The 72,089-nt window shown below is 43.2% G+C and overlaps 3 protein-coding genes across 5 annotated transcripts; 2 read left to right on the forward strand and 1 right to left on the reverse strand.

Moving 5' to 3' along the window:
• Positions 1-30,857: 30,857 nt before the first annotated feature.
• LOC139654492 (hairy/enhancer-of-split related with YRPW motif protein 1-like) lies at positions 30,858-34,043 on the forward strand. 2 transcript variants are annotated; one of them, XM_071531573.1, is made up of 6 exons: positions 30,858-31,003; positions 31,347-31,422; positions 31,535-31,618; positions 31,748-31,829; positions 32,247-32,495; positions 32,577-34,043. In XM_071531573.1, exons 1-6 carry the CDS (start codon positions 30,918-30,920, stop codon positions 32,909-32,911), a joined length of 912 nt encoding a protein of 303 aa, XP_071387674.1. In that variant the 5' UTR covers positions 30,858-30,917; the 3' UTR covers positions 32,912-34,043. The 2 variants fall into 2 exon arrangements, with proteins under 2 accessions (XP_071387674.1, XP_071387673.1); XM_071531572.1 differs by having other exon boundaries at positions 32,247-34,043.
• Positions 34,044-37,570: 3,527 nt separating this feature from the next.
• On the reverse strand, positions 37,571-45,745 carry LOC139654489 (stathmin-2-like). 2 transcript variants are annotated; one of them, XM_071531570.1, is made up of 5 exons: positions 45,727-45,745; positions 39,630-39,702; positions 39,149-39,344; positions 38,136-38,327; positions 37,571-37,630 (listed from the first exon to the last, which is right to left on the reverse strand). In XM_071531570.1, exons 1-5 carry the CDS (start codon positions 45,743-45,745, stop codon positions 37,571-37,573), a joined length of 540 nt encoding a protein of 179 aa, XP_071387671.1. The 2 variants fall into 2 exon arrangements, with proteins under 2 accessions (XP_071387671.1, XP_071387670.1); XM_071531569.1 differs by having other exon boundaries at positions 39,149-39,321; positions 39,607-39,702.
• Positions 45,746-49,171: 3,426 nt separating this feature from the next.
• Positions 49,172-68,093, forward strand: LOC139654486 (Y+L amino acid transporter 2-like). Its single transcript, XM_071531566.1, has 12 exons — positions 49,172-49,247; positions 54,377-54,783; positions 55,100-55,275; positions 56,227-56,369; positions 58,410-58,535; positions 59,585-59,729; positions 60,915-61,038; positions 63,048-63,151; positions 63,306-63,402; positions 63,546-63,695; positions 64,185-64,368; positions 64,707-68,093. The coding sequence occupies exons 2-12, from the start codon at positions 54,631-54,633 to the stop codon at positions 64,799-64,801; spliced, it is 1,497 nt and encodes a 498-aa protein (XP_071387667.1). The 5' UTR covers positions 49,172-49,247; positions 54,377-54,630; the 3' UTR covers positions 64,802-68,093.
• The last annotated feature ends 3,996 nt before the right edge of the window (positions 68,094-72,089 follow it).

Raw genomic sequence — 72,089 nt, forward strand, 5'->3', positions numbered from 1 at the left:
GTGTGTGTGTGTGTGTGTGTGTGGGTGTGGGTGTGTGTGTAAGACGCCGGTCGCCAGCCTCCACATCCCCTGGGTCACCAGCCCTACATTCAGGTCAATGTTATCCTGCATGGCACCACTTCCTGATGCAGTTGTTGACTATAGAGCAAGATCCACTCAATGCAGAGTCAACTGAACAGAATAATCAAAGAAATGAAAAGTCCTCCGCCTTCTATTGGAACCAACGCATACACACACAGACAGAGACAGAGACACACACACACACACACACACACACACACACACACACACACACACTACAAGCGTAGGTAAACAATAATGTTAAGCCTTTGTTCCTGCCCTCATCTTTTAAGTAAACATAGGAACATCAGAGTCTCTCTCTCTCTCTGGCAAACACACAGAAGTGCCTGAACACACACACACCTACACACATACAATGATCCTTGAACGATAGACACCTCCATGTAGATTAAATATTAGACTCTCACCTCAACAAACACTTGCACACATTCCCCTGACACAATTTCATTCCACCATATGGATTCCAGTCCCTCCATGTTAGGCTTGACCCAATTAGCGGCTGGATTCACAGCAAAAGAAGCGGTGGTACGGTGCAACCAAAGGTGTTTATTCACCCACAAAAATGACATAACAAGACAAAAAACAAACTAGTTTGACATAAGTGAGACCAACAACTAAAACTCTTACATTGCACCAATGTAGTATTGCACTAAGATATATATATTGCACTTAAGTTATCTTGCAGTTAGAAATATTGCAAATCAAGACATTCAACCAAACAATGAAAACCTATTTCATGTCAGGTTAAGTACTGAACATTTGTTTGCTTCTACAGGTGGAGCTTATTGTTGCCCATGCTGAGTAGCTGATCCAGCAGGACAAGATAAAATAACTCACAAACAAACTTAAAATGTTTAGTAAAATATATATTCAATAAAATAATTTAAATCATGACTCGGTGTGCAATTATTAATGCTGTGCAAATGTTACTGTGCAAATTATGCTGTGCAAACTATGCTGTGCAAACCATTCAATAAATTAATTGTACAATACAAATGTGCAAATAGTGCAAAGGATTAGTAACGAAGTGCGCCTTCGTTACACTCCATCTTGGGAATTCCAGCTCTCTCTCTCACACACACACACACACACACACACACAGAGACAGAGAGAGAGATGGAGAGCAACTTCAATGACAGTTCAGAGTTTCTCATACGCAAACACACACACGCAGGCCATAAATTTACCATATTACTGTGCCAAATGATGCATGTTGTCTGCTTGTTGACTCACTGTTGTTGTAGGATATTTCCTAACAAACTGTCAGAACAATCAGAAATGATCACGCTTTCTTCGCAAGCGATCTTTGTTTTGGCACGCAAATTCAAAGCACAACCATTTTCGTTGGTACGTGTTTTGGATGGCGCTCTTGGACCCATCCATCACGTCACTGCTCACCCTCTGCCAGACTATTACAGTGACAGGAGGAGGATTTATGGCATAAAGTGAGGGGCGAAATCAAAAGCCACATGTGACGAGGGTTTTCCCTGCAGCGGCGGAGGAAGAGGAGAGAGTCCCGAACACTGAGTCACTCGTTTATCAGTCAACTTGTTTCTTCTCTGAAGGCCCGTCGGCTCCTTTCCCAGTGTCTGCTCCATGAAAGCTGTCCCAGTGCACGCACACACACACACACACACATATATACATACACACAAATGTATACGCTCACACACACGCACATACACAAACATTTACACATATCCACACATATGAACACACATGTACACATACACAGATACATAAACACAAACACATACACACACACACACACACTCGTACACATGCCTACACATATGAACACACATGTACACATACACAGATACATAAACACAAACACATGAACATACACACAAACACACACGCACACACACACACACACACACACACTTGTACACATGCCTACACATATGAACACACATGTACACATACACAGATACATAAACACAAACACATGAACATACACACAAACACACACGCACACACACACACACACACACTTGTACACATGCCTACACATATGTACACTTACATTTACACACACACACACACATTTGCATGAACAGGCACGCATGCACGTTCAAACACATGTTTGTACATTTTCATATACGTAGACAAACACACACACACACACAAACACGCACAAATACACACAAACACGCACAAATACACACTGAGGAGCGCTCCTGTTTTCCCAAGCTCAAGCTTGTGGGAAAATCCTTGCTGGTCAGTAATTGATTCCGCCCTGCCAGCTCCATTAGTTTGCAGCACAGTCTCACATACACACACACACACACACACACACACACACACACAGCCAGATAAACGCTGCCCAGAAGTCCTCTCCTCCACCCTCTCCTCCTATTCGTCACGCCATTTGTCTCTTTTTATCTTTCTTGTTTGTTTTCTCACTAAAATTCTTTCTCTCTCTCTCCGTTTGGCTCTCTGTCTCTCTCTCTACGTCCAACTGGCTCTCTATTTCCCACCTGGACCGACCCTACACCCCTCTCTCTCTCTCTCTCTCTCTCTCTCTCTCTCTCTCTCTCTCTCTCTCTTTCTCTCTCTCTCCCTCCCCTCTCTGTTCTCCTTTTGCCCCCACTTTCTACCTCTCCTCAGCTCCCCTCCACTAATCAGAGTCACAGTGTGTGTGTTGGCTGTCTACCATTCCACCACCTGCTAACGCACCCCACCCCCCACCCCCGCCACCCGCTTTGGCCCTTTGACCTTCACACACACTCACGCACATGTACCCACACTCCCTAACAAGCCCTACACACCCACCAGCACACACCCCACGCACAAACACACACTCAGACACACATCGTGTACTGTAAAAGTACGCCCACGTAGCTTCCAGCATACACATGCAAAAAGACACACACACACACACACACACACACACACACACACACACACACACACACACGCACACACACACACAGAAACACCACAGTTTCTTATCATCTGTGTTTCCAACCCCTCCCTTTTTTTTTATCACACAGCCCAAGGCTCTACAGCATCCAGTCTGGCTTCCATTCAACACTTCCTATCCCCAATGAACAGCCATTTACCATTCAACTCACCGTTATCAATTGCCATCATCACCATTATCATCATCATTATTACCACGTCTCCTCTACTTCAAAGCACTCATCAAAGCATTCACATCAGGGGAGCTTTCACATGGGATAACGGTTTTATTTTGATGTTTTCACATAAAAAAGGGAAAAACAAAGATCACCATTTTGATTTGCATTAATTTTCATTCCAAAATGAGTTATCTACTGAAAAACGCCCTACTCTTGCACAGTGATTGCTGATCTTTTTGATTTTTCTTTTTTTTACAAAATGGTAACTTATGCGTTCATCTTTATTCATGAAATATTTACTAATTAATATTATTTTCCATGTGGTTTTGAGACAAAACTTATATAATTTTTGCAAATGTGTACATAAATACCTTACGAGTTATAAATTAATATATCTATCATATATGTCATATATTAAAAAATGTCCCTCTAAATGGGTTGAAAATGTACTAAAATCTGTTAATGTAATAAACTTCCGGATAATATAATATCATCACATTATTACATTAACCGGCAATTATTATGTCATAAGGGAGTAACATATTTTTAACTGATGATGTAATAATAACAGCCTGTTAACTCAGGATTTAATAGCTCAGGTTATCTTATCCTTGTGATTTATTACATTATCAGTTAAGAATATGCTACACCCGTTATGAAGTAATAATCACTGCTTACGTAATGCAATGTTACATCATCTGGGAATTTATTACATTAACTTAACTTTTCAACCCCTTTAGGACATTTTATTACATTTTAACAAGTTATTTCATTATATCATCAGTTGCTACAAAGCTTCAATGACAGAACCGTAGCATGTTTGTGTTTGTATTTCTGTGTGTGTGTGTGTGTGTGTGTGTGTGTGTGTGTCTTCTGTGTGTGTTCTGGGGGGTGATAATGTGGTCGGTCACCCCTCTGCATGTGAACCGTTGACATATATCAGTTTCGACATGCGAACATACACAGTGAAAGGTGCAGAGTAGTGTCTGTGTGTGTGTGTGCGTGTGTGTGTGTGTCTGTGTGTGTGTGTGTGTGTGTGTGTGTGCGTGTGTGTGTGTCTAACCTTGCCATGACAGCAGTATAATTGGCATAATTGCCCCCTCTCTTTAAACAACACACACCCCCTACACACACACACACACACACACACACATACACACAGAGCTCGTGTAGGGCTGACTGTACCCTCCATTTGTTAGTCATGAAATATTAATCACAGTCAGCTGCTAACATGAGAAGAAATGGGTGCACAGCGTCAAACCTTGTCCGACACACACATGCACACACATACACTCACACTGACCCATAAATGCACATCACACAGGTCAATATACATATTGACATGCATGTCAGTAACAGGTTCTTCACTCGCTCCACCCCCCATCCCTTTCCAATCCCGACTCCATCCTCATTCCCTCTCGCCTGGGCATCTGTGAGTCTGAGGGTCCCAGCTGTCCGGGGGATTACAGCCATCGAAGGATGATCCTTCAGGGCAGTAGGTTCATTTACCCATTACACCTAATAGCATGATAAGAGAATGGATATAAACAAAATCTTACAACTCTATTTCTACACTTAAGTCTAACACCATTTTGTGCCTGGCCAAATCTAAACTCAGCACTGTCTCAAAGAAGAGGGTTCACAGTAGAAAGCAACATGCCTATGAATACAGTTGCATTTCTTTAAGGTGGGGTGGCAGCTGCTCTTGGTGGCCTGTCCGCCCCACCTACCGAATGACAGAGGAAACACTCACAGAATGAAAGCGCGTGCAGTTTTGGCTGCTAAGGACTGTGTTATACCTCCACATACCCCCTGTCAGAGCGTGTGACATGGGAACAACCAGGGCTGCTTTAAATCACGGGCCTAACCACTGGTCCCCACACCCGGGGGGGTCCGGGATACTTGGCATTCCTACAGCGACTGGGACTGTGAGAACCAAAAGACAGGGGCAGAAATATTCCTTGGTCTTAAAAGGCTGGAAAAACCTGCTGCAGTGTGTGTGTATGTGTGTGTGTGTGGGTGCATGCGTGCAAATGAGTATGTGCAAGAAATCTGATATTTGTACATGTATGCTTGCAGACTTATATAGATACATGTGTGTGTGTGTGTGTGTGTGTGTGTGTGTGTGTGTGCGTGTGTGTGTGTGTGTCTATGTTTGTGTATGAGCATGGCTGATGATGTGTGTGCTTTTTCACAAGGATATGGTTGACTGTGTGTGTGTGTGTGTGTGTGTGTGTGTGTGTGTGTGCCCCCTTGACCAGTCACTAATGAGACTAATGAATGAGGTTTTTTGCCTCTTCTTTCTCTTTGCTCTTTCTCTCTCTGAGGTCTTTGTCACGTTGACCCCATAATACATCATTATACCCGGGGTCAGGACAGTGATCTTATGAAGTGTGTGTGTGTGTATGTGTGTGTATGCTCACCAAATGCTTGTTATTGTTATGTGTGTGTGTGTACAGTATGTCCATTTACATATTTGTGCGTATCTTTCCATTGATGTCTCACCATCAATTAAGCATCAACTGGGGGGGGGCGAGCGGCCGACTGGGGGCCTGACAGCTGAGTGCCCCCACTTTCCCATGCTGTCAGGGGTTAAAGGTCACCGTGCAGCTACCGCCGCAGTTGTTACATCCCCCTCGCACACAAGGCCTCTCCTGTGTGGCTGTACGCATAACTGGGTGCACACAGCTGAAACAGGAGAGGCAACGAGGGGCCTCGTGTGTGTTTGAGTGTGGGGGGGCATGGAGATGTTTAGTGTGTGTGTGTGTGTGTGTGTGTGTGTGTGTGCACCAACGCAACAATGACCTGCTGAAACCTGGCCTTGCAAGGGTCTCCTCTGTTTGTTCTGAACCAGTGCTTGGTGTGTGTGTGTGTGTGTGTGTGTGTGTGTGTGTGTGTGTGTACGTGTGTGTGTGTGTACGTGTGTGTGTGTGTGTGTGTGTGTGTGTGTGTGTGTGTGTGTACGTGTGTAAGGCAAATGTGAACCTCCGCAACCAGAAACATGGCCTTGTTAGGGTCCATGAGGCCTCCTGTTTGTTTAGATTTAATGACCTAGTGTGAGTGTGAGTGTGTGTATGTGTGTGTGTGTGTGTGTGTGAGAGAGTGAGGGGCGATAGGGACGTGCATGCTAAATGTGTGTGTTTTTATGCTTCTCCCTCCCCGCCTTCCCCGCTGCTCTCGTCTTTGAACCGCTGACGTCGGAATCCAAAGCTTCCTCCTTTTCTTCAAGATCAAAATACGCCAACCTTCATTTGTTATTCTTACCAGCCTTGTTTAGATGGCCACATCTCCCCTCCCGCGGCTAAAAACAATTTCAAAACCAAAGTTCAAAAACACATGTCAAAGTCCTTGACATGCAGTACTTGGGAACCCCATTCATTTCTCCTTCTGTTCCGTTGGGGAAGACTTTGAAGCCAGTTAGATAAGTCGGCGCAGGTGCAGGTGAGGTAGCTGGGGCTTCGTTAGAGCATTTCTCCTGCCAGGTGCATGGTAGTATGTTGCTGCTGGATGAGGTGAGGTGAGTTTTAAGCTCTTCTGTGTACTTTGTTAAGCTCTTTTGGCACCCAGGAAAGCGGTGTGTGCAGAGCGTTTGATGTCTCCACTCCACCCAAAGGGCAAAACATTGAGACCCACAGCTTGACTCTAGGGTGGCAGGTTGGATCTTGAATGTGGTTGAATTTGTTTTCCTTGGAACCGCCACTGTGATAAAACTCAGGCCAGGACCCCAGGTAAAAACGTATTCGTGCAGGCTGCGGTTGGATCATTTACCAAGATATGCTGTATTACCCCAGGATTCACAGCCCTTTGAACAAATATTTAATATGCATTGGTGTCAGTGGTTAAATCAATAAGTTTTCTCAGTTTTTAAAAAAGCTGGCATTGTGAGCCAGATGTTTTTTTGCCAACTAAGCCACACCGCACGATAAACCGGAGAGGCGTAAAACGGGTTGATTGTTAATGTGATGTTAGGTAGCTTTACAAAGGCATTCAGGTCTAAGTCCCAATGCCTCAGTGTTAAACCACGTTGTAATCCCACAGTGTTTAGCTCTGATCCATCTGGATTTAGCTTGTTAGAGCTGGGAAACACCACAGGTGACGCCTGATAAGACCTGGGATTCACATAGAGCAAGGCTGGGGTCGAGAGCCTGCAGGTTTTCATTCCAACCAAACACTACAGCAGCTGATTTCACTGATGAGCACACCTTCAACCAGGAGGGACTGCAGTGAATCAGATGCTGTGGTCTCTGGTTGGAATGAAAACCTGCAGATTCTCGGCCCTCCGTAGCACATGGTTGCCCCCATCCCTGACACAGAGATAGGGAAAGAAGGATGGAGTGGGAGAGGAGGTAGAGAACGAGGGAGAGGTGACCAGAGAATGGATTGAAGTTGGTAGGAGGTGAACATGGTAAACATAGGGATGATGTCCCTGCTGCACATGCAGAGTGCATACTTAGATAGGACTATTTACTGATCATTAGGATCTATAACCTTGATTAAAATGTCAATAATATACATGATATCATATTTAAGTTGAAAAAGGTTGCTCAAATTACAGTAACTCTCTTCTGTCCGCATGATAATTATCCCCCCATACACAAATTTTCGATCCGAGTTAGTATAGCACCCAATAATGGGAATTAGCACAGCCGCAACATACAGTATGTTTGACCATCAGATGGTTTGGTTGATATTACATGTTGTATCAGCTAAATAACATTTTAGAATTAAATATTAATGGAGTAAATTAGGACGGGACAGAAGGGAGAAAGAGATAGAGGAAGAAAAGGAAAAGGAAAGGAGATTATGGGCAACAAAAAAAAATGCAATCCGAGAAAACCAAAAAAAGGGAAATTTCAAGCGGACAAAGACAGAGGAGAAGACAGAAACACCACGGCTTTCCCCCCCTCCCTTTGAGAAAGTGTATTGTAGACAGTAATCCCATGTTATGACAGTGACACAGTCCATCTCTCCCTCCTTCCCACAGGTTGGAGGGATGAGTCAGACAGGGAGGAAAACAAAGCAGCAGGCAGGAACCTGCAAGGATTACACTCCCATCATGAGGAAACCAGACACCGCAACCGGAGCTACTGCAGCCCTTTCACTGACGTCTGCTGTACGGCCGTCTGTCTGCGTGTGTGTGTGTGTGTGTGTGGGTGTGTGTGTGTGTATGTGTGGGTGTGTGTGTATGTGTGGGTGTGTGTGTATGTGTGGGTGTGTGTGTGTGTGTGTGTGTGTGGGTGGGTGTGTTTGTGTTTGTGTTGGAAATGGGGGCATTTTACTGATGCTGCTTACATCAGTGTGAAAGATTCATTTGCATAGAAAAATTAGATAGATTTTGGTAGAGATAGGGATACATGGGAGTCATTATTTGGTGTTGTGCCTGTGGGTGCATCTTGTTTTTTTGGGGGGTTTTTTCAAAGAGAAAAGCCAGTCAACTGTCTGGGTCTTGTGTTCTCTGTATTTACATAAATACATTTACATAAATAAAAATAGCAAATAATGCAGAATTTGGTTGTACACAACACATTGTCTGTGCTAATGAAACATATCATAATCAATAATCAATTAAATAATAATTATGGAATTTTATGAAAGTTGCTACCTGCCTTTACGGTGGCCCTGAGGGTCAAAACACAACAACATTTCACAAAATACAACATTTCACAAAACACAACATTTCACAAAATACAACGACATTTCACAAAACAAAACATTTCACAAAACACAACGACATTTCACAAAACATGTGTTTTGTTTGTTGTGAAATGTTGTTGTGTTTTGTGAAATCTTGTGTTTTTTGAAATGTTGTGTTTTGTGAAATGTCGTTGTGTTGTCTGAAATGTCGTTGTGTTTTGTGAAATGTTGTTGTGTTTTGTGAAATGTTGATGTGTTTTGTGAAATGTTGTTGTGTTTTGTGAAATGTTGTGTTTTGTGAAATGTTGTTTTGTGAAATGTTGTTGTGTTTTGTGAAATGTCGTTGTGTTGTCTGAAATGTCGTTGTGTTTTGTGAAATGTTGATGTGTTTTGTGAAATGTTGTTGTGTTTTGTGAAATGTTGTGTTTTGTGAAATGTTGTGTTTTGTGAAATGTTGTTTTGTGAAATGTTGTTGTGTTTTGTGAAATGTCGTTGTGTTGTCTGAAATGTCGTTGTGTTTTGTGAAATGTTGTTGTGTTTTGTGAAATGTTGTGTTTTGTGAAATGTTGTGTTTTGACCCTCAGGGCCACCATATGCCTTGCTTACAAAATAGGAATATTTTGGCGATGCAACCATCTAAAATTTTAGAACATTAAGCCATTTTGGATATACAGCGGACATACAACCCTTCAGATGTCTGTGAATACTTCATGATACTAACAGAGACAACCAGTGCCTTTTAACTCTGGGGTGGCTGCTTGAGCATCAATGCCAGCAACACTGTAAAGAACACCAAAAACATAAACATCCAATTTGGGGAAATGTGGCTTCGTACACAACCTCACCCTGAGAGAGTAAACCTCTGTCACAAAGCCTTCAACGTCTCCTGCTTCTTAAGCGCTGAAATAGCCAGAGTCCCAGAAATAGCTGAATAAACTCTGAGGCAGCGAGCAGCCCCACAGTGTTTGCAAAACTCACATGGTTATTTAGGAGTGGGGCTTTCCAGGGTGGTTTGCAAAGTGCACACACACACACACACACACACACACACCCACATTCTCCACGGTGCATTGGGGTCACGCTTGCCTTACGTAAAACACAGCTACCCACAGAGAACATCAGGGTCTGTAGCCCGACTGCCCTGCTGTTCACATGTGCCGAGGTAGAGCAGCGTCTTTGTAACAGAATGGGAGTGTGGTACATTTTGTGTGTGTGTGTGTGTGTGTGTGTGTGTGCTTTGTGTGATGTGCTTGGCCAGTAAAGGAGCTGTGGCGACACAATGTAGACAGTGATGGTTTAGCGGGGTTCCCACATCACCTCAATACAGCTCTGTACTGCAGCCTCTGTCTCCTAATATCTGTCTGGACTGTCTTTGTGGTCTGTCCTCCATGCAAGGATTCAGATATTTGTGCGTGTGTGTGTGTGTGTGTGTGTGTGTGTGTGTGTGTGACTGTGTGCCCTGTCTCCTCCTCTCAGCCAGTGAGTCTGGGACCCGAAGGAAAAGGCCAATTATAAAAACCCCTCTCTCCATCTTTGTTCCCCGGGCATAAACCACTTCTTTGCTTTTTTGTTTTCATTCTTTCCCCTTCTTTGGCTTTCTGACATTCCTCGTCCATTCCCACCCTCCCCGAACCCCCACTCCACCCCTTTACTCACACACACACACACTCACACACGCACACACACGCATACTCTTTTGGCTCATGCCAACTTTTTCTAACTTTTGCAAGTTCCCAAAGTCTTAAAATAGTCGGCATGTTTCCTGGTCCTTCATCAGCACCTTATCTTATCATGTTCTAAAGAAAAGCTGGGAGGGGCCGCCTGTCGACTGTCTGTTGCCATAGCAACGGCTTTATCCCAGGGTAAATTTGACATTAAAGTCAGTTTCTGTTTCAAGAAGAATACTGTTCCCAAATTTCTGAAGTGAGCAGTTTTCTCTGTGAATTCTTATTACTGTATAGCTTATATAGAAGACAAAGCAATTAATAGAGTATTTTTCAACCAACTGATTAATTTATCAGATGGAAATTTTGAGACAATTCAATGTAAATGTTGTTACCCACAGGAAATATAACCAAACACACTCTTGAGTTCACAAACTTAGCTGACATAGTGTTGTTGTTACATATATTTAGAATGGAGAATTCCCATCCAGAGGTAGATGAATGTTTCCCTGACCGAGACGCTGAACTGTGGAGGAGCTCAGACTGATGACCCCAAACAGACGGACCGTGGGCCGCTCTAAACTTGTCTTCCCAGCTGCCCTCTCAGAACTCACAGCCATTCTCACACTCACTCTCACTCTCTCTCACACACACACACACACACACACACACACACACACTTATGCACACACATGCATAGATTCTCACACAAATACACTGAACCTCTTTTCTCTGAGTCATAGATGGAATAGTTTGAGTACTATTAAACAATCTGGAGTATCTCCCACACACGCGCTCTCCCACACACCACACACACACACACACACACACACACACACACACACACACACACACACACACACACACACACACACACACACACACCTCTGTGTTTCTCCGTGCCTCTCTCTGTGTCTCCTATGTGAGGACACACTTTCTCTTTCTCTCTCCCACACTCACACACGATCCTTCCCCTTTCTCCCTCTTCTAACTCTCTCCTACACTCCATGTCCTTCTCTCCCTCAAATGAACACACACACACACACACACACACACACACACACACACACACAAACTAGAATGGCTGCTCGGTGTCCAGCTCTGGGCGGTGTTCCCATCCCCACGGCCTTTCCCAGCACAGACAATGCTTTGTGTCCCACAAAGGAAGCTCTCATCCAGGCTCTGGGGCCCTGTTTGGCCCTCGGCGGCCCCCCGGACTCCGGACCGGCCCCCCGAGCTCCCCGAGCCCCCCGAGCCTCCCGCCGCAACCTGCTGAGGTGCCAAGAGGAACATCTGTGTGACTCGGCTGAAGAGACCTCGTCGAAGTTCTCACACTGAGAGGGAGAGAGAGAAAGAGAATGCTCCTCTCTCTGTGTGTGAAAGAGAGAGAGAGAGTGTCTGGGTTTGCCTTTGCATGTCTCTTGAATCTGTATGTGTGTGCCAGTGTGTGCGTGTGTGTCTCTCAGTATAGATAATAAATGGTGTGAGAGGAAAGACAGTATCTGTTGCCAGACCTTCCCAGTCAATGAACCACGTGTCCCGGCAGTGCGGCCTGCGAAGCTGCCAACCACAGGCTCAGAAACAGGGTCCCACTGAGAAGAATGAACAGACGAAGGGAGAGGTGGAGGGAAGATGAATGAGAGGAGTGATCAGGGGGGATGGAGGAATGGGTGGATGGATAGGTTGATAGAGGAACGGTTAGGTCGATTCATGGATGGACTGACAGATGGATGAATGGATGGATGGAAGATGGAAGATGGATGGACAGATGATCATGAAGATGTAGAGATGATGATGTTTAAATCTGAAATGACAGAGTAAAAACATCCCAATCTAAACCAGGTACAGAACAGATAAACAAAGCATAGAGCAAAAGTCTTCTTTGGTATTTAGAGCACACCGCTCCTCGTCAGACTACACATGATTGAAAAGCGGCGCCACTAAGATGATTAGTGCCAGAAAATGTATATTGAATGAGATTTGGCAATGAGTATCATGTGAACACAGTGGAATAGAAAATAGAAAATATACACAAAACGTCAAAGCACAAAGCCTCACTTGGAGGAGATGATCTTTATCATGCATCATGCATTACATCATGCAACCAAGCACTCAAGCAAAAGTAAATTAGACCAATAACCGATATTGACTGCAATTTGAGTTGCCTCTAAACTATTATAAATTGGTGTTACTGTAACTGTAGAAATCCTAAAGCAAAATAAGGTAATATACTACAGTGTAAACTCCATAGACAGACAAACAATAACAGACATTCATCTGTTATTCTGAAGAAGGTCAAAGACAGAAATGTCAGTTTCTAGAATACGTAATACACAGTTTTTTTTAACCAAGCAGCGTGACTTGTGGTTTTGCCAATTTGGGCTTGTACTTGTTGAGAATCTGAATATGTCATTGTGTATATTAACCAGTGTCATATTCAATTAAGTAGCACTTCCTGTTTTCCTCCCTAAATCGATTGAAATAATAATATCAAACATTTTCATGAGAATATCACTGTTAAACCGGACAGACATCTCATACTAGTGAAGGCTTCGTCTAATAACAATGTCTACTTATTTTTATTATTATGCCATGATGAATCAGCAGGGTTGTCTCTAGCATCAGCCTGTTGTCACCTCATTATGAATCATCCTTATCTTTCTGACGTCACCCTTAATCAACATTGTTTTCTTTATTCTCTACTCCCAGTCATATCCTTTGTGCAGCTCTTTTCTCTTAAAGGAGAATTTCACCCTTATATATCATCAATCTGTGATCAGTAAATTCCATTATTTTGTTGATCAAGTCATGCAATTTACGCTTTTGGTGTACACACTTTCCCCTCAACCTGTCTCGTCTACTTCTACTTCAGTTAGTGATTTCCTACACTTCCCAGAATGCTTTTTGACAAAGCCCCAGAGAACAAGCCTAAACTTGTTCCATTCAGCTGTGGGTTTTATGTGTAGGTGGAGTGAGCAATAGTGATCGTGATAGCACTGTAACAGCAGGAGAGTTTTTCAATTCAAGAAAAAGTATTACTATTACTTACTATCAGTGGAGAAATTTGTCTCTCTTCCTTTTCTATGATGGATTTCTCCCTGTATGATTGTTGAATATCAGTGCAAAACCGTGAGTCTAGAAAGAAGCTCTTGCTCTTTGATATTTCTACCTGATATTTAGTCTTGATGTTTGAGATAAATGAAATAAATAAATACATTCTGTGTCAAACTCCATTGTAGCTGCACTGGCAGGTTAGGGTGAATTTTTCTTTCCCTCCTCAGCTGGACCCATACGTTTCACAAAAACCCTCCTAACAATCACAAATCCTAACTTTAACATGTAATGTTACATGTTAACAACATAACATCCAAATACAGCTACACACACACATACACACACACACACACACACACACACACTCACACGTCATCATCCGACAAAGCTCTCCTATCATTTTTCATGCTTTCCGTTTACAATCTATTGTATATTTGCTCTTGCATCAGAACTACATGGACATAAATAATATACCAGCTTGTAACGTTGCCGAATATAATCCTTTGCTGGTTATTCAAACCACTACTTTACTGCCCTTCTATGTATATAAACTATACCTTAGTTTACATGTGATCTAAAATTAAATGTACTATACTTGCTGCCTCCCTTCTTGCTGCTGCTGCCCTCCTGAACACACTCCTTCACTGACTTCCACTGAACTCCTGATAATTCGGGGGAAACAAGTTAAAATGTGAATATCTACGTGAAATCGACTAAAATATTCCAAAACAGCTCACAGCTTGAGAACACATCACCACATCAGTTTTAAATGTACCAAGTGCTCTATATGGCAAACTGGTTGGTGATTTGATTTTTCACAATAAAGGTCACACTTAGCCCTAAATTAGGCTCATGATTTTAAGGAGCCTAATCGCTAATCAGGTCTTTAATATTTGGGAATTTAATGTTTTCATGCTACTGTGAAATTGTCATCTTCTTCCTGTTACCATTAAGAATGTGGTGCTAGTGATTTGGGGAATAAGTCATTTTCTCTCACCACTGCATTCAAGTCACTTCATTTGCCTCCAGACTTGAGTAATAATGGCAGGAAATAATGTAACTGCTTTTGAGATGTTGATAGAAAAATCACATCCATTAAGATTTCGATGATGGTTACCATCCCTCATTCTGTCATTGTGTTGGCTACTCACTCTGACACACTCGCATGGTGGGATCCCATCGCAGCTGGGTCCCACCATGGTCCACACCCACACACACACCCACACACACACACACACACACACACACACACACACACACACACACATATATACATACACTCTCAAGCGCAGGAAGTGACATCATGCATGTCTGGCCAAAATACAGGAAGTATGACGACAGCTTCTGAAGGACATGAGGGACACATCAGCCTTGTAATCCACCAGCTGCCGCTGCAGATCCCCCACCCATGAACACACACACACACACACACACACACACACACGTACAGGAATGAAATCAGTGAGGACTAAGTTGAACCTCAACCCAGTCCACTTCAGTCCAATAACATATTTCTGATTCAAAGTGTTACTGACACATCATCTCTTTTTATGACACAAATAGTCATTCATGACCATATGTCAAAGTATCAAGTTGCTACAGTTTTATGTCAACTGCAGCGTGGGAAAGTGTGCGCCTGCTGAATCACTGAATGCTAAACCCATATACGCAAAAGATAAGATGGTAACACTTTCTATGAAGACCATGTCTATAATGCATTATAAGCACATTCATAACATGTTATAATGCATTTATGAGGCATTATAAAACTTGTTGTAAATGTTTATAATCATCATATTATAAGTGACAACAGTGTTTGAAAGAAGAATCTGAGTCCTGGGTCACACAGCACATTATAACTACCAAACCTTAACCAGTTATAAAGACACATTGAGAAACTCTCTAACATCATAACAGATTATAAATTCTAAGTCTCTGAAATGGAATAATGTCTTATAAACATCAGTAATACGCTATAGCATGACATTGCAAGCTTTAAGTAAAGTGACAGCACTGTATAAGGTTATTAGCAATTGTATGATACTATAAACACAATTATAATGACTTAAGAGCAGTATTTGCTGGCTGTAAGTAAAGTGTAAGAATATAAATACTTTTCACAATGATTATTATAGCCATGTCTTTATTTTTTTTTTAAATACACAACTTACATTTTTATGAAAACAGACAATGCCATTATCAACTTTAGAGCTAGTTGGCTCTTGCTTTAGAGTTTAGATTATTACACTAGAAAGATTTCCAATGCAGTCATGCAGTTTTTCTCCCACCTCTATCCCTCATGAGCTGTGATTTCAGTTGTGTTTAACACAAAATGATTCAGTACCTTTATCATGACATCACTAGAGGGTCATTTCACACTTAAAATGCCCGATTTACTTTGAAATAAAACAAACGTTTAGAGCTGTCCAAATAAACTTTTTTGTTCAAAGATATACAAACTAACACACACACACACTCACTCAAACACACTGCAAACTTTAAGCTTCAAAGCATTATTTGGCTTCTGATGGATGAGTCACTTATCATTGGCTGCTGCCACGCCGGGAAATTTTGTTGTTTTTATAATTCCTTATAAATGCATTATAATGTGTGTGCGGAATGTGCTTATAATGCATGATAGACATGGCCTTCATAGAAAGTGTTACTGATATGGTAAAATAAAGTAAGATTGATGTGTCACTGCAGCAGCAAAGAACTAAACATTGAAGATACAAGAGGATTCTTACAATGCTGGTTATTGACAGATTTACGTATTTGATGTTTTTTATTTACAAATTTATAAAGGACATACAGTATATTTAGGACGTGCTATTTATGCAGAGCATCATTATATATAAAATGGAGTGATCATCGTGTGTATATATATTAGGGGCACTGGACACTGTGTGTGTGTGTGTGTGTGTGTGTGTGTGTGTGTGTGTGGACAGTGACTTGGTTTGGGTTGAGACGGTGATTGTGCTGCCGGCTTCCTGTTGTTATGTTTATGGCTCCGTGCGGCCAGTCTCCCCACGTTCCCACTGGATCAGGTTGCCACCGCATCGTACACACACCCACATCACACACACACACACACACACACACACACACACACACACACACACTCTCTCTCACTCTGCACAAATCCAGGTCTGCCTTTCTTTCTTTCTCTCTCTCTCTCTCTCTCCCACACACACACACACATGCATCTTTGTTTTTCGGCACGACTGTCTGTCTCCATCCCCCTCTTCTTTTGCTCAGTCTGTTTCTTGCTTCATTCTTTCCTTTGTCAATCTGTGTCGATTTTTTTGTTTGTCTCTCCTCTCTGTCTCGCTCCCACACTCTCACACACACAACAAACACACCACCACCCTCTTAACTTCTGCCCAGCCTTTAATGCAGAGCCCCTTAAAAGTATGCATCAATAGCCACAACAGTACACACGCTCCCCCCCGCCCCCTACCTCCCCTCTCTGCACACACACGCGCGTTTACATGCACACACACACACACACACAACAACACACTGAGAGAAACCCACCCTCCCCTAAATAACATGCACGCTCACAAGAATTCATGAGAATCGCTAAAAAGCTACAAAGCAAATATGTGTGGTCAACACCAAGCATTAAATGTGAGGTTTGGAATAATGGCAGGGATGTCACAACTTTGATTTTCATGAACCCTCATGCTGTGAAGTGACTCTTTCTTTCTTTCTTTCCTTCTTTCTTTCTTTCTTTCTATCTTTCTTTCTGTCTTTCTTTCTTCCATCATGGTTTGATCTAACATCTCAGTGTTCCATTCAAACCCACTAAAACAGTGACAGATCTTGCACATCTTCAGATACGACAGATCCATCTGACTGAATGCGATCACCACCTCAGACTTTGGGTTTATTTACGTCGATTGCCACACTAACACTAACGCCTGCAGTGAAGCACGGTTGCCAACAAAGACTTTCCTGTGCCTGTGAAACTCCAGCCTCTGTCTTATTCCATCGCCAGGCATAACAAACACGGCGTAAAGCGGCCGATTCAAACATAAACACGGGGAATGTTCCCGAGTCCGCTGCGTGTTTTCACATGGCACGACCGAAATAACACGGGGCCCTCGACAAATAACTAAAAAAGCATAGTTTCTACAATGAAAACATTTCCACAACTTTTTTTTAAAATTTTTTATCAGAGCTCAAACCCAAGTGGAAAAGCGAGCTGTACGCGTTACCCATGAGCACTTGAGGTTTGGTTTCACCAGAGTGGCTGCCCATCGCTTCCTGTTGAGACCACGGTCCCGCTTCCTGTAAACTATGAACAACTTCCTGGTGACAGAGTGGCAGAGAGCCGCGGCGCTGTGTTGACATGTATCCAAGTGTTATGGTGTTCTACTGGGAGACTCATTCCTTCACGGAGTCTTGGCTCCGCTGGGGAATCACTACAGTGCACGAACTAAACAGACAAGTCTAAACAGAGGGGCCTCACACACACACACACACACACACACGCTTATACAGAAGCAAATGTAGCACAACGTCTGTGTGTGTGTGTCTGTGTTTGCTGTAACATTCCAAAAATCTTTAAAGTAACATTAGCAGATGTGTGTGTGTCTTGCACCTGAGTTAGTGGTGTTACACTTACACTGCTATAACACGCCAAAACACTTTAAGGTAACGTTAGCACGTGTGTGTGTGTGTGTGTGTGTGTATGTGTGTGCGTGCATGTGGATGCATCTATTTTTTGTCTGTCTTTGTATGTAAGTGTTTGTATGTGTGTGTGTGTGTGTGTGTGTGTGTGTGTGTGTGTGTGTGTGTGTTTGCGTGTGTTATAATCCTTTCCAGCCGTTTCCCCTCCTTCCCTTTCTCTCAGTCCCAGGCCTGGGAAGAAGTCGTGGGGAGAGGGGTGGAGGGGGTGGGGTGTATCTCACAGCCGCTCAGTGCGTGTGTGTGTGTGTGTGTGTATGTGTGTATGTGTGTGTCTACCAGACAGCTGTGCGGACGGCCGGGAGCAGCCGTTACAGCAGGGACACACACACACACCCCCTCAGCCGTCCCACCTCTGCACCCCACCACCCTCTCCTCACTCCTTCTCAGAGGGGAACTTCAAGCTGTCTGTGGGACAGTGTGTGTGTGTGTGTGTGTGTGTGTGTGTGTGTGTGTGTGGGTATGACTTAAGTCACTTTCAGGGACACAAACTAGACTTAAGACCAGTTGATTGGGGACGGCTTGTGCAATTGGGGACAAAAGCTGTGTCCCCAATTGGTAAAAAGCTGATTTTTGGGTCAGTGGTTAAGGTTAGGGTAAAGGTTAGGTTTAGGCAAGTAGTGGTTATGGTTAGGGTTAGGGTAAGTCTCCAGGAAATGAATGTAAGTCTATGTAAATACCCCAAAAGTGACATAAGTAAGACTGTGAGAGTGTGTGTGTGTGTGTGTGTGTGTGTAAGTTGGGGTATCAGAGAAAGGAGGGAGAGAATACGGAAAGGGAGCTGCAGTACAACAGGTTATAGATGAGAGAGAGAGAGAGAGAGAGAGAGAGAGAGAGAGAGACGGACGGGGGGGTGGGGGTGTGAAACTCAGTGGGGTTGGGTCTGACCACCAGACGGCAAAGCGCTGACCTCTTTACCAGTGTGTGTGCGTGTGTATGTAGGCTGAGACAGGGTCACATTATATGGTTGAGTAAGTGTTCATGTACCATGTACCATCTTGAGCATGTCAGTGTGTGTGTGTGTGTGTGTGTGTGTGTGTGTGTGTGAAGGGACTGAACCATGACAAGCCATGACATGTTTCACAGCAGAGTGTGAGTCCAGCCGGAAAATCGAGGAATTGATTTGCTCAACTCAGAACTTCCAGACTGTAAAAAAAGATGAAAACAAGATGACTTTGCCCAGGAAAAGAAATGACAGGAGTGCTTTTACTGCTACTTCTTCAACTTGTGAAAGTCATCTAAAAAAATGTTCAGGGTAATAACTTTTTCTGACAGACAGACGTATTTCACATCTCTAATGTATGTATGTTCTTTTTTAAAAACTATTTTTAAACTTAAAAAAAAAAACCTCAGACATATATTAATGTCCCAACCTTTGTGTGTTTTATGTCTTTTTTGACAGTACAGTATTTTACTCAACATTTCTCATCCACAATTTTGAAAATGTCTCGTTCCAATCATAATGATTTATCTAATGATTTTATTTCGAAGCACAGGCGGGAACCTTGGAGTGGGAGCCACAGGATCCGGGGGACAGGGGGAAGAGCGCGACCCCAGTGTTAGTGTTGGTATGGCCAGAGGGACCCAATCAAAACAGAGCTGTCAGTAGCGCTCCTGACTGCTGGGCTCTGTGTCAACCCACAGACCAAATAAACAGCAATCAGCCTTGTGCTAACCACTCTGTGACAAAACACAAACACACACACACACACCAAAGGCAAAGCCAAGTGTGCAACACATACTCAAATCAAGGCAGCCAGACACAAAGGTACACTGGACACGTGCACACACACACACACACACACACACACATAAGTACATATACAAATGCATACACCCGTCACTCACAAGTACAAAAGCAAACAAACCAGGCAAGTCTGTCTAATTAATGTTTTGAATCTGGCCTCTAAGTGACGTAATGACAAGTCCTGTTCACTCAACCCTGACAAATTGGCCTAGGTGTGTCAAAGTCATGTGCTGGTTGGTTAACAACTTCCACATCTGCAAAGATCTATTTTGTCTCACCTCACATTGTATTATTGCATTATATCATTGCATCGCATCGCATCGCATCATATTATATCATATCCTATGGTACTGTAAAGTACTGGTTCTCATCTGGGTGTCTGGACCCCCTGGAGGTCACAAAATATTTTTGGGATTGGAAAAAAAACACATTTCTTCTATACAAATTTATTATCATGTCTATCTCTGATTTTTCACAAATTTTTGCTTTTTTTTCTTGTGAAATACTGAATAGCCTGGAGCCTCTAGGCCTCCTCTGATAACTATACAAATAAAATAATCTAAAATGGGAAAATCATTCTTCTGCTGAACTGCGCACCATTCATATGCACGCCTGTGATGGGGGAGGGGGGTCATGAGTGGGCGTGGTGTTTTTTTAAGGGGTAAAAAGCCAAAAAAGTATATACAGTATCACATCGAATTGTATTGCATCGCGTCATATTGTATTGGATCGCTTTGTATCATATTGTATTGGATCGCTATGTATCATACACAGTAAACAGTATGACTCCAATAATCTCAGAGTCCTGTCCAATAGGACGTAAAACCATCCACTGCATTAGTTCAAAACTATGGTAGATTCTGACTAGATTCTTTGGGGATTTGTTCTTTGGAGACGTCAAGGAATTTTAGACTGGGGTGTGCCGCATTTCCATCCAGGCCCCATGTACAGTGGGGGGATCAGACATCACAAGTCCCAACTAATAGATCTGATTGTTTCAAAATGTCTCTACAAAGCCCCTGAGAGGGAGCAGACAGACAAAAAAAAGCTTACAAGATCCCTCTGTGATTGAATAAGCACAAGAAAGGATTGGTTTGGAAGCCGCCATAATGAGCCTACAGATATGACTGAAGTGGTCGCATCTAAATAGGCCGAGCAGACAGTGGAGGTTTGGCCAGAGAGCGCCCAGAAGAATAGCAGACGCTGAAGATGAAAGAGCAGCCAGGCCTTCACTGGAGGCTCTGTCTTACAGATACTGACGCACACGCACGCACACACACACACACACACACACACACACACATTCTTTCTCCCTTTTTTGTCTTTGTTCAATTAAATTAATTCAAAAGGTGCTTTATTGGCATGGTAAAAACGCATTTACATTGCTAAAGCATGAGAGAGACAATATACATATATGACCTATCTAACTAAGAAAGCCGATACGAAGAGATATTAATGCAAAATTATCATGCAAACTTGAATTAACAATTGGCTGAAAGAAGCATCAGTTAAATCAGTCTTAGGCTCTATTGGTTGTCCTTATAGGTTTTATAGGAATTTACAGGCTATGTATATTCTGTAAATACAGTATATGCTGCATTTTGGCATTTCAACAAGGAAGTATGGTAATTTTGGGGTTGTATTTATCTCTGTTTCTCTACATTTCAGCCCCCTCACCCCCCCAAGCCCTCCACTGTCTCCTGTCTTTCCCTCCACTCCCGCTCCAGACAGACAGACAGGGCAGACAGGCAGACAGACAGACAGACAGGCAGACAGGCAGACAGACAGGCAGACAGGCAGACAGACAGGGCAGCCTGGTCACGGCACGGCGGGCCAACCGCTGGGATCTGCCATTTCCGCTGGTGTGTCTCCTGTCGCGGTCGCCCTCCACCCCCACCACCCCCACATACACACACACACACACACACACGCAACCTCAAATACACACATAAATATAAATACACACCACTGGTCCCCCCCTGGAGAGATCAATTTCACGGGATCACACAGCTAGCTCTGGTTCCCAGGCGCTCCTCACGCGCTCTGCAGACGTAGAGGGTTTCTTCACACAACCTGACTCCTGACCCGCCATCATTACCAGGGTCAGAGGGCCGGCAACCCCGCACTACAGCGGGGTGGGGGGGTGGGGGGGGGGCTGCTCTCTCCCAAGTCTGCCAAAATACTCAAGGAAGGAGTAGGGGTGAGAGACGGGATAATTTTTTTTTTTTTTTGCCGAGGCCAAATGTCAAACGTTAAAACATGTTTTGACGGTTCAGCCTCGTTATCGAATTAGAGAGATGTGAGAATGCAGAGGAGAGCGATTAGGTTAGTTTGTGGAGGTGTATGTGTGTGTGTGTGTGTGTGTGTGTGTGTGTGTGTGTGTGTGTCTGCACATTTGATAAAGGTACGAAACCAATGACAACTTTTTCACCTCACCTCACATTTCGACATACCCACATGTCAAGCCTGTTGGTCATGCTGCAGCCACATCAAGGGTAAAATTCGGGGCAGTCTGGGTCGGCGGACTCCGCCGCAAACCGTGAACTTCTTACACCGAATTCAAGCGCGACTCGTGACTTCTGTCGCATGCCAGCATGTTCTCCTCTCTCCCGTCTCACCTGCCTTCCTCCACTGTATGCTATTCATTACATATAAAATGTTAAAAAAGATAAAAATGTAAATTTGTCAAACGTACAAGGTCAGTTTGAGAATGTGACTGGGTCAAACTCAGATCTAATTACCCCAACCTGAGATGAAAGTGGAATGACTGCCCTTTGTTCTCTCTCTCTCTCTCTCTCTCTCTCCACACACACACACACCTCACAGTGACCACCCACCAGGAGTTTCGCTTACTCCAGACGTGATTCACACCCAAACCCCAAAACCAGTCATTCTGCTTCCCACTTTACTTCTAGATAAAAGTCCTACAGGACTGAACTGAATCCCTGAATATTCACCAGAAAGTACTTAATCTTCACGTAGGAAATGTGGAGTCACGGTTTTGATTTGAGATGATTGGATACAACACATGACTTCACTAGATACTTCACTAGACTGGGAGTCTGCTGACCGCCTCCCATCCACCTGTTGAATAAAGATATCAAATGCAGCAGACCGAGGCTCAGAGGATGATTTAAGTGGAGATGAAGGGGAAGGGTTCAGGCAGGCAGACTGGCCCAGTCATTAGAGCGGCTGTCCTGTAACTAAAAGGTCACAGGTTTGATCCCAGGTGTCCATCAACAGCCGTTTGTCCAGTCAAAGCATGTTTGAGCAAGACACTGGAAGCCTGCCTGCTCACTCACTGCATGTTGCTCTGGGTAAGAGTGTCAGCTAAATGGTTAAAATGTAGGCAAACCAACATCTGACTATTGCTTATATCCAGAGATATCTTGTAATTCCAAAACATCAACTGTTCAGAAAAAGAAAAAAAAATCCTATTTTCAAGATGATTTCTTATTTTATATTTTTGAAATTTCAGGTTTGGTTTCATTTAAAGGGTGATTTGAATATCTTTCATCATATGACCAATTTAAAAACACCAAAAGTGGAGGTAAGCGGTTTTCACCTGGCATCAGTGATATGGTTTAAAATATTTATTGTTGATTTATCTTGCTACACACTTTGGGCAAATCACTTGTAAAATAATTTAAATCAAATGCTCTTCATGTTTTCCATGTAGTCTTCATACTGTATATTCAGCTACTATTTAAGTAAGACCATTAGTTTGTATCATAGAGAAAAATTATTATATTGAGATATAATTCTTTTTTCTCCATTTAGAGCAATCTAACATCCTGTATGTGAAAAAGACAGAAAAGTTTGATAATGGTTTTTGATGTATTTTAGAATTAGGGAAATTCTATGATACAATGTCTTATTTTAGCATGGATTAAAATCATCTTCTGTACAAAATTATGTAAAATAATGCAGTCAACATTTCTAATATGACTCAAAAAGAGAAGAAAGAGTTTGTGGTTTTTCAGGGGCAAAAAACTGACCATCAACAGAATAAACATTTGTCTGGACAGAAACCTTCCTCACGTCTGAGAGAGTGACAGAGAGATGGATCGTGTGTGTGTGTGTGTGTGCGTGTGTGTGTGTGTGTGTGAGAGAGAGAGAGAGAGAGCGAGAGAGGCCCTCAAACACTTCCCATGGGAAGACAAGACAGAGATGAGTGTCAGTAGGTCAACTTCGACACATCCTTCACTTCCTCTATACGCACACGCATGCACACACAACCTCCCCACATACACACACACATACAGACACACACACACACACACACATAGATACACACTAAGCAATAGGCGGATCTCATGTGCTCTGTGTATAACCAATTCGGACAGGAGAGAAGAATACAAGTCAAGAGGGGTGAAGGAGAAAACCCCAAAAACAAAACCCACAGCGCCCAGAGGGAACTGACAGTGGCAGACAAGGGCAAACAATGTCACCCCCCCCCACACCCCCCACCCTCCCACGACAATACTAGGGTGTCACACACACACACATACATACACACACACACACACACACACACAGCCCCACCAACCCACCCCTGACACACACACACAAACAGCCCTCCCTTCTAAAGACACACAATGCAAGGAGTTGTCACACACGGATACACAGACATTCATAAACAATGTCTCTCTCTCTCCCTCTCTCTCTCTCTCTCCGGGCCACAATGGTCGGGTGTCACACACGTCTCAGGCAGAATTAGCCGCCGCTTCCTCTCTCTGTCAAGGGAAACAAAGTTAGCCTTCCTCAATGCAGCACACAGCTCTATTTATAAACAATAACAAGCCCCCCCCCCCCTCCGCGGGGTTTCTCTGGAGAACGGCTCGTATTGTCCAGCGTATTGTTCGGAGCGGACGAACATCTGTCTGTGGCTAGCACACGGACGCCGCGGCTACCCGGCGTCTCAGGATGACTCAGCGAGGCTCGCGGCTTCGCAAGATGTGACATTTGATTTCAGTCGAGCCAAACGCAGCCGTGTATCAGAGGAATGCGTTAGAAAGTGTGGAGAACTTGGCTTTCGGAGTGAGGCGGTGCTGACTGCTTCAGGTAGCCACAGACTCACTTATAGGTCAAACAAAACGAACCGACCTAATAGGCTTTAAAGGAGAATACTGGTGTCATTTAGAGTTATAGTCCATTTACTATTGTCTATTATGTGTAGTTTACATTTACCCCAATTATTTTACAGTCTATGCCATATGTAATTTGATTTTTAACATTTGCTCATTTTATCATCTGTTAGCCGGGACAAAGTTTGTATTTTTAAAAATACAAACTTTGTCCCGGCTAACAGATGAAAAGGCATAGATGTGACAATAAAGTTTGTAACATGTTTTAGGGTTTTTTTTACTCACAGAGACTTCCATTTTATTATCCACATAATTTTTTTTTTCAAGTGTCAGAAGATACTGATAACGCACATACTGATATGAAAAAACTCAACCGGGTCACAATGAAATAACGATAAAGCAGAAACTTTGACAAAACTAAATTAAGGCTGCATGTTTACGGTGATGGATTATCTCGCGCTGGCAATTTTCAAGTGTGTGGAAGTTGTTTTTCATTCTGTACAAGTACCTGGCAACAAATGGCTTCTTCTGAAAGGAGGAAAATGAGCCTTGATATTTCTGCCAGCAGGAATAATGGAAAGGAGCAGGGCAACTTAGACAATTGGCACAAACTTAAAAAAATAAAATAAAATAAAATAAACACCAGCCGTATCCTTTAATATCAGTCATCATTTTGGTAAAGAATGGGCTGAGTCAGTCAGGATCTGATTCATTTGACCAAAGAGGAGAGCAGAGCAGAGCAATAAGTTTTGCCGATCGTTTTAGTTTTCACTCGCCTCAGTTTCACCTCACTGTTCACAGCAGGTACACATGGTGGAATGTTACATTTGTCAAACCATGACCAAACAATTTCCCTTACTGGAATTATAGGGTTTACCATCCATCTTGACCACGAAGGGAAACAGGATTTTGTTACATGGCATCCTAATGTGACATGTTATTAGTCTGAACAATGAGTTATATTTCTTTTCTCTTTTGTGTCTATCAACTTAAAAGACCAAAAAGACAAAATAAAATGCAAAATAAATTATTCTAAATGATACAAAAAACTCCTAATGTAACATGTTATTAGTCTGAACAATGAGTTATATTTCTTTTCTCTTTTGTGTCTATTAACTTAAAAGAGTCTATTAACTTAAAAAATAATGAGTGAAATGTTTTTATTTTTTTTTCACTTTTGTTTGTTTGATAGATTTTGCTTTTACATCACAGAGCCAGACACTAAAGGAACACTATCAAAAAGAGCAAAGCTGGAACATTTTAAACATTATTTCACACGTATCCCAAAACTCTGAACAGTTTTTCATGACTTTGTGTGGTTCAAGAGTGATTGAGAGTTTTTCAGTGTGATCTCATTCATCACTGTCACCCTGTCCACGCTGCACTCTTGTTGTGCTAATTGAAGCTCAGTGAAGTTGTGTAGAATAAAATTAAGCGTCACTCAAAGACTAGAGTGTTTCCAGGCTGCGAAGTTGTTTTATATACTTAGAAAACAGTTTTGCAGGGACTCAAATCCAAGCAAAACATTACAACCGAATACCTAATGACATAAAGACCGTTGTGTAAATATTTATGGAAAAATTAATTATACTGAACGCAAAGTCAAAATAGTACTGAGGTGAATTATTGGTGAGATTCCCCTTTAAAAGAACTTCAAAGCTTGAAAGTGCACGCAATACTCCTACCATTTCCTTCTGGTAAGACAGTCTAGACTCAATTTATGTCTGTACTGATGACAGCTATTGCCGAAAAAATGCACTTGCGGCTTACTAATAAACCAAAACCCACCAAAACCACTGATTGTACAGTGAGAGTGGGCAGATGAAAACTGTAAATGGAAACTGATCATTTCTGACCGAACCTTCAGCAGAATCCAGCAGCATCATGAAGGCGAGGGATATAATTCCGAAATAAATGTCTTAACGTTTCCCCTCTGAACTGACCCTGAACTCCGCACATCAATGTCCCCAGTGTTTCTGAGCACTTGGCAGCCAAATAAAGGGTTTGGAGTAACAAAATTACAACATTTGAGTTTGATCTCGCAGAAAAACGACTGAGGGGGAGAGAGGATGGAGAGAGAGAGAGAGAGAGAAAGAGAGAGAGAGGGAAAGATCATGATGAAGGATACAGCCCATGAAGAAAATACAGAGGGAAATATGGAAAAACAGAGAAATTAGACTTGACAGAAAGAGAGAGGGGGAGAGTATAGAGGAAAGAACAGAGAGAGAGAGAGAGAGACGGAGGTGAAACCCCAGAGTAACCCTGCTGGTTTTGGCGCTGCGTTTGATTCGGTTTGGTGGCCTGATTTGCAGAGGGGAGACGAGGGGAGGAGGAGGATGAGGAGGAGGGGGGGAAGGGTGGGGATTTGATGATGTCGTGTTGCGGGCCCTCACCTTCAAAGCGCGGCCCCTGAAAGGCCCTACTAATCACAACATGTGATGAGACCAGTAGAACAAAGACAGCCGGGCAGAAAATAACAGCGTGGGAACTCTGGGTGAACTTGAAATACAACAACGGGGCTTACCACCACCCCCTCCCCTCCCTCTCCCCTAGTTACACACACACACACACAGAGTAAGACACACACACACACACACACACACAAACACACACATTCACAGGCTTATTTAGACGCACACCTGTGTTTGTTGTGACAAAGGCTTCAGGTTGCATGAACTCGCACATGTGTGAGCACCCCCCCCCCACACACACACACACACCCCCAACACATACACAGACACACACACACACACACACACACACACACACACCAATGATCAGTTCGATGAACGTGGGAGTGCGTCTCTGCGTCTGTCAGGCTATAAGCGCAGCCTTGTAGAGACAGGACTTACAACAACAATAAGATGAAAACAGCCCTAAGTGCTTCCTCTCATTCATACCAGGCCAAACAAGGCAGGCTCCTCTCTCTGTGATGACTATTACGCCTGTGCTCACTTAGGGTGGGTGTGTGTGTGTGTGTGTGTGTGTGTGTGTGTGTGTGTGTGTGTGTGTGTGTGCGTGTGTGTGCGTGTGTGTGGAGGGTGGTGATGAGTGATCCATAATTCAGGCTTTTGTGCTGATATTTATTGGTGCGTGATAACAATCACAACCAGCACCTTGCCTTAGAGAGAGTGAGTGTGTGGCTGTTTTTGATTCATATTCCAATATTATTTTCAACACACTTGTTGTGTTGCTGATTTGTTGTTTCCTCAACACATAGGCTATGTCTAGTTAAAAAAAAAAAGAAAGAAAACCCCCCTGCCACCTTCATGGAAGTGTTGAATTTTAGAGCCAGAAGTGTGTTAACATGGTTTACAGTTACATATTTACTGGAGAGTCAGTATTTGAAAGAGTATCACCACAGACATTTTGAATTTTAGTTGGTTATTTCAGACACTTTATGGAAAAAATGTCTCTGTTAATTCTTAGTAATGTAGTCTGTTGCTAGTGGTACCCAGTTTTACGAAACTGAAAGCCAATTTCTTTCTCTCTTTTTTCTTTTTTCTTTTTGCATAATGTAATTGGTGTCTGGTATAGGAATAATCAAATAAAGTTAAATGACTTGTTTTCATGTGCTTTTGATATGTCGCTGAAAGCTTTAACATGATTAAATATGTTATATTATATATAAATGAAATATATTAAATTTGTTTTGTGTTTTTATGTTCTTTCACTGTGCGTAGCAATTTCTTACATATATATAACATAAAACATTGATTATATATATAAACAGGTATTACAAAGACATTACATTACTAATTACTGACATTATTTGATTTTTTTTAATTTGTAAAGAATAATACTACATCACTGATAGCATCAACAGTGGGCAGTTAATAATAATAATTTAGGACGGATGGATATTTGCATGTGAAATTTGCAACAGGTCAACAAAACTGCATCACCCTAAAAGTTTTTGATAACACACCTGATTTGATGCAGATGCAATTAAACAATAAATAATGGTTATGACAAATGATAAATGCATTATCTATTACTATAATAAAACAATAACCCTATATCATAGCTTGATGTGACATTATTTAGTTGTGTAACGTGTTACGTAATATACAGTAGGATGTTCTGTTAAGTGACAGTGTGAGTAGTGTGTAAACATGCCACTGACCCTCCATACAGGACCCTTCACTGAAGAGCTCCTATAGCTCTCTAACAAGGGCTTATCTCCCAGTAACATGAGCCCGCCGTATATACAAACACACACCACAAGGTCTGTCAAATTATTTGGGGAGTGTGACCATTATGGAAGCCACCAGTCATGTGCTGGTGATGTGGAAACTCAAGGGAGAAGGACGAGGGTCTGCTTTAATTGCATTACGCTCTTTTGTTGTGTGTGCACACAAAGTCCTTGAAGTCCCCAAAGCGTCTTTAACGTGCATGAGGTCTCGCTGTGGGGTAAGATTAGACTTCATGGCTTCCTCTGGTCGCTCCGGTCCTGCCTCTCTCTCCTCCCTGGGTGAGTTAGTATTGGATTACAGGTTCACACGCTCGCTCGCAGACCGCCCGTCGCCCCGACCAATTGCTCCATTCATTCCAGCGCCGGAGACGGCCGTCGGCCTCTGATTGGTTATCAGCGCCGGCTTAGGGAACTTTCCCACGGCCAGCGCGTGCTGACAGCCGGCCAGCCACTCCTCATCACCACCGGGACACACGGGGGAGGCGGTGGGGTGGGTGGGGGCGACAGTCCCGGACCGAAAGTCCATTGGACCGCTGTCAAAGTTTCTCCAAAGATCGTCTGTTTTTTAGAAGATAAATCACTCAGGGGCATCTTTGACTAACATAGCTGTGTGCACAGCAAAAGAACAAGGCTCTGCTGGAAAGTCTCTCCAATGAACCAATGAAGAATTTGCTTCCGTGTGCAACTACCCGCTCAGTAGCTTACATGCTGGCACTGATGATACCAGCTATATGTAACATTTCACCATGCACAAGTCCTCGTGTGGTCTTGGTTGAGTTTATCCTCCATTTTGGAAATCAAAACGACTACAAAGATGGTGGGTGTAGCCAAAATGTGAACATGGCTAAGCTATGGCAAGGTCCCTGCATCTAATATCAGCTGACTGACCAAGATACTATTATCAGTGTGATAAATTATTAGAGTCATCAAACACGCACAACTTGTTTCTGAATCCTCCTTTGATGTGAATTTTGGTTTTAGATATAGTTTCTGGCAAAATTGTCCTTGATCTTTATTCTCCATTAACAACAAATTTGGACTAATTTACGTCAAGGTATGGTGAGCACCACACCTCAACACCCAATTAACTGTGAATTAACTGTTAAACTAATTAATCACCCAATAGCCAGAAAACAGGCCCAGCACCCAAAAGTTTGCATTAACTCTCACGTATGTGCTCATCTCCTTCTACAATTTTGTCTCATGCAGAGACATCTTAAAATTCTCAAAACAAAAATATAAGGTCTAGCTCAGGATGGTAACAATACTGTTGGCTTGTGTGTGATGTGGTCTAAATAAAATGTAGATGTTTTCAATGGGAGATACCTAAGGCCATGTCTCACACCTTTTTCAGAAGTACAGTTTCACTGAGAGTTTGTGGCATCCAAAAATAGCGACAGAGTGAGATCTCTCTACTTTTTCCTCCTCTCTGGTTTGTCAAAGTGCGCAGGATGTGCTTGAGCCAACTGCGCTGTCGCTCAAACCCACGGCCGCGTCTTAATTGGCTAGTTCCGCGCCAGGCCCCGCCCCTCTTGGCCGGCAGCAGCGTTGAAATGACACCGTGGGAAAGCTGAGCGCTTCAAACGGAGGAGCTCCGGGCAAACTTGAGCAGACGCACGACTGGCAGACAGGACAAGCGCACTGAAGGACTATTGTGGACGAATTAGCGCAGCAAAAATGAAAAGGAATCACGATTTTAGCTCCTCGGATAGCGAGCTGGACGAGACTATTGAGGTGGAGAAGGAGAGCGCCGATGAGAATGGGTAAGTTATTTGGCTCTAAAATGTCTTCTGCATCTCTCTTAGCTCTTATTCCATTTCTCTCTTCCATGGTCATTCTATGGCCATAGGATTATTGTAAGGGAACTAAAGCCCTGACCTGTACACTCCTTATTTTTTGGTTGTTTGTAATATTGCTAATCCAGGAATTTAATATTCTACTGCCTCACTCATCAGTCAGGATAAGAGCGTAAAATGTTGTGATGCAGGTTAATGGATGGCCCAAATATATAGCCTGAACACATAGCGCCAACAAAAACCAGCGTGTTAATTTGTGAATAAAATAAGATAACGCATACTAACTGAAGCTCATTATATTTTTCTAAAGGAATATGAGCTCTCCTCTCGGGTCCATGTCCCCCACAACATCAACTCAGGTGCAGGCGAGGAAGCGACGTCGAGGAGTAAGTAATTCTCTATTAAAAACCCGTTGGACAGTTCTGCGTAAATGCGCAAATTGCGTCGTGCGCACTCGGAATTTCCAAATAACCAAATGATTTCTCGCCTTTCCCTCAGATAATTGAGAAACGGCGCCGTGACAGAATCAACAACAGTCTCACTGAGCTCCGGAGACTGGTTCCCAGCGCCTTTGAGAAACAGGTAAGCAAATGGCAAAACAGCAAATCATGTATAAAGAGAGAATTTTAAGCCCCTAATGTGAAATATTATTGTGCTATTTGAATGATTATTTATGCCTGATTGGTTCACTTTTCTCTTCACGCATTGTAGGGCTCCGCCAAACTGGAGAAAGCAGAGATTTTGCAAATGACTGTGGACCATCTGAAGATGCTTCATGCCGCTGGGGGCAAAGGTATGTCTGGATCTGGTTCACTGACAAAAAAAAAAAAAAAAACAGTCACAGAAAGACATTTGTTGTATAATCATACTCATATGTTTGTGAGTACAAAGTTTGGAGATAAAATAGAATTCTTCTTTCAGTTTGGCTTTTATTTTCTTGAACAGACGAATGAATAAATGTCCAAATTAATAAGTGAAAGAAGATCCCGGTTAATACTCTAAAAACTGGTCTGACAGGCATGATGGCACCTTACACCTGTCTTGTTCAGACTGATTATTTACTCTTCCCCAGTCCCACGGCCAGAGGCATATTGATTCTTGCCAAACAGAGCTTCTTCTATTCTGGACAGACTTGTTTTGTGGTGTGCAGTTCAGGGGATTGTTGAGACTAAATTTCTATCCTCTTTCCCTCCCCTTCCCCCACCGGCAGGTTATTTTGATGCCCATGCCCTAGCGATGGACTACCGTGGTTTGGGTTTCAGGGAGTGCCTGGCTGAGACCGCCCGCTACCTGAGCATCATCGAAGGCTTGGAGAGCACCGACCCGCTGCGGATCCGCCTGGTCTCCCACCTCAACAACTACGCCAGTCAGAGAGAGGCCCACTCCGGCCTGAGTCACCTGGCGTGGGGCTCGGCGTTCGGCTCCCCCGCCGCCCACCTGGCCCACCCCCTGCTCCTCCAGCACCAGCAGGGGGCGCCGCTGGCACCGTTACCCCGCAGCGCCACCAACAGCCCACAGACTCCTTCGTCATCCGCACCAGCTTCATCTTCCTCCTCCTCCTCCTCCTCCTCTTCATCAGCGGCAGAGACTCATATCCCAGGCAGGCGCAGCGGCAGCGTCACCCCGCACTCGGAGCAGGGGCCGATCCGCGTTCCCCCCAGCGGCGCCGCTCCCTCCTCCGTCCTGCACCCCGCTCTGGTCTCCTCGTCAGCCTCCAAGCTCTCCCCTCCTCTCCTCTCCTCCCTGGCGGCGTTCCCCTTCCCCTTCAGCGCTTTCCCCCTCATCTCCCCCGCCGCCGCCATCAGCCCCCCGGCCCCTGCGTCCAGCGTTGGGAAACCCTACAGACCCTGGGGTATGGAAATAGGAGCTTTCTGACTGGACTGAAAACCTCAATACAATCCTCCGAGACTGAACTCACAACCCAGCTGAGCTGGACTTTCATGGACAAGACTTTTTTTTTTCTTGCTAAAAAAAGTACTATTTTTTCTATGATATTGACATCCTATAGAGGATATAGCTATAGGATTTCTATTTTCTTGATAATGTATTGTGTTTTGTATAGAAAGAAACAGTGAGGAGGGAGACCACGACTAAAAAGCAACAAGAGTGATTTATTGTGTTGATTGATCTCTGTTCCCGCCCATCTCTTTAGAAGTTTCACCCACTGTTGTCGGCCTATCAGGGATGGCTTTTCCAGATGGTCAAGCAGTCGCCTGTCAAGTTCCTGGGTGAAACTGTCCCCCTTTGTTTTCCCCCTGAGCTGAAACACACTGTATTGGTACCCGGGCCACAGAGAGAGAGAGAGAGAGGCATGAAAGGAGGGCTTGAGGTGGTTGAGGGTCGCCCCCTTTTACGGCATTTTATGGGGTGGAATAACCGAAACCAGGTGTTTGTTTGACTAAATACTGGGAACAGAAGTTAGCTACCAGCTTGGTTGAAATAAACTTACCCATGATTTACCCACAACCTCTTATGGTCATATGGTGCTCCATTGTTTTCGCTTGCTTCCTCAATTTATATTTCCTCTCCACAGTAAATTTTGTCAGAAGTCCTTTACATTGGGAATACACACACTGTTGTATTTACAGTCAAGGCTTCACATATGTTCTACCAGTGTTTCCACTTTTTTTTTTATTGCTTGTTCAGTTTCATTTCCCCTGCTTTATAACTGATAGTTGGGTGATTTTTATTGCCCAGTGACCCAATTATTTTCTTGTACTATTTCAACAGAGCAGCTACACTGTCAGTTGGTGATTATCCAGAGAGAGTTCAGTTCTGTCTGTCACAGGAGCCGATGGTCTCAACTCCAATAATTTATTATTATCTTTTAGGGCCGTTTCCAAATACTAACCCCTCCTTCCCATCTACACTTGATCTCTTGGTGTTTACTGGTACACCTCACTGTGAGTTTGTGTATTTTGTGGTTGTACAAACGCAAGCACTGACAAATCAGATTTCTTCACTTTTCAAAGTTGTTGCTGGTGGTAATGACGACTTCCCTGTAATAAAAGAGTTTTGATAAATCACCTGTGGCTTTCATAGCATTTGTCTGTGTGTGTGTGTGTGTGTGTGCGCGTGTTTAAATGTACATGAGTGTGTCTGTGAGGATGAGTGTGTTTGAGCGTGTGCGTACGCGTACAAGAATGTTTTTGTGTATTTGCATGATGATGCCAGGCGTTGTTTAGATGTGTGTGTATGTGTGTGTGTGTTTGCATGTGCATGAGTGTGTTTGTGCGTATGAGTGCGTGTTTGAGCGTGTGTGTATGAGTACGAGAGAGTACGAGAGTGTTTTTGTGTGCATGTGTGTGTGTATTTTTATGTTGATGCCAGCCGTTGTTTTGGTGTGTGTGTGTGTGTGTGTGTGTGTGTGTGTGTGTGTGTGTGTGTACAGTACGTGGCGACGCCTGGTATCAGATGAGGCTGCTTGTTCTCTCGGCGGCCCTCTGTGTGTGCACAGGAAACCATTAACAAGGAGGGGATATCCTGGACAATAGCAGCCCGGCTGGCCCCATGCACCGCGTGGGAACCGGCCGAGGAGAAGAGAAGAAGAGGAGAGGAGGATGAGAGGAAGAGGGAGGGAAGGTTGGAAGAGAGCGAAAAGAGAGCGAGGGAAAGGAGGGATGGAGTGAAGGATAGGAGATGGGAAAGAAAGGGGGAAGGAAGATAGAGGACGGCGGGAGATCAAAGACTGGCACAGGAGAGAGGGATTGAGAAAGAGAGTGTGTGAGAAAGGAAGAGTGTGCAGAACAGCTTTGTCCCTCTGCCATCGTTTCAGCTCGCTCCAGCTGCACCTTCTGTTCTCCGCTCCTGCACACCCTCCCTCCCTTCTTCTGCTGCACCAGGCAAAGTTTACACCCTCAGCAAAATATGCCCCCCCCCCCCCCCCCAACTCTCCCTCTCTTTCTCTAGTTCAATCTCTCTCTCCTTCATTCTCCTAAACATTCACTATCATTACTAAAGATGATGCAAGGCCAGGTAGAGTGATGTAAGCCAAATCCACAAGGTCAACGAGAGGTTTTGAGTAGGGACAGCTTATCTCTTGTCTCCCCCATGTGGTCATAAGCGGTACTTCATCGATGGAGAGCCTCAAAGAACAGGAGCGCCCAAATGTCGCTTACATGGAGGCCCGAGGCCCTAAATGTTAGGTATTATCCTCTTATGTCTTATGTCATCATGGAATTCGTTAAAATGTCCTCTAACAAGCAAGATGCATCAAAATCACTCCATAGATATGATTAAAAGTCCACAAATTATCCCTGGGAACCAGTCTAATGACAACATATTGCAAATATTTGCATTTGGAGTCCTAACATAAAAAATGAATTTGGGTCTTAACAAATTGTTCAAAAAAGCAGAATCTAATATATTATTTATAGAATATCAAGAAGTTAAGAATGAGATAGAACAAGCGGCATATCATATATCATATGATCCATTACAGAATCTGAAAAAAATCACTCTGGAAGCCAATTTCATTCACTGAACCCCAAATCTTTATTAACCACTGCTTGCTCACAAAGATATATGTGGAGAAGGGAAAACACACAAATGGGACGGGAGAGAGAAAGAGAAAGGCAGGTAGGATAGTGGGTGGAGTCACTGTGCGACTCTGTGATGTACTTTTGAGGTCATCAGTGTGCGACAGATGTTCAGTTCTTACATACTGTACTGGTGTTTGTTTATATATTACCAGAGCAATAGCACATGGCACTAACATATCTACCCACCCTTCCTGGAATACACACACACACACACTCACACACATCTGTGGGCCTACTGTATGTGTGTGACCGACAGGGTTCAAACTCATGCTTGAGCACCCTTGGTTACAAACTATATGGATATGTAAATACACTCAAATGCACCCTCACAGATGGCAATATTGTGTTGATGTATCGTGGATGTGTCATTGACTCAGTGATATCTATTATGGCTTAAATATCTTTCTTATGCTTCTTCAACCTTTCAGTGGCGTTTTCTGTGTTTTGCAGTTAAGTGCAGACCAATACTGAATAGAGATTGTTACAAACGGCAAAGTTCAGTGTCTCTGGCATTTGGCATTGCTTTCACTCTCTGGCACAATGACACAAGAAATGGGGCTATCCACACAAGCTAACATGGAGACGGTGATTCCACTAGACGCTGATGTTGAGCACTACTCTAGCCTCTATGTGATGGACAACGATGGAGCTCGTTCATATTTTCTCCTTACTAATATTTACAGTCACAAAATTGAGACAATACTCTGATCTCGGGTCAGTTTCTCCAAGTAACTCGCACTCAAAGCCTGTAGCATCTGAGGATCTACCTTCACCTCAGCGGTGACATATGCTAATATTTGACTGAAATGTGGTTGGAATCTTGTTTCTAAGCGACATCTGAGGCCCGCCATTGGTCAGGGGATGTCACGTGAGCTTTACAATGCCAGATGGACAGAATTTAGCGAGCTCCTCCTGAGCTCTGCGCTGTGATTGGCTAAAAGCCCGCCCATTTGGACAGCATGTGAGTGAGTGCGGACGCTCCTATGCATGTATGTGGAGAAATGTGTGAAAGAGGGAGGAGGGATGAGGGGGTCGCAGACGGAGAGAGAGAGAGAGGATGAGGATGGGCTCATTAAATGCTATAGTATTCTCCTGTGGTGAAGTCACCATCTACCTCACAGGAGTGGGTGTGCAGTGACGGCTTGCATTCTCCACACTGACACAGAAACAGACGCCGACCGCACACTGGTCCCTCTTCCTTCCGCCCTCTTTGCCACACCAATTGGAACAGTGGCAGAAATTGTATGGAAAATCCCTCTAACCCCGCAGAGATCCAATATGTTTTTAAGATCTTTTTCCGAGGGGTGAAATGTACAAGTGCACACTTGAGGGGATGAGGGAACGAGACCAGGATGCGGCCTTGTCGGGACGCAACCAGTCACAGCAAATGTCAGCTAGCTGGCAAACTCACAACAAACACCAAAGCCTGTTACCACACAAGAGAAACCGCAAAAAAGATTCTCAGGCTGAAATGAAAAAAAAAAGAATGATTACATCCATATATACGTATGTAAGGAGAGGAAAATTATATATAAAAATGGCACACGGCAATCAATACTTTTGCTGCTTGTATTGTACTGTATATAACAAAAAAAGAAGTATTTACAAAAACCAATACCCACTGTCACGTGTCAATTTGATTTTTTTTCTTTTCTTCTCATTTGAAACAGAGCAAAAACATTCTTTTTTTTGGGAAGAGTGGGTGGGAGACATTAATTTTTCTTTTTTTTATTATTTTTGCGTTTTGTTTCTCCCCTCCCCCCGCTTTGCTAATGCTATTGGGGTGGGATTTGAACTTCCCCCTGCCTCAGGGTGGTGTCCCAGGCTTCTGACATAGGGTGGTGGTAGTTTCATAGTAGTATGGGGGTGGGTTGGGGGTGGGGGGGGGGGGGGGGGGGGGGGGGGGGGGGGTCGGGGGGAGAAGGTGGGGGTGTTCCTTGGGGGTCGGGGTGGGGTCGGGTGGGGGGGGGGTCGTAGAACCGGTTGGGGCTGCTCACGCTGTCACCTCTTCTCTCATCTCCTTGTTCCTGCGCACCTCCTGCGCATGCCTCTCCTAGAAAGGACACACACACACACACACACACGCAGATGGAGGTTTTCATGTGTATCTGAGCAGCTGAACCTTTCCTGACATTTGCTTCTTGCTCACTTCAGTTCACTACCAGCTCTCTTCCCTGACCTTTGCAGTGAGACCGACCTACTTCATTCCCTCTCCTATCTCCTGTCCTCCTCTCCACCTCTCCTTTCCTCCTCCTTGCCTCCACCTCCACCTCTTTCTTTTCATCCATTCCCCCAGGAATCCTGTCTCTAATTTTTCCCTGTCCTTCCCACCCATCTGGTCTCCTCCAATCTCTCCCCCTCTAGTCTTTCACCATCCTTCTCTACCCTCCCCTTTTTTCTCTCTCTCCTACCCAACTTCCACCTCCCTCTCACCCTCCCTCATCCTCTCCTCCTCATCCTCTGCTCCTCTTTCTCTTCCTCTCCTCCTCTTCCTCTCCTTCTTACCAGCCACCTAGATCTCCCCTCCACCTCCACATTCCCTGCCCGCTCTTCCTCACCTTCTCCTGCAGGCGATCCATGATGGAGGCCAGGTAGGCCTCCCGGTTCTCCTGGATCTGCTCCATCTTCAGCTGGAGCTTCTCCTCGGCCATGCGGCTGAAGTTGCTGTTCTCCTCCATGGCCTTCATCAGCACATCGCGCTCATGCTCCCGCTTCTCAGCCAGGGCCCGGAGTACCTGGGCCTCCTGGGACTGGAGGGAGGGGGAGGAGCAGGCAGAGCGGTGGACAGACAGAGGGAGAGAGAGAGAGAGAGACAGAGAGAGGATGAGTCAGAGAGAGAGGATGAGTCAGAGAGAAAGGGTGGAGAGGGAGAGAGAGCATCAGATAGTGAGATACCAAACACTGCTCAGTTATTTCTAAATTTTGAGCATGGATTGGATCTGATCCAACTAATCAACCATGCAATGTTTAGTACAAAAAAGTCAATAGGATTTTTTCTCCTTGCCACCTTCATCTTCTCTTATTATGTACTACAACATGTAGCATATAGATCTGGCCAACAATATTGGACATTTGGTGTTGAAAAATATCTGTCTAGCTGTGATATTTATTGGCTGATTGATTTGTTGGTGGGTTGCTCGATTGGTCAGCTGCTTGACTGATTGAATTGACGTGAGTATCAATGAGATGCAAGAATTAGCCAATGTCAGATTACATTGTTTATTGTTTAGACGTATGCAACCAATGGATGTGTGACACACTATTGACCAAACAACCAGACATCAGATTAATGTCTCATATGATCGATTGATGTCAAACTGATTGATGTTATTACAGCCTACCAGTGATATTATGTGAAACTGGGCAGGCTGAATTTCCTGCTTAATTTAGGTTTGGGTAATAATATTTGCAATCTATCATTAGAAATGTAAATATTTTTTACATTTCAGGCTCAGTTCAGGTCGGACAGAAATCTTTGGGCTGTTCTCAAATCTTCCAGCTGTAAAATTTATTCAGGCAATGTGATGTATGGCAGCTGGGTGCAACGACAAGGACTGGAAAAAACCCTTACTCTCCTCCGGTCCTCAGCTGCCTCCAGCTTCTTCTGGATGTCCTCCAGGGAAATGTCCTTCTTAGGGGGGCTGGTGATGCAGTGGGCAGCATCCGACACAGGGGAGGGAGGCTTCAGGATGACCTCAAAGGCCTGGCCAGAGGCCCGCTTGTTAATGGGCTTGATGTCCATGTCTGTGTGTGTATGTGTGTTTATTAGTGAAATACAGAAAGAAAGAAAGAAAGAAAGGAAAGAAGGAAAGAAAGAAAGAAAGAAAGAAAGAAAGAAAGGAAAGGAAAAGGAGAAACAAAGAGGATACTTATACTTATATTTCTTACCTGTGCAGCTAGAGTGTACTGTCTACAACTATAAGCACCAACATTTGCTCCCTCAATTAGCTCTGTCTTATTTTTCAATTGAATATATGTGGAAAAAATATCCAATGCCAGAATTGAATCTTAGTCTGCAGTCTTACTCACCTTCAAATTCACCCATGATGTTCTTGCGAGTCTCGGGATACAGACAAGAGCAGATGAGTGAGAGAACTGAAATCTCCTTCATCTTCTCCTTGTAAGCTGTGATAGAGATAAATGGACACATGGCTGTGTGTTAGTGTGCATGTGTGTGTATGGAGCTCAGTGCTTAACACACACACACACAGAGACGAAACATCATTAACCCACTTTCTCCTCCTCAGGAGGTCCTCGCTGCAAATGGCATCTTAAGATTTTTGGGAAAATAAATATTCAGCAAGTCCTCAAAAAAGAAAACCTCATCAAAGGATGTCTGGAGCTGGATTGCCCTGGGTTTTGTAGGCATTTTGTGGCCTTTGTTTTCTCCAAGCTGTAAGGGGAGGCAGAGTGGATGCTGCCTTTACTTGGCCTAATTTCCCCAACAGCCAAGAAGCCGCTATCCCCACAGGATTTTCCACACATCATTAGCTATGCATTTCATTTTGGGCTATTATTTATTTACGTAGCCAGACCAACGCCCCTTTGCCTCTCAGCCGTTTTGTGGCTAGCACCAAAAAACATCAGAGACTTGTTTATGTGGTTCAGGTAATCTAAAAAGAGAGAAGAGCCAGGGTTTAGGTTAGATGGTCAGGATAATCTTTGAACTGTCCCTTATCTTCTTTGGCTATGGCCAGTGGGAGGACGCTAATAGCCGAGGCTTTAGCTTATCAGCATAACACAGCAATATGACTTTCCATCCCTTAGTCCCTTTATAGCCCAAAAATTAATAACAGTAAAGCAAAGCTGGCATCAAAATCAGACTAGTATTTGGCGACCTGCGCCATGCTCAAAAGAGAGGAACAAAAGTGCTCCAAAGGGCAGACAGAGAAAAAAATAGCAAAGAAAAGAACAACCAACCTTGTCTAACCTTGATTTTTTTATTCCAATGTTTTTGGCACCTACTACATTGTAATGTGAGTCTAGAGTTCAGCAGCATTCCCTGCAGGGAGAGAGGCAAAAAAATATCTGCAACTCACTGCAGGTTCTGAAACACTCTGCTTTTGCATACGGCTGCTGCGCTGTGTCGAGGTACAGTGCCTCATAAGGGACATTTGCATGCCAAGTGCAATAGTATAGCGTAATCCATCACCCAGAGCACAAGGCCTGCAGGGCTGAAGTGTGCCACACTGATTCATGATTTGCAGCAGGCTACAGTAGTGGAGCTAGAAATGAGATTTACTATGAAAGAGCTTCTCCATGGTGGGGTACGGTGTACAGTATGATTAATACAAATCCTCTCCCTTATTCTCTCTCTCTCTTATTCCTTGCTCTCTCTCTCTCTGCTTTTCTCTTCCTCTGTGTCTCTCACTCTCTGCCCTGCAGACTGGCAGACGCCACAGTAATGTGATCAACTCTCAGATGTTGCACTCTCTACTCTCTGACGGCCTTGTTAACCCCTTCCCTGAGGAGGAAGTGAGAGAGGGAGAAAGCACGGTGGGGGGTGAAACAAAAAGGAAGAGAGAGAAACAGAGAGAGACTCTGGATGAAAGGAGAGAGGGGAGTGAGTGGCAGAGGCTTGGGGAGAAAGGTGGGGTTTGGTTTGGTTTGGTTTGGTTTGGTAGAGGAAGAAAAGAGGAACAGAAAAGGGGGGAGGTTCGGATGAAAGGACTGACGATGGGGAACGAGGGGATGGAGAGGGAGGGAGGAAGAGGGAGGGATGGGATGTAGGCGGAAGAGAGAAACTTAAACTCTTGGGTGGGCGGATGGGGATGGGGGTTGCAATCACGCTAACAGTTAAAAACAACCACACACCCCAAAAAAAAAAAGAAATCACAGACAGGAGGATTAAAAGGAGGCAGAAAAGGAGATGGGAGATGAAGAAACAGAGAGTGAGGGGAGTGTGTGTGTGTTTGTGTGTGTGTGTGCGCGTGTGCATAAGGGGGCTGAAACTCCCAGTGGGATCTGCAACCCCCCCACATAGACTGCCTAATGGAAGCAGCCGCCTCAGGTGGATGGAGCTTTAATTTGTAATTAGTGGACCGGACCATTTCAGCTGACAGGGGGGAGAGGAGGAGGACACTGTTGTCACCAGCTCATTAGGTGCCGTGTATGTCAAGACCCCAGCAGCCATTTCCCCCCCACACACAACACCACTTGACAGCTGAAGACGGGAACAATTGACAGTTCAGTGGAGCAGGTAATTTGGGTTACGTCCTTATGGGGCGCAGGGCAGAAGTGACTCTTGACTGGCCATTGTCAAGTCATGGGCGGTTCATCTTATCAACCTGGCAATTTCAATTAAGTCAAGTTTGATGATTTGAGGTGTAGGTTGGGTTTTTTTGGAAGAATAGTATGTGCTACTTACAGTGCAGCAGGCAAGTGGTTAAATATGGAGGGCTGTATTCTGTCAACACTGCAGAAAGCATTAGCTGAGGATATTAATTTTCTGTGTGTTTGCTGTTGCTGTATAAGCGTCAATCACATTTATGCATAATCTTGAAAGCTCAGTGTTCACGATTAATTGAAACAGAGCTATAGAGGCAATAAATCTACTCTTTCACCAGAGGAGCCATTTTTTTTATATCCCCAGTCAAAAATATTATATTCTCTGCTGTGCCAAAAAAATTTAAATCGCACAGTTAGTCCCTGTGTCTCTCTAGGAAGAAAATACAGATTTTCCTGCTGTAACCACTGCAATGAGCTCATTCCCAATGGATCATTAAGATGACAGCTGCTCTGGACTGGCATCCTTTGCCATTCCACAGCATGGAGTGTCCAGTCTGTTCAAAGATGTTAGCTGAAGTTTGGAAACGCTGGGTCAGGTGCGTGTGTCACTGCGGGATACGCAGTGAGTACCAGATAATGTCAGAGTAGGATGACACTACCTTCCTGCACCCAGTCCGGTCTGGCAGGCTGGTTTCAGCCAGTCAGCTCTGCCTCCTCCTGTCCCGACCACAGACACACAGCCAGCAAACTGCACTTCCTCTCTCAATCCATCAGCAAAGAGCACAGATCATCAATATCTCCCTCCTTCCCCACATGCATCCCTCATCCCCTGCACCTTCTTTATCCACCAGCCTCCCCCATCTCATCTGTTGCTGATGCAGTCCCCACCTCAATCCCACTTCTCTGTTTCTTACTCTCTCTCTTGCTCTCTCTCTCTCTTTCCCTCTCTCTCTCTTTTCCCCTCTCTCTTTCTCCCACTCTCTGCCTCCCCCAAGAGCTTGAATTCTGTGGTAACACATACCGCCACACCCCTTTTCTTTACTTTCCATCCCTTATTTCTCTCAGCCGCACTCTTCCTCCCTCCCTTCGTCTCCCCTTGAATGCCCAACCCCCCACTACAGGAATTTAGACAGAGAGTGGTGCTTCCAGATTGGATGGGCATGGACAAATGGCAACAGAGCCAATTTGGGCTAAATGGCACAAAGTGAAAAACATATGAAGGATATGACTGATAGGGCGATGCGCAAACTGCCTATTAACACTGTCTCACAAAATGTGACCCTGTGTATCACAGCGGTTACTGCCCTCCTGGGCCCTATAACCTCATGGCAGCATGAGCCTGGCTGCTGTGTTAGGCCCTTTACAGCCCGGCCTCTAGACAACGTTATAATCACAAAATTATGACCGTATTACCAGGGTGAGACTGGCATATTAAGTGGGATGCTGTGGGACCCTGGCTATCGAGAGGCAGTTCCAGTCAGTTAGAAGTTTTTTCCAAAACCACGCCCAGTGTCCATTCTGGGATATCAGCGCATTCATTTTTGGCAGATTCAGAGGGAGAAGAGCGGTCACATTGGCTAAAATATCACAAAATATTAAGAGATAATGTGTTTTTGTCAAGGAATAGATCCAAAACAATGATCAAGGCGACAACACTGTAAGAAGCCCAAAGGGTCTATAAATACCAACTCATTTTCCAACCTAGGACACTATAATGTTAGACTTTTTTTGTGTCAGTGTCTCATCCAGACATTAATTTTTTAAGAAGTGATGAACAAACCATGTACGTAAATCTGATCATCACCCTAGATTGATGTCACCTAGTCCTCCCAGCCTACGTGAGGAGCAACAGTCCTCTGTATCAGGAATGGAAGTGTGTTGCATTGATCAGCAGGACTGAATGACTAATCATAATGACTGATCAATCCAGGAGACTTTAAAGCTTTTTGCGCATGGCCCATTATGGCAATAGTGCAGATTCTAAAATGTGAATACAGCAGAATTTCGAGGTGACAAATCGGTGGTGCTGTTGTCCAAGACGCTTCTGTTCCCCTACACAAAGGAATTGATCGTGGGTACCAAGCGATTGACCACACCTAATTGGATATGACAAGTCTGCATGATAAGGATCGTAAACAAGTACTTAGAGGCCTTGATGGGTGTGTGCTTTGGTTCTGAGCGCTGGTTTGTTTTGTGCACTTGTGTAGGGTTAGTTGATAATTGCAGTGTTCGTTTGAAGTGTAGAGGCGTCAGGATGTCTCTGTCTCTTTCTATCATCAACTCACAGGACTAGGTAAATAATATGGGTCTATGCATCCTGGCTCTTTGAATAGTAAACCTGTTTCTTGACCCATGAGCCCTAAAGGGTTTTCGCTCCCCCAGTTCAGAAGCATGACAGTGGAAATATCAAATCCCGCAGGTGATTCTACGATATTATGAGAGCTAATGTGTTTTAGGAGCTAAATGAACCTAACAACCTCCTGAGTGCTGACTGGCACTGAGGGCGGGATGATGACTATGCTCTTCCACAGTGTCTGGCCCCTGCCCATCCCATTCTGCCTGTCCACAATCCAAGTCACGGAGGAGGAGGGGGAGGAGGAGGAGGAGGAGAGGGGAATAAACATAACACTCAGGGTTTTGTTGTCGGTGTCCGTCGGTGCAGACACCAGGACCCTTACTGCTGTCTGTCTGCAAGCCCCTCCATCCATCAAGTGTCTAGTCAACCGGAACGCAAACAGACTATCCTCCAGACCGACCACACACAGATTGCTCTTTCCCCCTGAAAAGAAGCCCCTAAATGAGAATCCTCCTTTGAGCCAATGTTAGAAAGGGCTAGGCCTCTTATTGATAAAGACTGCAGGCCCCCTCCAGTGTTTATAGGCCTATACGTCCTGTAAGAGGCTGGCACAGAAATATGGTTGAATAATGAAACCCAGAAAAATAAAAAAATATATACTGCCTTGATGGAGAGATTCATAAGATGACACACACACGGCCTGCTATTTGTCATAAAATGCCATCCAATTTTATTTGTCCATATTAGGCCTACTGGCAAGAAATACTACCATCATAATAATAAAAGTCCAATTATAGCCTAATAATGATAGTTATCGACCAAAATAAATTTCATAATCGTTAGGCTTTCCAATAGGCTCGCAGTGTCACACACACATTCCTGAAACGACATTCATTTCCATCGCCAGTCGTAAATTCTTCCCTCGACTGTAAACCAATTCTATGTGCGTGGATAAAGGCGATTTTTTTTTTCTCTCACATTCATGCTTTTAGCGGTCACCCCAAAAATTGGTTTCAGCAGGCTTACACTCCTGCTACATGGGGTGGCCCAGTTTTTGTATAAGGAGATTTGTCACGGTAAAATCATTCACACCCTTGAGAGAGGCTGGCTCGCTTTGAAGGGACCGGAGATGTTGGGTGGGGTCGCTGGCGCTGCATTATGCTGCACGGCTGTGTGTCAGGCTGCGAGGGCAGGTGCGGCACGCAGGCATCGAGGAAAAAAAAAAAACACGCTGCTTTGTGAGAAAATCACCCGTGTTTATGATGATATGAATTCAATGTCTTTATTCGCTTGCTTTAATTTGGATGGCGAATATGCGTCAGTGCTAATCACCATAGAACTGAATCATAAACTAGCCCACATTGATCAGCATCCCTTTGGATTCAGCATGAGACAAAAGCCAGAGAGATAACAGTTTATAGCCAAAACAGAGATGAAGAAATAGCAAAAAATGTTCCTTCAATTTTGCAACTTATTTTTTTAACACTGACTTGCAATGGAGTTTGGCCGCTCCCTTTAATCAATTCTGAGCATCCTTTTGTGCCATGGGTGTCGCCACCATCCCTCAGCATCCACAAGCCTGCATAACACCTATGCCATCTGAGAGAAATTAGGGCAAAACTCACCGATTGCGGTCTTAGCCATGTCTGTACGGTGGTGCCGGGACGGATTTACCGGAGGAGTGTGCGTCGGTGGTTGTATCCTGTATCTCGGGGCGAAGGGACTGCTGGTAAGGCACTGAGTCAGCAGAGACGGGGGCTGCCGGTGCGCCTGGTGGTCTGTTATGAGCTGCGTCAAGCCAGCCAGAAATAACCAGAGCAAGACCGGAAGTTTAGTGATTTCGCCTTCAAAATAAAAGTTTAAGTTTAGTTTAAGTTGTCACTTTGGGGGGGGGGGGGGGGGGGGGGGAATCAGTAGGCTATTGTGTGTGTGTGTGACAACTAAAATCATGTCAAGTGGAATCGTTTGGATTACAAGGAGTGAAACTATAGCTGAAAAGTAGATGCTTCTGCCTAAGAGTGTTGGTCCCTAAATGCTGTTGCTCCAGTATTGGTCAAGTTAAGCCAAAGCTAATCTACATATACCAAGTTACCCACTCGTTTCAGCTGGCCACCCTGGTTATTTTCCAAGAACACCTGAGCCTCCAGGTAGACTGTTCGCTGCAGTAGGGAATAGATCTGGGCTCAGCGGGGCCACGGTGCACCGCCTCACTCTGCCTCCTTTATTAGTTACCACAACAGCACTGCATTATGGTGCATGATAGTTCAATAAGCGTTTTATTTTGAAGGTTCTGACCGGAACTCTTGTTGTTCATTCTGGCAAGCTTGACACACTCAGTCATGAGCGTCTGTGTGCGTCCTAGAGCAGATTGGCTGCCGTAGCCCCCTGACGCGCATCTCCTAACCAAAGATCTGGCTAATACAGTAATGTCCCCTTGTATTGGAGAGTTCAAGGCTCCGCTTTGAAAGGTAACAGGGTGGGTGTTCCCCTCTTTGTTTCATTGATGTTGCGGTTGTCTGTCTGTGAAAAAAACATAGGCGTGCAGCAGGTACGGTCCGCAAAATACTCTATAGTCCCTGTCCAAGGTGCTGAAAGTCAGAGGATGGCTGTGGAGCCCATTGATCGGCATTTGAAAGGGCTACATTTAGATTTAGGCGACTTCATTTTTTCAACATGCTCGCAAATGTTAGGTTTTAGGTAGTTTATTATAGGCCTAACCAAAGATGCTGGTAAGTATACAAGCCTGACAGCCTGAATAGAACAGACCTACGTGCAATTCTCAGGCCTAAGTCTAGATATATATTTGATGGCTACAATAAAGTGTCCTTTAGAATCAATAAGACCAACCATCAACCAGCCTTATCCTACCTGTTAGTCATTCACTTGATTGTAATTGCCTGAAAAAATGCTGGTCACATCATGCCAAAGGAATGAATGGAAACATTAAGATAGTAATCACTAGGTGGCAGCAAATCCCAAGTTATTTGAGCTTGAGCCAAGCCTGTCTTGAGGAAAACCAAGATACAATAGATAGCAGATTCTTTTAAATAGACAGACCAAACGTCCTGTACATAGATATCCTGAAGGCTTTTAAAGAATGTATATAGGCTTACTTCAACAAGCCTACAGAGGACATTCTCAAATGTTTGCAAGTTTATTTATTTATTTATGTATTTATTCAAAATTTAGCAGTTGTAGCAGTACCAGCTTAGCAGTTTTTTGTAGGTCTATATAGCACATATAGTTTTTCTTTCAGAATTTTGCAGTTCAGTGTTTATATGTACAGTAGCCTAATCTATGTAGCCTACAAGATTAGGCTACATGGTAGTTACCTTGTACATTACAAGCATAGCTAAATCTATCTATTGTTGGATTTGGATGCATGTTATGCAAGTCTCTCGGGCCACAAAGCGACAAACTACGTCCATTCCGGCTCATATGTAATATTTTCTTATCAAAATGAGGTAAACTAGCGTGTGTTTCCGGAGATAACGTGTCTGTGTACACTGCTACTGTTTAAAGTGAATGATACACAAACGTCAAGAGTGCAGTCGGTGACCTGGTAATAGTCACTGATTAACGATAACGGAGCTGTTTAGTTGCGGTTGAACAAGTTTTACAAGTTTCTGCCCATTGACAGAAGGGGAGTAGAGTAACAAGCAGCTATAGGATAGCTGTGCACAGAAATCTGAGGAGTAGGTCTACCTCAAATTAATAAAGGAAATTAATTCATGTTAAATAATAAAACAAAATTGCAAAGAAGTGCATTTAGTGTATTTTGTGAGTGGCAGGGCAAAGAAGCAGGGGGTTGAGCGCCTGCAGGCAAATCTCTGCCTCTGCTATGCAAGACGCTGCAGGCGGACACAGGGATTGGACCACGAAGAACAAACTGTGATGACAGTGATTAGGTCTATAGGCTGATCAATTCCACAGTGCACTGTCAGAAAAAGATACAACTCTGTACCTTTTTTAATAAGACTTTAATGTGCTTTATTTTTTTGTGTGTGTTTTAAACAGAAAGTAGTGGAGGATTCAGCTGCAAGATATCTCTCATTCCCCCACCTTAACCACGGTTATACTACACTACTACACCGACATTCACTCAGGCTGCACTCAACAACATTGGTGCTCGGTGGAGATGGTGGCACCCTCCACCACACCTGATAAGTGACGTCAGACACTAACAAGCCGAGTGCGCACCCAGGTGATCTCCAGGTCGGCTGCTGGGTCAGAGGTAGTGGAGGAGGAGAAGCACACGGTGCCACTATGGATAACAGCGTCAGCTAAATGCCTAAAATAAAAAATAATCGGCTGCAGGGACATGAGACAGCCCGCTTAGCTGTGCAGAAGCCTCACTGTGTCAACAATTATATTATATCCTGGTTTGAAGTGATCCTCCTGATGATGAAGTCTCTTCAGTGTCAAACAAAACTGGCATTTTCAAGTCATAGAAATCCAATTCACATGGCATATTTCTTCCAGATGTAAATTTTGCTGAGACAGACTCGTTGTGGCTGTTTCCCTTCTTTCTCTAAATTCCAGTGGCTTCCTTCTATCTCCCTAATTTTGTTCTAAATGCCTTTATGCCAAACTAACATGTCAGGCTTTTGATATGCAACAACCAAGGTCACCTGTTATTCAAGAACTGTATTGTTTGGCGGAGGAATAACATTTTATTATTTTTATCTTAACTTAACTTGTATAGTGTTCTTTTGGGACTTCTTTGTTATCTTATCCATTTTCCATCTTACTGTCCTTCATGGTCTTTTACTGCATTTTGTTTAGTGCTTTTTATCCTTGTCTTTTATCCTGTTTGTGTAGGCCTATATATTTTTTGTATGTGGGCGGCTGTTGTGATATGTCTGCTCTGCTCGCCAAATATATTTCCACCTGGGGGACAATACAGTTTTGATTGATTGATTAATTGACGCATCTTAGCTGTTCTAAGATGACCGTGACCAGCAGTGTCCCTATGCCGTCCGTGAGGCTGTGGCATCCATCAGACAGACAGACAGACAGACAGACAGTGAGGGGCGGAGTTATCTGCAGATGCTTGCTGCTGGTGGATTAGCCGGAGTGGGTCAATGATCAAAAACCACACGTGTGTCACTGCTTGCTCCACCGAAAAAAGGAAGCGACATTGCAGGTAGTGTCTTTTCTGTTTTCTCTTTTCATAGATACACACTGGCGGGGGACCACCTTGTTACCAGCCTTTAAATACTGCTGGGAACAATTAATAGGCACTTTTGCGATTTCTTTCGACTCGAGCTAACCATTAGCTTGTCTGCGAGCTCTGCCACATATAGCATCATCAGCATCATGTAGTTATATCCGTATGTTAAAACTCAGCTAACGCTAGCGTTGTTAGCTAACGTTAAAGGTTGCAACGGAAAGCTAGCGCACGGAGCTTCAGATGGTAATCAGTAAGTTAGTATGTTAACGTTAGTTTACTGGAACCGACGGTTTAATTGATCCCTCATTGTGCTCTTTTGGAGTTTCTGGGTATCTAAGTTAACGCTAATGCTAACTTGATTATCAAGTAGCACATCTGGCGCTAATCATCAACAGCAGGCGACGGTTTCGGTGTAAAATGGGATAACTGTAGCGAGTGGTTTGTTTAACTAGAGTCGTGTAGTTACAGTCACCAAATTCATTGCCAAGTCTGAGATTTCGGTCGCACGCTTGCCACTAGTACAAGTAACGTAGGCTACAGACTCCACGTTTCACGTCTCCATCCTCTTTGCGCTCTGACTGTTTTTAAACGTCAGGAAGAAGACTTGGGTTTGAAAGTCACAAAGTAGAAATGAGAGAAGCGCCTTTTTTTCTCAGCCCCGATACGTGTGCGTGCGTGTGTGCGCGTGTGTATGGGGAGGCGGGTATTCATTAGTATTAATAGTAACTTATTGCCGTGATTCTCAACCTTTTTCATATCAAGGACCCCTAATTTAGTCCACATTAGGGCCACGGACCCCCATTTGATGAGATGTTGTCTCTCGAACCCAAATTTGAGAATATTTGTATTGTTAGATATGATTTTGTCCAGAATTTCATGACTGTCTGTATTAGAGAGATAACAGGGAAATTATGATCAAAACAGTCATTCTTCTACATTCTCTAATTGTGTTAACTTCTTGTAAATGAAATAATGCAGAAGTTTAACAATTCATGAATTTGCTGGGGACCCCCTGCAACCCCCTCAAGGACCCCTTGTGGTCCCCGGACCCCACATTGAGAACCACTGACTTATTGTACTGATGTTTAACCTAATAAACACGTCCAGTAGATTTCTTCTTGAGCATGGGGCTAAATAGACATAGCTACTGTAGCGCTTGTCTAGAGCAGTGGTTCTCACTGTGGGGTCCGGGGACCACCAGGGGTCCTTGAGGGGGTTCCAGAGGGGATAATTTCCAAGAGGTTACCACAATTACAGAATGTTGAAGAATGACTATTTTGATCATAGTGTCGCTGTTATCTCTCTACCTACAATACAGTCAGTCATGGAATTCTGGACAAAATCATATTTAACAATAGATATATTCTCAGATTTGGGGCCAAGAGACAAAATGTTGTCAAATGTGGGTCTGTGGCCCTAATGGGTACTAAATTAGGGGTCCTTGATATGAAAAAGGTTGAGAATCACTGGTCTAGAGTAGAATAATTTCCTCTAGTCAGATATCCTTTGTGCCAGAAACCAGGGGCACATAATGGAAAGCGCAGCAGCCTTATTGGCAGGAAAAAATGCGGACCAGATGCAAGTCTAATTTAATTGGCCTAGTGATTGGACAAACTGGCACTTGTCCCTTTCCAGAGCCATTATGATTACCTGATTCCAGTGATGGGCAAAGTAACTGAAAGACATGCTCATTCTCCCATACAAGGTTGGCTGTTCTACACCAAACACTTTTGTCAGACTTTTTATGTGATTATTCTTCTCCTATACGCAGCATTTTGACTTGGGTGATTGGTTACACTACACCTGCACTCAGGCATACCCTTTCAGTCTTCATGACCTTTGGGAAGACAGAAATATTTACAGCTTTACACAAGTGTTCAGGTGGAGTTGGGACTCTTGACAGGTGAAGCTTCACCACCTGCTTTGCCTTTTCTCCACACTGGGGGGTTTCTCTGAATAGTTTTTCAATAGCAAAGCTGCATGATAAGTACAGTTCAGGGGAGACAAAGAAGAGTTCTGTTGGGATTCAGTCTCAGGCTAGAAGGGCTGTGTGTGACTCACTAACACAAGGTACAAAGGGATCTGCCTTTTTGAGCATGGTTTTGGTGGCAAGACACTGGGGAATTTTATACAAAGAGCACTAACTTTGTAATTGCATGTGAAAGTGGAGCAATGTGGTGGCGTATTTACCAAATACTCCCTGTGGGGAAAAAACCTGTAAGATTGAGATGATGCTGAAGAAAGCAGTCAACTTGTTTGTTTTAACTTAAATTAGTCCATTCCTACTACTGTGCTTGTGCATATTAACATGAGTCTTTGAGAGTTGTGCAGCCTAGAGCTATGGCACCTCCAGTGAGGGGTAAGCTAGCATGAGGACATCTCACCTCACTGAGTGTATCTGGTAATGGTTTCCCCAAGATCCATCACCAACTTCCCATTCAAACTCCAAACCTTCCCTTCATCATGAAATACCAGTTCAGCTGTTAAAATCCTCACCATCCAGCACTTCAGTAAGCAGTTGGATGGCATATGGTGCTTGTGAAATGCCCCCGGTCCCTTTGAAGTTGGACCAAGGCGCATGACCAACTCAGCCATGGGAAATCCTCCAATTGTCGCTCCCATAGAGTTATTTGAAGACTGAAACGAAGTTCACTTTGTGTTCTCTTTGTTTCACCATGGAGAAACCTGCAGTGAGTTAGTTCTCAAGGAATACAGACCTTCCACGCCGATGTTTCTTTGTTTACACCATGAGGCATAGAGGGGGTTGGAGGGGGTGTGTACGTGTACAGTCCCATCTCTTGAAACTGTTTACCAGAGATGGACATTTTGCAATTGACACTTTGCTGTAAAGGGGCATTAAGTAATCTGTGACCTCTGTTGACAGTAAGAATTGTCTGGCACAGCCCTCACCCCTCCCATGCCCTTGTTATAGTAGCCAGTATTGGCTGTACAATCTGACACTATTAGATCTAATTAGAGTAGAGATCCAACCGATATCCTAGGCTACATCTAGTGAAGAGTTAATGTATCACAATGCATAATACTGTGAAAGTAAAACTCTTTTGTCACTTGCATTTTTGCTTGAGAATGAGGTGAAATGTGTTGTGATGCCGGTCACTCGCTTGCCGTCCTCCATTGTTAAGCATATGTGGGTGGGTGGGTGTCTCAGCGATTACATGCCAAAATAATCTTTGAGCCATTTGTCTTAGTCAAGCCCCAGGTGTTTTATTTTCCCTTTAAAACACCTGGGAGTGTAGTCCAGGTTCATGGCAGTTTCACTGTTTCCATGTTTGTGATTCAAACATGGGGGGATGGGAGGAGTATGTGGGTGTATATACAGTATATATATAGTATATTTTACCAAGCCTAGTGCTCTAATTGGAATGAGCGTTAATTATTGGTTGCCAGATCTATCACTCAAACAAGGTTAGGCGGTGTGATTAAGTTGCTAAACACCAGGAATTTACCTGGGACATGTTTCACAAAACATTATTAGTGGGTTGGCGAGCTAACCCTGTTTTGTCTCATGGCAGTGGTCGCCATGGTAACTTAGGCTGTTCACCTAACCTGCTCCGGAGCAGGTTACGTTCAGGCTATCAGAGCCAAACTTGTAAAAAACCCACCTTCTCACCAATCATTTCTCTTGAAAAAATGGCATCACTCCTAGAGGATCCTGTGGACTTGCACAGATAGGAGGAAGGAAAGAACCTGTTTTCTTTCCCTGATGATTTATTAGATCAGAGATACAATAGGCTAAATGTTTGTAGCATTTCCAGGCCATTTTCCCACACTGGCTATAACAGAGAGCTTCTATCAAATAGCAGGCAGCTTACATTATTTCACTACAGTTATTAATAATAAATTTACTGTTGCATATGAAGTGCACTGAAATTATTTCACAGGATTCCTGTGAATCAGGAATCTTCTCACAGCCTCAGTGTGACGACACAATATTGTATCAGTGAAAAGTATGACCGCTGTGCTTTGATGACGCGGCAGTGATAAGCTTATTTACTCACTTTCCTCCAGTAGTCCTCTCTAGTCTTGGTAGCAGCAATAGTGTTACTTTTCACTGTGATAATGTTTTTGTATTGCTCAATTCATTTTAATAGCTGGTCCTTCTTCAGAAAAGAACACATTAGTAATCCAATTCTTTCCCATAATTCTCACTTTTACAGTCTACAGCATGTTTACATAACCCACAATTATTTAGTCTACTTTATTGCTTGTATTGTTTTATTTTTTTTCTACTATTTTTATGTTCTAGTTGTGTGCTTATCTTTTCCCCTGCTTAACCCAATCATGTTCTGTTGCTGCAATGACCTAATTTCCCTCTACGGTGATCAATAGTTTCATCTTGTTTTATCTTAAACATGCTGCTCTGGATCTGTCCATGTTGCATGTGATTGGCTATTTGTTACAAACCCCACTTCTCTCATGTGAACACGCTTATGAATCAGTTATAATGTTCACACCAGTTGACATTTTGTTGAGTCAAAAAGAAAATGCTCCGATCGCAACAACATCCACCTCATCAATAGTGACACTGTTGTTGTAGGCAAAATCAAAGAAAGTCCCCAGGCTTGAATAATGTACTCTACATTATTTACTATTAATTTGTGAATGTATAGGAAATTAATCATCATTCACAATCATTAAATGATTATTAACAATTCTTAAAATGTTTAATCCATCATGTATTATTGTGTTTAGGCAACCACCGCCTCTAAAATGGTTTCATTTATTCATTTATGGAATTCATTTATTATTTTAGTGTAAGACAGACATTAAGCACTCACAGTGACTTAGTTTGGGCTCCATGCACCTTAATATTCTACTAACCTCTCAATAGATAATTAAGATTATCATAGCCTAATAATCTTTTCATCTATTGACCTCATGTAAACACCTGAACTAGACAACGGGACACTTGAAACTTCAAAGTGACTGTGATCTTCTCACACACATCAGCAGTTAATCCAGTGCAACAGTCGACTTTTCAGTCGGGCTGGTTTGTATATTACCTACAATTTAGGCTATGTGAAACTGAAGTTGCTGTCGCAGGCTTGTCCCACACTGACTGTTGCTTGTTTTCCTTACAGATTGTCCCAGTGGAAGACCACTCATCACACAACCATGACTGTTGTTTGAGACAGCATAGCCTTAGCCACTCTTCCATCTCCTTTTCCATTTTGCTTTGTCTACTCCCCTTTTTTTTTTATTTTGTCCAGATTTAATCTTTCATTTCTTTAACCCAATCTCTCAATTTCTGGTGCTGCCAGAAATCAATATATCCTATTATCCGGTTCCCTGTTACCTATTCTGGATTGAGGCTTAAGGCCATAAAACTGCCAGTATGGTTGCTGCAATCGAGTCGTCCCAAGTCCCAGGCACGCCGCAGGCGTCCCAGGACAGCGGCGTGCGTCTGAAGCAGGAGATCTCCCTCCTCCACGGCGTCTGCCTCATCGTGGGCAACATGATCGGCTCCGGCATCTTCGTTTCACCCAAGGTAGGAGGGCCTGTTCTGTTTGGCTGAATACTACATGTGTCCCGATGTTAAGGCCATTTTCTAGGCCACTATCTTTTCAGGTTGGAAATGGTTCCCCATCCTCACTTACTTTTGATTGAAATACTAATACTACTGAAATATAACTTTCAAGAATTATTACATTTTAAATAAGTAGTTGATTGTTTAATAAGTGATTCTACTTCTAAGTTTGAAGTAAGTGTAGCCTAACTCTGATGCTTATAGCTATCATCATAGTCTCTGGCATGTTTTTGCTTTGTGTCTGTTATATTTTCCCCTCTCCCACCTCTCTCTGCAGGGGGTTCTTTTCTACACCGGCTCGTTCGGTCTGTCCCTGGTGGTTTGGGGCATCGGAGGGGTGTTCTCTGTGTTTGGGGCGTTGTGCTACGCTGAGCTGGGCACCACCATCCGCAAGTCTGGAGCCTCCTATGCCTACATCCTGGAGTCCTTCGGAGGCTTCTTGGCTTTTATTCGGTATGTACTGTAGCTGTTTTTTTGTGTCATGCCACCATGATGCATGGCATGCTGGACATTATGTTGTCATGGTGCCCTCTGTCTGTCTGACTGTGGAGACACATTCTTGTGAACACAATAACTCAAGAACAATACATGACAGAAACGACATACTCACACCACAAGTTCCCCCTGTAGTGTAGATGATGTCATTAGACTTTGGAGCAACTTGCTGTATTAATTTGCATATTAATGAGGAAAAACTGTTTTTCTTGAAACTGCTTTAACGTCTTAATGCTTTAAGATACAGAGTTGATATTAACACCACCCTTGTGTTTTGTGAAGACAAGTATGTTGACCTAGAAATATTTGCTAATTATTCCATAATAATTAGCTTAATTACTGACCTTGTCACCATAACTGGTTATATTTAATGTATCATGGTGATTATGGTGGGACATCAGGCAGCTCAAATGCCTTTTGTTTACTATGGCATGTGTCTTTGAGGCGCCATAAAACACCCATATTCCTGAATGGGGAACACATATAATGCAAAATTTGTTTATTGATTCCTTGCATAGTTTAATAAAATGTTTTTTTTGCATTTTTTAAATGGACTGTGTAGTTATTGTAAACACAAGCAGTAGTAATAGGCATCCTGGTGGCTTCGTTGGCTTCATACCATGTAACTGCAACGTTCTGGATGTCACATGTCATTCCCCACTCTCTCCCAGTCTTTCCTGACTCCCTCTACTTTGTCCAATAAAGACAAAATTCCTTCATTTAATGTAATTTACTGCTTCTTGTAGCGCTTTGAGCAGAGGGATTAGTAGAATATTCACATTGTCTAAGAAATCTCAGTCATGAGAAACAAAAGAAGGGTGCCTCCCCATAACTGTTAATGTATGGTGTGTGGAGAGAGGAGAAATTAGGTGCGTACATGTCAGTGATTACTGATCCATTCCATTGTAGACTGTGGACATCGTTGATGATTGTGGAGCCGGCCTGTCAGGCGGTGATAGCTCTGACCTTCTCCAGCTACCTGGTCCAGCCCTTCTACCCCACCTGCTCTGCCCCCTATGACGCCGTCCGCCTCATCGCTGCCGCCATCATATGTAAGTTTCTCCCTCTATTGAACACACTTCTCTGCTCTGCTTTACCTGATGTCTGTGCTTTTACATTAGTGGTGAAAAGGACATGGGTGGACAAATGGGTGGGGTTGCAATTGACCAGCTAATTGTAATAGAACTTAAGTTTTTAATCTTTTTTTTTTTTTTCAAATCATAACCAAAGGTTGCCCTTTTTGATCAGCTCCATCAAAGTCTCAGCAGCGAGTCACGGTAGAATCCAGAACAAGCTCCTTTTGCTCTTTCTACTAGCATTAGCTGTAATTTCCACCACTATCCATTTTCCATATTTGCATGTGTTTGAAAGGCCTTTGTATTATTTCTGGCTTTGTATCTCATATCCTGAATCATATCCATTATTGCCAAGGGGTTTCTGTGAGCTGGGGCATAATCAAATCCCTTACCAAATCTCAAGTCACCTCTGTACAAAAAGACTCGTTCATCTTTAGATGAACTTGCTGCTCGGGGACTAAAGTTGCCATGTAATTGGTGTCAGCAACTGGAGACGTGAAAAGCACAAGGCAACACATACAGCAGCAGCAGAATGCAACCTTTTCAGTTTGGTAATGTGTACCTAAATGTAACCTTTGACACGATGGGATGAAAGCGGTTTTAGCCTCGCTGAGGTCTCGTTGAAATGTGTAGCAGACGGGTTTCAGATGAAACTGCATGTAATATATGCACAGATTATGTACCTTTGAGACAAAAATGTCTTGTACAGCCTCTTGTTGACGTATGAGAAGGATACTGTATTCTTGTCTTTCTAGTATGTTGCTTGTTGACTGTCTAGTGCATGTTTACTAAACTCAAGCTGTAAATGCCATAACAGTATAGCTAATGCTGACTGGCTGGTGTCATGAAAGCCACAGGTTTAAATAAAATGGTTCAGCATTAATTCAGAGTTATTCTAGTGTTACCTTGTCACTGTGGTATGAGTTGCTGAATTGCTTTTTGTCTTGCAATTTGCGCTTTTGTCACTGTGTTTACGGTGACAGCTTTATGGAAGAGGAGGTTTTCTCCGAGCAGTTGTGAATTTGCGTTCACCCTCCTGTGAAACACCTGTTAAATCAATGTTTACACTTGGCAGACTGTTGGCAGAACATTTGAGGAAGGAGGTAGGAGGGCTGAGAGGTTAGCTGCAAGGGAAAGCCAATGTTGACAAGCCATATATATGTGGAGAGTCATGTAATGGAGAGCATGCTTTTTATTGCTTGAGTCAAACGGTCCGTGTAGTTATCGCAAGCGGAAGCAGTGGTATGCATGGTACTGGTGATTTTATGCATGCTGCATTTAGTTAGATAGCATTACTGGCATTGCTCATAACAATTAGCAAAACCCATGTAGTACAGTGCATTTATAAGTAGACATAGGCCTACTTGTTTTGTGCCTTGAATGTATGCCTTTGACTGTCCCTTTACTCTTTATAATAATAATAATAATGATAATCTTTATTTATAGAGCACTTTTCAAAATCCACATTACAAAGTGCTTCACAAAGGCAGCAAAATAAAACAGACAAGTCACAAAATCAAATGCAGACTAAAATGTGGACGCTTTCTGAGGAACCAGAGTGCTGAAAGTTTTCTGTCTGTAACCTCTCTGACACGCACACACCTGTCCATACAGTTAAAAAAAAAATGTTTTTTCTGTTTTAATTTGTTAATTATGTAAAATTATGTAAAATTATGTAAAACAAATGCACTAATAAAACGAGACCTGCTACAACAATTCCAGCCACTGGTCTGAAGCCTTGCTTGTGTGTTGCCTCTGTCAGTCTGTGCTGTGCTTACAGGTTTGTTTATCTGAAGCCCCTCAGCAGACAGTTGGCCTTAGCTTACCACCAGACATGGACCAGATGGACCAGACATGTTCAGCCAGTCTAGTTGGAATAGCAAAGTATTTCAAGTGAAATGTCTATATTTAGTGCTGTAATTTAATACCTGCTTATCCACTCCTCCCCGCTTGTCTCCATCATTCCCTCTCTCTTTCATATTGGTTCACCACTTTCTTTTCTCCCCTCTCCATCAGGTCTGTTGACCTGTGTGAACTGTATGAAAGTGAAATGGGGGGCCATTCTCCAGGTCGTCTCCACCGTAGCCAAGGTCCTGGCTCTCATCGTCATCATCATCGCCGGCCTGGTTAAGCTGGGACAAGGTAGGAGCACCTCGTCTTCCACCCTTCTTTAAGCCATTTCAGAAATTTGAATTTATTTTATTTTTATTTTTTTGGTCCCCACATGATGAAATCTCTTTCTGTTTGTTCGGGGCCCACTTGTCAGTGGCAAGTATTTTTTTAGCTCGCTCAAGACAAACATTTAGTCTTACTAGTCCGGGTCCGGAGCTTTTCCGAAAGTGTAAAATAAACTATTTGAGGTATCTTCAATACATGCGAGAAGCTGGTTACTTCTGTTCTGTTGTGTGGGAGATTGTTCCACTTTAAGAGTGTGGGTTGTTTGTGGGTCTGTGGGTTGTTTTGTGGGTCTGTGCATGTGTGGGCATGCAGGTTGTTTCACCAGGTTTTCACCAAGTCGCACTAAACTTACCCTCCATAAAATCAAACTAGCCTATTACACACATTCACACCTTCACCTCACTTCACCTCACAGCGGCTCCCGCTGCCCATCCTCTGTTCATTCACAACAGCCACAGTTGGGTGAGGAGCAGACGGCGTTGCATCCCCTGATCTGATCAAAAAAACACTGTACTGTATATCCGCAGTTTAGTCTGAGTTAGTTTATTCCCTTGCTGTGCGGTTAAAGATTACTGCTGTCCTTCAAATTGATTTGGATGCTGGGGATTTGTTTGTTTAACACTGCAAGTAGGACTATAAAGCCCAGTTGTGCGCTAGAAACCCTGTGACAGACGGACTGATTCACTGACTGACTGACTTATTAATAAAACAAATTACATATAACTACAGCAGCCTAAAGTCTGTGAGTAAACTGAACATCTGTTATTTTGGAAGAATTACTACATGTGGAATTATTTTTGAACTAGGCTAATTTTCTAAATAAAAAAAACAACAAAAAACTGATTCTACATTGTAGAATTTGTCTGCTTGGGTTCTCATAGCAACTCTGGTCTCTTATCCACCCTTGTTCTCTTCTGTAACTCTTCTGCTGTCTTCTTTCTGAAAAGTTGTAAATGGTTCCTTTTTAAAAAAAAATTATATATAAATATGTGTGTGTGTGTGTGTGTGTGTAGGTCACAACCAGAACTTTGAGGACTCATTCAAAGGTTCCAAGTTGAACCCCGGTGACATGGCCCTGGCCCTCTACTCTGCCCTCTACTCCTACTCCGGCTGGGACACGCTCAACTTCATCACTGAGGAGATCAAGAACCCAGAGAGGTACAAAGCCTGCCACTTCAGAAAGTTTTCACAATAGGCTTGATGTCATGCTTGACTTAACTACACAAGGCACCTTTGAGGAATAACTTGATATTTAAGGAATAACTTGATATTTAGGATTTCATTCTGTTTTTTACCACAGTGCCATTTTGTTGGTATTGTAAAGTAAGGAAAAGCACTATTGGAATTTGATCAATTTATGAACACAGGGAAAAGATTAGATGGTATGTTTAAAATAAAAATCCACCCTAAAACACTTTAATACTGTTTAAAATGGCTATTGGTGATGTATCTTGCCTTTGTGGGTTCATTTTTGTTGTTTGGTCATGTATTTTTCTTATTTACACAAATAACAGACAGGAAAAACAATGTAAAATGTAAGAGTAATTGCAGGTTTTGGTGTCAGTCCTTCAGAATCAGCAGCCCCGGCTGAAATGTAACCTTTGACAGGATGAAACCGGTTTTAGCCTCACTGAGGTCTCATTGAAATGTGTTGCAGACGGGTTTCAGATGAAACTGCATGTAATATATGCAAAGATTATGTTCCTTTGAGACAAAAATGTCTTGTACAGCCTCTTGTTGACTTATGAGAAGGATACTGTATTCTTGTTGTTCGGTGATGTATTTTTCTTTTTTACGCAAATAACAGACAGGAGAAACAATGGAAAACGTCAACAGTAAATGCAGGTTTTGGTGTCAGTCCTTTAGAATCAAATAGTAATGGCTTTTTTCTAGACTGACCATTTTGTGACTGATATGACACCAACAATCACACAGTGAGAAATCCATCATGGAAGAGGAAGACACCCACAGTAGCCTCAATAGACCTCTTACTTTTACTGGTGCTAGCTAGCATTTTCACTCTCTACCTATATGTAAAACCCAGCTGAGCACAACAAGTCCAGGCCCGTTCTCTGGGGCTTGTTGAAAGTCAATCTGTTAAATCTATGAAATCACTAACTGAAGTAGACGAGGCAGGTTGAGAGACAGTGGATATGACAAAAAGGAACATTTGTCAGTGACAGTGTAAGAGCATCTGGAGGTGGATTTTGATTAAACAAGAAGAACCTATGGTATTTATTTTTTCTCCACAGCCTTACTATTCTTCCAAAAGGAAAAGTGCAGGATGGTTAATAATGTGAGACTTGGATCACTGAAAACCACTTATTTCACTTTCCATTGTAGGAATCTGCCCTTGTCCATCGCCATTTCCATGCCCATCGTCACAGTGATCTACATCCTGACCAACATAGCTTACTACGTCGTCATGGATGCAGACACCGTGCTCAGCAGTGAAGCCGTCGCCGTGGTGAGTGTGGGCTTCAGCAGCACTCATTTCCAAACTAAAAGCACTGCTCACACATACACACTAGGGATGTGACAATATATCGAAATTGAATATATCGCAGTACAAAAATGTGACAATTCATATCGTGGGTCAGAAAAATTAATCACGATATTAGCTCCATTTTATTCTGCTGCAGTAATCACAAATGAGACGGCTTGCCCATCACAATCTCACTAGCTCTCCATAAAAATTCTATTATATGCTCTTTGTAATGACATTTTTAAATTGTTGTGGCATTCTAGCAAGCCAGTGCCATTGCTAGAAAGATTTGGGTGTCAGAAATAAACATAATTCTGCACAGTCAGACTTTGTTGTCATTGAACTTTTACTTATTACATCGTATCATGGTTGTAGCGAATCGCGAAGCCCGTATCTTATCGTGAGAAAAGCATATCGTCCCATCCCTAATACACTCACTTGTACGCTAGGGACAGCAGGAGCCGACCAAAACACACATACTAATGTCCATTCATAAACCTTATTAGTACATCACAAGACCAATCCAAATTGACAGCATCTGCTCAGCCTCATAGAGCGGCGTCTTTTGATCTCCCCTTCCTGTGTTCTGCTGTCATCTCTCCAGTCTGGCTGGCGGCCTCTGGCACCAGTGTCTATGGTGTAGCACTCCCTTGTGGTTCCCTTGTGACGGTAGGAGTCAGGATGATGACAGGAACCTCAGTTAGCTAAAGAGGTTAGCGCCCCGCCCAGGAACACTGGGACATTGATGATGTAATTAGGGCATGCGAGGAGGGAGGGTTGTGCTCAGGCTTGTTGACAATGGTATTTGATAGGCCATCGTTTATTAGAAGAGGATTCAGCCTGGCGGTTTACTGAAGCTCCAACTGTCAACATGCCATCGGCTGGCTGTTCCTTCGAATTAGAACAAGATGCGGCAATTATTGGTGTTTATTTCCAAGACTGAGATATTTCAAGAATGTCATTTGGCGTCAGTGTGACATCTTGTTATATTGCATTCTTCGTAACAAAATCCACTTTCTATCAGAGCTGAACAGTTAATCGGAAAAAAAAAATTTAATCACAATATGAACTTCTGCAATTTCCAAATCGCAGAGGCTGTGATTAAGGAGAGGAGCGTCCAAACTGGATTTTTAAACAAGATAATTTAGAGCTCCGGGTAATGTCTGGTCCATGAATCAAAACCTTTCATCATACTCAGTAAATCCTGCACACTGACATCTATTTTTATTTTTTAACAAAATCACTTTTCTTTAAACAATTTTAAAGTTGTAAAAAATTTCTGACAAGAAAAACATATGATCATATGAATCGCAGTTTAAATCGCAATTGCAATATTCTGTCAAATAATCACAATTCGATTTTTTTTAATAATATCTTTCAGTCCTACTTTCTACTTCTACTTTCGATTTCCCTTACGTTTTATTCAGCCAGGCACCCGGAGTCCCTGATATGGTGCAGCAGCGCAACATGTTCCCAATCCTCTTTGCTGCAAAGCTATACCTGCTGACATTCAATGCTGAAAATATGGGAGATTTTCCATAACAAGAAGCACACACTCTGTTGCATACACACACACTTACACGCACTCTCACACACACACACACACACACCACTATGATTTATAGTAGCCCACTGGGCTGCCCATAGCACGATTATTTCTTTTTTGTGGGTGGACTGACCTTATTTATGCATTTTGTTATTCCATATCATGCCTTCAGCTAGAATAGACGATGCCATCAGTGAAGCATAGCTCGTAGACTGTAACTATAAACATGAATTATTCACAAATAGTAAGATTAATGAGAGAAGTTAAATCACAGATGTACAGCAGGAGCAAGAGTTGAAAAAGGAACAAGAGTGTTGGCAGGTGCGGTAGCCAAAACATTCGCTTTGTAGTTGGGACAACATAGGGGGAGGATGTGGAGAACCGCTGATCTTGTCTAAAAACGAATATGAGTGGTGAGCCTCTCTTCTCCTGAATGTTTCCTCAGACGTTTGCAGATGAGGTGCTGGGCTGGGCTCGCTGGCTGATCCCGCTGTCTGTGGCCATCTCCTGCTACGGAGGCCTCAACTCCTCCATCATCGCTGCCTCCAGGTCAGTAAACACACGCACCTGAAGCTAGGCTATGATCCATTTCAGTTTTCTCTGTTGCAGATCCACCAGGCTGTTCTACAAAACCCCATTTATTCCCATAATGTTTTGAATGAGTGACTTCTCTCACCGTCCCGCCGTTGTTTTTCTCCCCCAGGTTGTTCTTTGTTGGTTCCAGAGAAGGCCACCTACCCAATGTCCTGTGTATGATCCACATTCAGCGCTACACCCCCATCCCTGCCCTGCTTTTCAATGTTAGTATCACATATTGCAGTGGGTGCTGGATTCTGCCCTGTGTGTTTGTTCATTCTGGTCGCCCCTCGACGCCTGTGTTCCTCAAACATATTTGCTGCCATTCTAAATGTAGTTTTGTGTGTGTTTGCTCTTTCCTTCCCAGGGCACCATGTCTCTGATCTACCTGTGCGTGCGTGACGTTTTCCAGCTCATCAACTACTTCAGTTTCAACTACTGGTTGTTCATCGGCCTGTCCATCGCCAGCCAGATCTACCTGCGCATCAAGGCTCCTGACCTGCACCGACCTGTCAAGGTAGCAAATGAATCTAGCATGAGCGTTGACATGCACCTTTAAGCATTTAGGACTTTAGATTACATTTAGTAACCCATCAGTCGCACCATTAATACAGGCCTGACCCCTCCTGCCATTAGTAAGGAGAAATAACCCTCACGTTATGTCAGTCTTAGGTCTAGTAAGAAATGATGTTTTACTGCATAATAAGGTAAGTAATTTAAGGGAAAGCTGACCCACAATTTAACTGTCAGAGCGATGTGGTAATATGACAAGGCTGGAGAGAAACTGATAAGATATGAAGAGTCCGGTGGGGTTTATGGGTTACACACATAATATAGATAGAGATCTCATTGTAGGTGAAAAATACAATGTTGTAAAGTTGAGTTTGCTTTTGTATTATCCGACATGATAAACTTCAGTTACAACTTCCCTTCCCCACTTTTCACTTCCCTTCATATTTTCATCATCTTCCTCTGCCTTTCCTCTCTCCACCCCCCCTCCCTCCAGTTATCATTATTCTTCCCAGTGGTCTACTGCCTGTGCTCCCTGTTCCTAGTGGTGGTGCCCCTCTACAGCGACACCGTCAACTCTCTGGTGGGCATCGCCGTGGCGCTGTCCGGAGCGCCCGTCTACTACATATGTGTCCACCTGCCGCCCAGCTCCAGACCAGCCTGCCTCGCCAAGATGCTCGGTAAGAGGCCTGAACTGACGCTGCCTAGACCAGTTGCCACAAGCACATGTAAAAAATCTATTTCTTTGTGCTGTTAAGAGCTAAAGCGATATTGAGATTAGTGCTTCAAAGTTCAAATACAGTCCACATGTGTAGGGTTCTATAGTGTACTTGGGGAATAACCCCTCCTAATACTATTAACCTAATGCTAAAGTTTTCTAACCAGTAATGCCTTGGGCTGATTTGTCTGGAATTATATCTGTTCAAAATATCAGTTTACAGTATTTTCTCCTGTTTCCAAGAAGTTGCCTTGAGCTCAGCCGTTCATTTTTCTTGTTTCTGTTTTCCTGTCATTGCAGATCTGATCTCTCTGAACACGCAGAAATTGTGCATGTGCTGTGTGGCCTCGCCTGATATTGACCTGGACGACGTAGACCCCGGAAAGATCGAATGATGGACGAACATAGCGCTTGGGGTGAAGTACTGTATGGATGTTGGCATGGGAGGAAGAGTGGAGAGATGGAGGAGGTTGGGAGATACAGACTTTGGACTAGTAAACATTAATAGCAGGAAGAAAGGAGGAGAGATGAGCTAAACACACCCATCTCCACAGCACTCTCCTTCACCTCTTTCATACATCAGCTTTATGGAGCAGGATTTTACTCAAACAGAAGGAATTTATAATTTTGTATATAATAGACCTCTAACATGTTGCACTGTACAAATAAACTTGGTACTGAGACTGTCCACATCCACGTGCTGTGGGACTCTCACCTGTGCACATTGACATGTTTGTACACAATGCAGTGCTGGTTGTGCAGCTCCCTATACACATGCCCTTGTGCTGCATCTCTCTCTCTCACACACTCACACTCACTCACACACACACACACTCTCACACACACAGAACAAATGCCATAGGACAACTCTGCAAGACATGGAAAATAACCTGGCCTAGAAAGAGTTGAGTCAGCAAAGATGTCGTGGCACAGCTTGTCTTTCTGGCCCCCAGCAGTTCAAAAGCATGCACACAGCACCTTATACACAAAATGGAGCTGGTTAAAACAAATTTACAGGTGATGTTAAATTGATCCAGTTTTCACTTGCCTTATATGCTAGATATGAGTTGCATCATGACAATGTTCGTAGCCCTAGCTCCGGTGAATGTGTAGTGCAAACAAAAAGGGCTGGATTTATTCAAACAAAATGCTGAAAGGCACAATCCTCATCTTCACAGTGCCTATGTATAATGGGTTTGAGGGATTTGCATTGGAATTAAACAAGTAATTTGCCAATAGATTAATATGCTGATAATTGTGGCATAGTTATGAGCATGTAAGTAATAGAGTTAAAATCAACTGTGTGGGCATGGCAGCCAGACAGTGAGTCCAAACAATGTTCAAAACAATGTTCTGTTGTAAGGGACATTTTGAATCACCTTCCCTTTTCTGTTCCGTTATGATCCTGCCTTTGTTTGCTGAAAGCTTTATTCCTTTCTAGTGCTGGTACCGTCCTCAACGGACAGCTGATCTCTTGTCAGTTGTAGTTACATTTTGGATGCCAGTTCGGTTGTGCATTTTAGTTCCAGTTGCCTCGCCGACTTGCACCATAGTGAAGTTTGAGTTGTAAAAAAAACAGGTCAACTTATGATCAGGAATGTAATGCTGCACCTAAAAATGTCAGGATCCTGATCCAGGATGTGTGCTTGATACACAAAGTCTGACTAGTCTGTACTGAAACACAGAAAGCAGAAGCAGAGGATAATTTCTAAAGCTCTAAAAAGGACCAAAAAACAGGTGTGGAGGTTTTTCTAATGAACATCTTGTTTAACAAGTAGGGGGAAGAGATTACTTTCAAAGGTGCTGTTGTTTCATTCAGTTTGTTTGTATGAAATGTTAATCTTGAGCTTGTTGATGGACTTTGGGTTCCGCCTTGTGTCATGTGGCTCTCTGTATGGTTTTATTTTAGGGTAATCCTACTATGAACATTATCCTTAATGTTAAGTCCTTTACCATGTGTATCCACCTTCCATTCCACCTAAGGAATGCCTGATCCTTCTACAGTGCAATTTTCACTCTCAACCAAACCTTTGATTGCAGCTTCTGGGCCATATTTGATTTCTATGCACCTCCTAGTGGTAGCTATGTAATGTTCACTTTGTCAAAGAACATAATTGCCATTCAGGGACAAGCTATAAAAAACTCTCAAGTGACATTCAAGATGCCATCCAAAGCTTGTGTTGCATTGTGTGTTATGCTTTTGTTTATGCTGTTATTGTCATTTTTCCATTTGCAATGTTATCTTACTCTCCTTTCATAGCCATTTACAAACACATCCAAACTAGTCAGAGCCATTATCTGTATCGTAGAAGTATAGTTAAACAGTGCTATGAACGTCCAAAAGCTTTTAAATGTTTGAATTAATGTATGCTTCTCTGATTGTTAATGGGTTATATAGCAAATGTGCATGTGGGATCGTATTCATTTTTTTTTTTTTTTTTCCTCCAACTGCGGTCTAAATGGACGCGAAGCTCAGAGGATCATCCTCACTGCTTTGTATGTGTATTTATTATGTATATTTTTTTACCGTCTCGTCTTAAGAGTTTCTACCAGAGATAAAAAAAAAACCACATTATCACCAACTTTTATTCACAATGCATAGCTCAAGGTCTTAATCCAGCTGATAGTTTTACCATCTTTCTAGTCACAGAATGTTGTGTAGCTGTGTCGTGTTTTTACTGTCATAGTGTATCGGCTTCATAATGGGAAAATCATAGCTGTTGTTTAACTACAACTGCAGATCAATTGAAACGTTTACTGTCCATCCAGCCTAAATATATGGAATCATAGGTCTCTATTTGAGATGACGGATCAAAAACAAATCAAACTTAAATGGTGTATGAACTATGTATGTACTGTGGTTCTTACTGTATATGTGCCTTCTGTAAATGTGGTCCGCCCAAGACCCGACCTATTTTTGATATTGTGATGCAGCTTTTGTGTACAGTACAGTAGATGAGCACAATCATATTGTACCACATGTTGCTGGAGTATGCCTAATGTTTTTCAATGGCTCACCAGAATGCTAAGATTTGTTTTCCATTTGAAGTGGCTTTACTGTCCAGATGTCGTAGTTGGGGTCAGTTGACTGTCAGCTGTATGTATTTGAGCCATATATCGATATCCATATTTAGCATTGTGATGATTTTGGCGCTAACATGCCCACAACACCAGCAAAAGAAGCAGATGTTCTTCATATGTCTGTTGCTTTCTCTGGGATCAAAATGTCATCAATAGACTCTAGTCTTGTTAGTGTATTGTTGCCAAGGAAAACCTCTTCTCTACGGTAAGCAAGACACTATGTAGTAAACAGATTTCAAACAGGAACATCTTCATTCCATTTCCTTATAACATTGTCATGTTATGTTTTGTCATTCCTAAAAAGCAGAACATCAGTGGTATACAGTATATTTGGTGTGGTTCATTGTACCAAATGTATGTTTTCTGGTTGGGTTGTAGTCACTGTGGGGTTTTTGAAAAGTCATGTTATGTATTTGTTGAATTGGAGTCTAGCAATCATGTGTGGCTTGCATTGTTCACTGTTTTTATTTATTATATTTTGGACATGGACAAACCAAATGGCAATAGATATTTTCAGTGCAAGGAGATTTCTGTTTGCCCAGACCAATGGAAGAGTGTGCTGAGTGTGTTTTATTTGAATAAAGGCAGGTATGTGCAATGTCAACATCCAAATGACTTTGACTGGTCTTATGCTCTGTCCTCTACCTAAAATGGGAACACAAGTGTCTTGAATTTCTGGTTGCAGTGCCCGGCTAGCTGCCACTAGAGGTCATGCTCTCATAATGAAATCTTCTCAATCTCCCATCAGGCTGATTTATCATTGATCATGGAGTTTTGCATGTTCTATAAAGTTCCTTTATCTGCAGTTTCTGTTTTTTGTTGCATTGGAGCTGTAGGCCAGAAGCATTTGTTGGCTACTCTAATGCATTATGATAACAGACTGATATTAGACTTATTCCCCTGCCTCCGATGTTTCATAAGGCTGGCTACTATATTGATGTTACATAAGACTACACACCTCTCCATTTGCTGATGCACTTTTTGTACCACTGAATTAAATTAAACAGACGTGGTGTGCAAAAAATAAAGTTGACAGTATATGGAGCTCTTGCAGCAGCTTGAATGCTGAAAACAGCTAAGATGGAGTGTTATGCTGGATTCAGAAAAAAGTCAACTTAGTACATTACTATGACATTCCTATATCAACAAGGGCCTTAGTGGTCCAGTCAGCCTCCACGATGATGAATGCAGTACTCCCCACATTTCCCTTCTTCCTTGACCCCTCTGAGGCTCAGATAACTGCGTGCAGGTACATGATTGTCTATGATGTTTTTCATGGTTTCACATCCATATCTACCTCATGGCTTGTGGCTGATTTGCAGCAAGATTGCGTTGGAAAGATCAGTGTTCCAAGTCATAGTTATCATGAATCGAACATTCATGGTGGTAGTGAATCAGAGATTTGGCAGCGCTCTTAGAGGGCAATGTGCTCCAAGTGTAGATAGGCTATAAAACTCTTTTAGTGGAGCCTATTGCAACTTTTCATTGAGTAGTGGATGATGTAGGAAAAGGGGGAATTTGGAAATGCCCAAGATGAACTGATCTCAAAGTTTTTATTGTTTGTGGATGGAGGGCTTTCACAAACAATTATATGGACTCTAGGCATTTCTGGGTATATGAGAGAAACTGTCTATGTCTCGGCTCTGTGACTGACGGTCTAGTTTCTAGCCTTCTTAGCCGACTGGCCAAGGCCCGCCTTCTGTCCGTCCACCTTGCCTCCCTGGGGGCTCGATGCAGAGGCATCACGTTTCAGCAGGGTGTGCACTCTTCGTTTCAGATGCTGCCTGTCGATAGGTGCTCTGTCCTGAGGAGAGGCCTGACTCGCTTCTGCCTCCGTCCCTCCCCAGAACCCGGGGAGTTGGGTTCCACTGACTCATGCATAAAAGATAAAGCAGGGGAGGGGAAACGAGGCGAGAGCCACAACAGCTACTGTATCAGCACACTGCAGGAGACTGGAGGGCAGGTTGTAGCCAAAGTGACTTGTTAGTTTTACAAGGTCTAGGTTGCTAGGTGGGTACCAGGCACCATCGATGCCCAGGAAGGAGGATCTGTCTTGGGGATGACATGGGTGGAGGTACTGGGGTGCTGCCCGTTGATGGGTGAGTGGTCGACACACACTGGCACCTGCTTGGCAGCATGGAGCTGCCTCGACGCCTGAACTGGATACGGAATCGACCCTGGAGGCCCCATGTCCGCCGGAGGGAGTTCAACCGTGAGTGGTGGGACTGTCTGTGCATGAGAATGAGGGGATGGGTGGATGTATGCTAGAGTTTGAATTTGTTTTCGTTCTCTGTCTGTCCATTTTTGACTGCCTGTTTTTGTTGAGGCTACTTTGATAATGAAGACTTCTGTGAATTTGCGTATTCAAGTATTGTATTCTCGATTAGTTTTTATGATGCTTTTGTGTGCCTGTGTCCATACTGTATGTTTGTGTTCCCTTCGAAACATCTCTGAATGGCTTTTGGGTCGGTTTTTAATTGTGCAAGTGCCTCCTGTGAACCTGAGATGCTCCCCAGTGAAGTCACCACTGGCTTGTCAAGTGAAATGCTGCCACTCCTACAGACTGTATACTGTTGCTGCTCTGAGAAAGCCCTTATCCGCTCTGTTGCGGAGTAATTCACACATTCTGTGCTCTCTCAGCACTCTCAGATTTTGTGTATGTGTGTGTGAATGTATTTGAACTGTCCTCCTGGTTCTGTGTTATATAATAGTAATATATGTTTGTGAGTGGTTGTCTTCCCACCAGGCAGTTCCCCCACAGTGGATCGGGTCTGAGATAAGATTGTTGGAGCGTTATGAGTTTTAGGAAATGCTGTTAGTCTGGGAGTAGAATATTATGCATCAGGAGATTCGACCTGCAGCCTCATAACATGGACTCTCTCTCCAGTGGTTCCCGTCTGCGTGTGTTATTAAATAATAATAAAATCTTGACTCATCCTTTTACCAAACCTTTTGCAAACCACACAACAGACCTGATTAGTGGCCATTCTACCTGGCCAGGCGTCTCAAAACACCACATAAAATGAATAGGATTAGGATTCACCACCTCTTGTTCTTATAACCGAGTCAATTCAGGAATAAAAAACTCACTCTTACACGTTAACTTGCAGTCTGTCAAAAACTACGATCAGCAACAAGATTTTGCTCGCACACACAATAAGAATGGTGGTCAACCGACACTGCAGGAGTCTATCTGATCAGACTTGATCAGTGAATGTTTAATTGAAACAGCATCTGTGTTCATTGTGGAGGATCAGATTGTAGAGAGAATGGATTACAGCACTCTATTCTACTGGATGTTGTGTAGTAGTGTTTTATTTGGATCTGGACTAGGCAACCAACCGCCCTGCTTGCATAAGATGCGTTCAGTAGTTGAGAGGTGAGAGCGATGTAGACATGATTTGGAGATGCTTACAAACCCTGATGACCTCTGTGCACATATCTCACATTCCCTTTTAAGGTTGTTATTGACAGAGTCTGATGGACACACACAACGCACATACGTGTGCACTGTATGTGCATTACCACAAATGTACATCAGCAGCTAAGTATTTATTGATCAAAACTCACTTTACAATGGCTGCCATTGTCTGAACACTGCTGAACCAACAGCAAAAAGCTTTAGCGCTACAACTTCTGTCTTGAGCAAAGTGCAGAGTGTTGTCCTCTGCCACATCCTTTATGAGCGTCTTCTGCTTATTGAGCAGTGCTGCTTGATGAGGTTTCTCTCCCAAGCAGTATTGAGGAGAGAGAGAGACAGAAAGACTGTGTGTATGCATGTGCTGCTGTGTGTGGTTGCTTGTCTGTGTGTGTGTGTGCATGTGTGTGTGTGTGTGTGATGGCCTAGCTAATTGAGTACTAATTGAGTACTCAGCATTAGGTTCTTGCAGGCTTGTGGTAGCGGTTGGGATGTTGTCTTACTGGGTGTTTATGACAGGGAAAAGACTGAAAATGCTGATGCTTTTAAGGAGCGCATCCCGTGTAAGAATTCAATTTGCCTGCTTTGCATGACTGTTTGATCAATGCTGTTTAATGAAGGCACTGAAACCCCGTTCAGTTTTGCAGGTGGCTTCTGATAACTCCCAGGAGATTCAGTTGAGCTGTACATTTGGTGAAGGAATAAAGGAATCAATAATTTGCTAATGAGAAAACACATTTTATGTAATTTTAGCTGGAAGTTCTGTGAAATCAAGGTGAAACTGAAAAGAAACTAAAGGTATTTTGTGCTGCACTGCACTCAAGGATAGTGCATTATTAATGGTATTTCACTTTAGCTGAACATTTTCTTTTATTGCGCACACACAGTACTTCTATACGAGCTCCTGAACTCACCTCCGGCCTTCAGGCATTCCTCTCTGCTCTCGCTAGAGCTAATGGAAGAATTAGGAGGAAACTTCTTGAAAAATGCAGCCATGGACAAGGAATAAATAATATTATCAGGCTGTCACTGTGGTGGTTCATGTTGCGTTAGCAGATTTTCAAAATTAAAGCAGATGTGTGACATCACTACAGATACCTGGGCCAGCTAGTATTGATGCGGTTCTAATAGTCATATTGGGACAGATTTGAAAATAGATACTGAAAATGATTTAGCAACATGAA

Source organism: Centroberyx affinis, unplaced genomic scaffold (genome assembly GCF_046629955.1).
Source record: "Centroberyx affinis isolate AG114_WGS23_722 - 3 ecotype Tasmania unplaced genomic scaffold, CSIRO-AGI_Caff_v1 ptg002098l_1, whole genome shotgun sequence".
In the NCBI taxonomy this organism is placed as follows: domain Eukaryota; kingdom Metazoa; phylum Chordata; class Actinopteri; order Beryciformes; family Berycidae; genus Centroberyx; species Centroberyx affinis.

Coding starts and splice junctions, on each gene's coding strand:
- LOC139654489 (XM_071531570.1), bottom strand. Junction 39,345..39,629: donor CTGTATCCCGAGACTCGCAA/GAACATCATGGG, acceptor CTGTATTTCACT/AATAAACACACATACACACA. Junction 37,631..38,135: donor TGGATCGCCTGCAGGAGAAG/GTGAGGAAGAGC, acceptor TGTCCTTTCTAG/GAGAGGCATGCGCAGGAGGT.
- LOC139654486 (XM_071531566.1), top strand. CDS start 54,631: ATGGTTGCTGCAATCGAGTCGTCCCAAGTCCCAGGCACGCCGCAGGCG. Junction 63,152..63,305: donor TCCATCATCGCTGCCTCCAG/GTCAGTAAACAC, acceptor TTTCTCCCCCAG/GTTGTTCTTTGTTGGTTCCA. Junction 64,369..64,706: donor CTGCCTCGCCAAGATGCTCG/GTAAGAGGCCTG, acceptor CTGTCATTGCAG/ATCTGATCTCTCTGAACACG.
- LOC139654492 (XM_071531572.1), top strand. CDS start 30,918: ATGAAAAGGAATCACGATTTTAGCTCCTCGGATAGCGAGCTGGACGAG. Junction 31,423..31,534: donor CGAGGAAGCGACGTCGAGGA/GTAAGTAATTCT, acceptor CCTTTCCCTCAG/ATAATTGAGAAACGGCGCCG. Junction 31,619..31,747: donor CCAGCGCCTTTGAGAAACAG/GTAAGCAAATGG, acceptor CACGCATTGTAG/GGCTCCGCCAAACTGGAGAA.